Source organism: Suncus etruscus, chromosome 12 (assembly GCF_024139225.1).
Source record: "Suncus etruscus isolate mSunEtr1 chromosome 12, mSunEtr1.pri.cur, whole genome shotgun sequence".
Classification (NCBI taxonomy): Eukaryota; Metazoa; Chordata; class Mammalia; order Eulipotyphla; family Soricidae; genus Suncus; species Suncus etruscus.
The window spans coordinates 61,538,543-61,591,635 of NC_064859.1; the positions used below are offsets into that span (position 1 = coordinate 61,538,543).

Here is a 53,093-nt window from a genome sequence, read left to right on the forward strand (position 1 = left end):
GGGGCAGGAGCAATAGTACAGTGGACAGGTCACTTGCCTTGCATGAAATCAACCCATGTCTGATCCCCAACATCCCATACAATACTCTAAGTTCCAATAGGAGTTACCTCTGGGTGCAGAGCTAAGAGTAAGCTCTTAGCACTGTCAGAGATGGTCCAAAAACAAATAAATCATTTCACTTCCATTTTAGTCAATGCAGTCAAAATCAAGTCTTCAGACCAGCCCATGATATGAAGCTTCACACTAAGAGCAGTGAGTGCAGTTAGAGAAATAATTGCACCAACTACCATGACAATGAGAGAGAGAGAGAAAAAGAGAGAGAGAGAGAGAGAGAGAGAGAGAGAGAGAGAGAGAGAGAGAGAGAGAGAGAGAGAAATGGGATGCAGTCCCTAAGACAGGCAGGGGGTGGGAAAGGAGAGAAATGGGGACATTGGTGGCGGGAAAGTTATGCTGGTGAAGGGTGGTATACATTCAATGACTAAAACCCAACCACAAAAATTTTTTGTAATGTCAGCTCTTATATAAATAGATTTTAAAAATAAAATAAAAAAATAAAATTTTAGTCCTCCAAAAGCCATTGCATCAAATGCTTATACTGAAAAGCATCCAGTCAAAGGAAAAGATGAAAACATTAGCTTGCTCCTGAGAATGTGCACATCTGTGTATATGTGTCCCTGAAACAACTGTGATAAAACATAGAGGACTGTAACTTGGGAGAGATACAGATGCTGATGGGCATTGATCTATCCTTTAAACTTGTCTGGAATTTTCATAAGAATTAGAGAGGAAGAAAGAAGAAAACCAAGGCCACCTCTGATTTATTACCTTTTCTTGCTTAACCTAATCCTGCTTGTGGTACAGGACCATATCTTTCCCCTCACTAGTCTCTCCCTTCTCCTTTTCTGCCCTTTCCCTTGCCTTGAGAAAAATCGTAGTAATTTTTTTAATTCCTGTATAACATGTACTTGCCAATGAAACCAAACCTTTCCTATGGGGAGGGAGCCCAACTGAGATCTAAGTGGCACCCACATTTTGGACACAACATGCCCAAACAGGTCAGATGAGTAGGTGACGTAAGCAAGCAGCAAGAAGCTAGTCATTGGCATGAGCTGGTCTTTTTGCAGAGTCAGAACCTACCTTTGATGGTGATGAAACAGGAAGGTATAGGAAATGTGAGCAAAAACAGACATAAAGGTGTTACTTCACCAGACGCTGTAAGATAGGAGTGTACAAGGGCCAGGGACAAGGGCAGGGACCTGCTATTCTTCTGATGTGTTAGAGCCTTCCACAGAGATTTGCTACAGTCAAGACAGGCTGTGGCAGGGTTAGCCACCTTCACAATGGGCCCCAGAGACCCACTTTACTGTGTATCCCCAGTTGCTGGGTCAAGGCTTGGTGATCAGCACCCTAACAAAGACTCACTTGTTGATCTCAGCAACAATCAAATGGGGGGGGCAGGGAGGGACCACTTAAAGACAAAGATGATGGGGCCAGAACAATAGCACAGTGGCAGAGCATTCACCTTGCACATAGCCAATCTAGGATGGACCTTGGTTCAATCCCCCTGCGTCTCGTATGGTCCCTCAAGCCAGGAGCAATTTCTGAGCACATAGCCAGGAGTAACCCCTGAGTATCACAGGATGTGACCCAAAAAAGCACAAAAAAAAAAAAAAAAGACAAAGATGAAGACTAATTTACATGTGAGAGAGCCTTGGAAAACTGGAACAAGCCTGATAACTCTTCAGAGCGAGAGGGGCTTAAAAGCTGGGAAAAAAATGAAAGTAGGGCACTATGATTCCATTATGCCAATGAAGCTGTGAGTCTCAGGGAGTTTTGTTTTGTTTTGTCTGTTTTCTTGTAAAGTCTTTTAGTAGTTGCAATAGGGTTTAACTACACTAACAACTAACATGACAATGTTACTGAGTGAGAGAAGTAGAATGCCTGTCTCAAATATAGGGAGGGGTTTAGGGAGCATGAATGGTGAGAACGTTGCATTGGTGAAGGAGGGGTGTTCTGTTATGACTGAAACCCAACTACAATCATGCTTGTAATCATGGTGCTTAAATAAAGATTTTATAGAATCAAAAAAAATAAAAAAAAACAAAAAAATTCGAAGTATATGATTTGATGGATTTTGTTTTACTTGTATTTTTCAGTATGGAATTTTTACCTTTTACCGTTGAGCTGTTTACTGACCTGGATTGAAGCTATTTACAGTTTATCAATCCGACTTTACTGATTATGGCAGGGGTGGTGAACACGCGGCTCTCGAGCCGCATGCGGCTCCTGTCCAAAATGAATGCGGCTCTTTGCCTCTTATCAGTATTTTGTATACTGTGGCTCTTTGCCAAGTTTGGATTTTGTTCTGCTGCTTCTGAGGAGTGGCCTCTGAGGAGAGATCTCCGAGCGCTGAGTCCCGCCCCCAGGCTGTGTCATCCCGTCTCCCATCTCTCGGAAACAACTGCACTGGGCGAGCAAGGAGTGGGGGGGAGGACGGACCCCATGTGGCACATGTTGGGTCCCATCTTGCCATTAGTCCATTAGTTCTTAGTGTGGAGGACGCAGCACACCCTCACCATCACTGCAGGATTTTTACCCTCACTCAAAATGGCAAAATGCAATATGTGTTTAATATATTATTGTTAAAATTATATGCTTTTGTGTGAGTGTTTGTCTGTTTTGGCAGGTCACTGCGTGCTGTGGCTCTCTGACTCTCACAGTTTAAATTTTGGCTCTTTGTGTCGAACTTGTTCGCCACCCCTGGGTTAGGGCTTACTATTGAACCACATTCCCAGATCCCAATTTGATCATTTTGGCATAGTATACACCTGTGGAATTATCACCACTATCAAAGTAGTGAACTATCTATCATTCCATAGAGTCACTTCATGACATTTTGTAACCTTCCCTCTAGCACCCACCTCAGACAGCTACAATCACTTGATGACCACCTTACTACCTCACTTAATGACATATCAGCAATGACAGATCACATATTCAGGGTGGTCCCAATAGTCTATAAACGTATTACCAAAGTGTGTAATACAAGGCTATACATGGAAGTTTGTATAATTACAAAATCTGACAATTGTATGATGACATTACCTCACCATTCATTTCTCAGACCACACATCCCCATCATTAACTGTCATATGAATACACACAAATGCTTCCTGTCTCCAAAGCTTTGTTTGCATCTTGCAGAATTTTATGTAAATGAAATTATACAATGTATGTCTAACTTCTCTTGATATAATTATTGGAAATTTATTCATAATATATCATCACTAATGTGTTCTATTTTTATTGTGAGTTGTATTCCAAAGCAAAGATATACCACAGTTTGTCAATTCTTTTGTTAATGGACATTGAGTTGTATTCATTTTTTGGCAATGACAAGTAAACTTTCTAGAATATATATTTGTATAAACATATATTTTTTCTAATAAGATCTTTATTTAAGCGCCATGCTACAAGCATGTTTGTAGTTGAATTTCAGTCATAAAAATGACACTCCTCGGGGCCGGGCGGTGGCGCTGGAGGTAAGGTGCCTGCCTTACCTGCGCTAGCCTAGGAGACGGACCGCGGTTCGATCCCCCGGCATCCCATATGGTCCCCCAAGCCAGGAGCGACTTCTGAGCGCATAGCCAGGAGTAACCCCTGAGCGTCACCGGGTGTGGCCCAAAAACCAAAAAAAAAAAAAAAAAAAAAAATGACACTCCTCTTCACCAGTGCAACCTTCCTACCACCAATGTCCCCATCTCCCCACCTCCCACACCCCCACCTGTCTTCAAGACAGGCATTCTATTTCTTTCATTTACTATCATTGTTATAATAGCTGTTAGTGTAGTTATTTCTCTAACTGCTCTCACCACTCTTTGTGGTAAGCTTCATATCATGAGCTGGTTTTTCTGGCCCTTATCTTTTTTGTCTCTGTGTATTATTACCATACTGTCTTTTATTTTTCTTAAATCCCACAGATGAGTGAGACTATTCTGTTTCTATTTCTCTACCTCTGACTTATTTTACTCAGTATAATAGTTTCCATGTACATCCATGTATAGGAAAGTTTTATAACTTTATTGTTCCTATTAGCTGCTGTTTCTTTAGCAATTCATCTGTTGTCAAGCCTCTAGATTGTTTCCAGATTTTGGCTATTGTAAATAGAGCTTCAATGAATACAGGTGTGCAGAAGACATTTTTGTATTGTGCTTTTATGTTCCTAAGGTATATCCCTAGGAGTGGTATAGCTGGATCATATGGGAGCTCAATTTCCAGTTTTTTTATGATGAATATCCATATAGTTTTCCAGAAAGTCTGGACTAAACAGCATTCCCACCAGCAGTGAATGAGAGTTCTTTCTCCCCACATCTCTGCCAGCACTGATTGTTCTTGTTCTTTGTGATGTGTACCATCTATGGTGTGAGATGGTACCTCATTATTGTTTTGATTTGCATCTACCTGATTATTAGTGGTGTGGAGTGTTTTTCCATGTGCCCTTTGGCCATTTGTATTTCTTCTTTGAGGAAATGTCTATTCATTCCTTTTCCCCATTTTTGATGGGGTTAGATGATTTTTTCTTTTTAAGTTCTGTCTTGTATATCTTAGATATTAGCCCCTTATCTGATGGGTATTGGGTTAATAGTTTCTTCCATTCTGATTCATATAACAAAGTGGCAGGCTACAAAACTAACATGCAAAAATCAATGGCCTTTTTATACACAAATAATGATAGCGAGGAAATGAACATTACAAAAACAATCCCATTCACAATAGTGCCACAGAAACTCAAATATATTGGAGTGAACTTAACTAAATAAGTGAAGGACCTATACAAAGAAAACTACAAAAACACTGCTTCAAGAAATTAAAGAGGACACAAAGAACTGGAGACATATGTCCTGTTTATGGATTGGGAGAATTAACTTCATTAAAATGTCAATACTCCTCAAAGTTTTACACAGATTTAATAAAACCATGGGTTTTAATAAAACCCATGACATTCTTCAAAGAAGTGAATCAAACGCTTCGAAATTCATTTGGAACAATAAACACCCACAAATAACTAAAGCAACCCTTAGGAAAAAGAAGATGGGAGGTGCCACAGCCCATGGCCTACAGGCATGATGGTTGAAAAAGGGGGTGCAGTCCTGGCAGACACTGCAGAGGAAAGACCAATTGTGCCCTAGATGAGTGATTGGCAGGATAGCAACAATAAGCCTACTAAAAATAAAATTAATGTCTAAGGGCCGGAGAGATAGCATGGAGATAGTGTGTTTGCCTTACACGCAGAAGGACAGTGGTTCGAATTCCAGCATCCCATATGGTCTCCCAAGCCTGCCAGGAGCGATTTCTGAGCGTTGAGCCAGAGTGACCCCTGAGCCCTGCTGGGTGTGACCCAAAAACAAAACAAAACAAAAAGTTAATGTCTAGTGAGATTTAACAATGCCAAGTAGTATAGATGAAAAACTTTGTGCCTATGCCCCTTCCTGTTAGAATTACTGGAACACACTTTTAATACCCTAAGCTGCCTCTCCCAAGATTGGAAGATTTACAATGATATTATTTGGCCAGTCACATAGTAAAATGTGCTGTACAAAAAACACCTGGACACCTGGTTCTCAAGATGCTTTCCACGAAAAATTTTCTGTCGTTGCCTCCTATAGTTAAAAACACTGAATCACATCCTGCCTGTCCCATGCTGAAAGTATTTTCATAATAATCAGCAACTAAAAAAATAATAAAATAAAAAATAGTCAGCAACTAATCAATGGATTTAATACCACAAGAATGTTTTGATCTTTTAGGTCCCTTTGTAGCAAGCTTAGTTGCATTTCAATAGATGATTCTGTTGATTAATAGTAAATCTTACTGAGGGGGGCTGGAGAGATAGCATGGGGGTAAGGCATTTGCCTTTCATGAAGAAGAACGGTGGTTCGAATCCAGGCATCCCATATGGTCCCCTATGCCTGCCAGGGGAGATTTCTGAGCATAGAGCCAGGAGTAACCCCTGAGAGCTACAGGGTGTGACCCAAAAACCAAAAACCAAAAACAAAAACAAAAAAATCTTACTGAGGTACTAGTGAAGATATGATTAATGGGAAAAAAAGTGATTTCTATGGTTTCTATTTAGGGTAATGAAACTCATGACTATAGAACAAAAATTTATGGAAAATATTGAAATGTTCAGATATGTTCAGAATGTACAGGTGGTGGTTTTGAACTAGTGTTGATTCACAATGTTTAACCCTTCAGCTATAATCTATGTAATGCTTAACATATCATATGTACCTTCTATTGATAAATTTCTGCTTAAGTATGGATAAAAATCTTGAATAGATAGACTCAATTCTAGCCACCCTTGAGTGTCTGGTTTTTGAGTACCCACCTTTTGCCGATTCCTAAGCTCCCATCCTCCTTCCGAGTAACCCCAAAGCCTCTCTTGGTGCCGTATGACTTGGCTGGCTCACATCTGAGAGGCATCACTTACCCCAATTTTAACTTGTATTACAAAGCAATAGTCATTAAAACAGCCTGGTATTAGAATAAAGACAGACCCTCAGATTAATGGAATGAAGTATTCAGAGAATGCTCCCCAGATATGCAATCAATTAATCTTTGACAAAGGGGCAAGAAATACAAAATGGAGCAGGGAAAGCGTCTTCAACAAGTGGTGTTGGGGCAGGCGAGGTGGCGCTAGAGATAAGGTGTCTGCCTTGCAAGCTCTAGCCAAGGAAGGACCGAGGTTCAATCCCCCGGCGTCCCATAAGGTCCCCCCAAGCCAGGGGCAACTTCTGAGCGCTTAGCCAGGAGTAACCCCTGAGCATCAAATGGGTGTGGCCCAAAAAAAACAAACAAACAAAAACAAAACAAAACAAAACAAAAAGTGGTGTTGGGATAACTGGTCACATGAAAAAAGTGAATTCAGTCCTCTCTTTAACACTATGCACAAAGGTCAAATCCAAATGGATTAAGACCTTGATATCAGACCCCAAAGTCATAATATATATAGAAGAAAATGTAGGTTAAAACACTCCATGACATTGAGCCTAAAGACATCTTCAAGTAGGAAACACCACTACCCAAACAAGTAGAAGCAGTGATAAATTAATGGGACTACATTAAGCTGAGAAGCTTCTGCACCTCAAAGAAAATAGTGTATATACAATGGAATATTATGCAGCTGTCAGGAGAGATGAAGTCATGAAATTTTCCTATACATGGATGTACACGGAATCTATTATGCTGAGTGAAATAAGTCAGAGAGAGAGAGAAAAACGCAGAATGGTCTCACACATTTATGGGTTTTAAGAAAAATGAAAGACATTCTTGCAATAATAACTTTCAGACACAAAAGAGAAAAGAGCTGGAAGTTCCAGCTCACCTCAGAAAGCTCATCACAAAGAGTGATGAGTTTAGTTGGATAAATAACTACATTTTGAACTGTCCTAATAATGAGAATGTATGAGGGAAATTGAGAACCTGTTTAGAGTACAGGCGGGGGTCGGGTGGGGAGGAGGGAGACTTGGGACATTGGTGATGGGAATATTGCACTGGTGATGGGTGGTGTTAAAAAAAAAAAAGAAAAAGTATAAAAGATGCACTACAATTTAGGATTAACTGGAAAAAAAAGAAATTGTCATAAAAAAAAAAACTAAAAAAAAAAAGAAAATAGTGTATATAAACATATGTTTTCATTTTCTCTAGGCTCAATAAAACTCTCAGAGTCTTGGAAGCTGGGGTCAGAGCTGGTGATATTCACAGAGCTAACCCTGGTTCTGGGCCCAAGGTCACTCCCAGAAGTGCTCAGGGGACCATGTGGTGCCAGGAATCAAGTTCAGGGATCCTACATACAAATCACATGTTAATGTTCTTTGAGTCATCTCCCAAGTTACTATGTTTAAGTTTCTAAGAAATTAGGGGCTAGAGGGACAGAGTGATAACACAACAGTAGGGTGTTTGCCTTGCATGCAGCTAACCCTGGACAGACTCACAGACCTGGATTCAATCCCCGACATCCCATACGGTCCCCTGAGCCTACCAGGAGTGATTTCTGAGCTCAGAAGTAACCCCTTGAGTGCTGCGGACCCAAAATCCAAAAATAATAGCAACAACAACAACAACAACAACAACAACAACAACATCAACAATAATAATAATAATAATTGAGGTTGGAGAGAAATTTATATGGAAGCTAATGTGCTTGCCTTGCATGTGTCCAATCCCAATCTGATCCCTTAACACCAAATATGGACTCTTCAGCACCACCAGGCATGATACCTGAGCACAGAACCAGGAGTAAGCCCTGAACACTGTCAGGTATGGCCCATAAACACAAAAACAAAAGAAATACACTTAAAAAATAAAAAGAAGAAGCACAAAATAATTTTTTTCTTTGGATTTGTTACTGTTGTTGCTGTTGTTGTTTTCATTTTATTGTGCTTTGTTTTGTCTTTATTTTAGGACAGTGGTTATTGTATAGTGGTTGCCTTTATTGCTGTAGTGCTTTTTGGATTTTATGTTCGATCATTCTTTTTGTATTGTTGTTGTATTTTTCTTCCTTTTTCCCTTTCTTCTCCCAAATTAAAATTTATAGCTTATAGAAGGACTCTGCCCAGTTTTTGCTTGTTTGATTTTTTTACCCCAATTTATTTTTTTTTCTTTTCTTCAAACAGAACCACATAACTTGAACCATCTTGTTCCGCCTCTCAAATCGAGGGGGAAATAATGAAGGGTACCAAGACCACACAGTTGTATAATCACTACTCAGTAATATAAATGATTGGACTTAACCATCTAACCCAAAAACAACGACAACAGAATTGATACCCAATCTACAAGCTAGACACAGAGGGGACCACTTATACTAGCAGCCCAGGAGGTAAGGGAGGGGAATATGGGATGCATATTGGAATGGGGGTGGTGGGAGGACAACTTTGGTGGTGGGAATTCCCCTGATTCAATATCAATGTACCTAAAATATTACAGTGAAAGACATGTAATCTACTTTGGTCAAAATAAAAATTATTATAAATTTAAATAAAGGCTTCTAAGACACTGTCAATTTTTTCCCAAACTGGTTAACCCATTTTTTAGTGTATGAATTCATTGTATTTCTTTTTTTATTATTTCAATGTTCTTACAGAGCTTGGAGTTGTATATTTTCTTTGGTATCTGGAATATTGATAAGGCATAGAGGGAATACTTGATTGTGGAGATGAAATGTTTGTTTTGTTTTCATCTTCACCTCAACTTTAGTTTAATTTTTTTTCATCCTACAAAGCATCCAGTGATTTGATCTGTCATTGTTAAGAAAGTCCATCTCTGATATCCATAGAGTCAGGGTGACAGAACAAATGCTGTACCCAAGCAATATTGAACAATGAAGTCTTGCAAAGATGATCACTGCTGTGAAAAGAGGAAATAATAGTTGTTTGGATGATGCATCTTTTACACTAAATGGAATTAGTAATAAACTGATAGTTTCATGATTAAATGATGCATATCTGAAGAGCAGAACCACCAACAAGGGCATTGAGCAATAGAAGACAGGGCAGGGTTGGTAAAGAGGAGACTTGGACTCAAGTTCTGGCTGTCTCCTAATAAGTTCAGTAGCTAAAACAACCCACTTAATTTCTCATGGACTCAATTTCTTGTATGTAAAATAAGAACTTTGACCTAACTTTTTTATTCATATTAAAATTGCATAGTTCTGTGAAAACGTTAAAATTGCATCAATTTATGACATATCACCAATGTGAGAATGACCAATATCATAAAAGCCAAAGCAAGCACTGGAGAGGACATAGAAAAAAAGAAACCCTTCATTCATTACTAATTAGTGATACTGTCCATTGGTTGAGTCCCTATGGAAAACAACATGGTGATTTCTTTTGTTGTTGTTGTTGTTGTTTGTTGTTTTATTTGGGGGCCACACTCAGAGGTGCTTTTTTTCTCTAAGTTCAGGGGTCATTCCTGGTGATGCTCAGGGGACCATATGGGATGCCAGACATCAAACTGGAGTCAAATGCCCTACTCATTGTGCTATTGTTCAGGCCCCAATATGGTGGTTTCTTAAATTATCAAGAACAGATGATATCAGGTATCATATGATTCAACAATTTAGCTAGTAGTTGTCTCCAAAAAGAGACAAAAAATACTAATGAGAAAGGTACATTCATACATATGCTTACTGCGGGGCCTCTTTACAATAGTCAAGATAGGGAAACAACCCAAGTGTCCAAGAACAGAAAAATGGAGAAAGAAGTGGGGAGGGGGGTTTGCACATGACAGAATATTATTCAACTCTACGGAAAGATGATATCTTGCCTGTTGCTGCAGCTTAGTTGGAACTGGAGGTGGAGAGCAGTCATACTAAGGGAAATAATTTAGAAGGAGAAACAGTTACCATATGATCTCATCCATGTGTGATATATAGAAAAGTAAAATAGACAGATGAAACAAGCACCTCTGGTCACAGAATTAAGAAACAAAAGGGGACTGCATTCTCGCTCTCCCCTGTAAAGAAGAGAAAAAAAAAAAAGAAACAAAAGGGGTGTGATCTAGAAGGACCCAATGAACTATTGTGGAAGTATAATAGCACTTTGGAGGTTGGCATAGTGTGGAAACAACATAAAAAATCTATCAAAAACATTAAGAAAACAAATTTTTGTTTGTTTGTTTGTTTTGGGTCACACCCAGTGGTGCTCAGGGGTTACTCCTGGCTTTGAGCTCAGAAATTGCTTCTGGCAGTCTGGGGGACCATAAGGGATGCCAGGATTCGATCCACTGTCTGTTCGAATCAACTACGTTCAAGGCAAACTCCTTACTGCTCTGCTATCTCTCCGGGCCCCCCCCCAAAAAACAAATTTTAATATGACTGCATATTAAAAATTTTAAAAAAAGAAATGAGATTAGAAATGCTTGACTTTAACCACATGAACTAGAGGAGAAATATCGTTTAACTGGACTGTTAAAATATGTTCTGAGCTTTATTTAAACTTTCTTTTGATACTTAGTCTAGATTAGACCATAAATTCAAATTGTTTGATGTGTTTTTACTGGAAAAGCTGGTAAGTATTATCAGGGATTATTTAACCTGATATTTAAACCAGAATTTAAATGAGAAAAAATAAATAAATTTTAGGGCCAGAGCTATAGATAACACAGCTGTAGAGCATTTGCTTTATAAGCAGCCAACCCATGATGGATCCCGTTTGATTCCCATAATCCCATATGGTCTCCTGAGCCTGCCAGGAACAAATTCTGAAAACAAAGCCAAGAGTAATCCCTGAGCACCACTGGGTATGGCCCGAAAACCCAAATAAACAAACAAGTACATTTTAACTGTCATCACCATAGGAACACACTAATTTAGATACCAATATGTGACTCTAAAGCCACCTAAATGTCCAGAACTAACATAACAGAAAGATCATCTAGCAACAAGAGCTTAGTAAACCTGACAATGACTAATGACCTCACTTCAAGATAAAATAAAGCTCTCAAACTTTCTTGTTTCTGTACTCTTTTCTCCTTTCTTCTTTTCTTCTTTCTTTTCTTTTTTAATAATTTTGCTCTCACTTACCTAGAAACAAATGTATTATGGTTAACTATGTCAACTAAGTAATACATGGTCTTTAAAGGAAGTAATTTATATTAAAAACAAATGGACTTTAGAATTTAAAATAAATATAGGCCAAATTGAAAAAAAGAGGCATTTATTAGTGTTAGTGAGTTTATATTACTATTTTATGAAAAGCTTTTACAAGCTAACAATTAAAAAATGAACATATTCAATAAAAAGAGATTAAATGTATTAATAAGAAATTAAAATATTTTGGGGATATTTTGTGGTGGGTTTTTTGTTTTGTTTTGGGTTCATACCCGGCGGTACTCAGGGGTTACTCCCAGCTCGGCATGCAGAAGTTGCTCCTGGCAGGCTCAGGGGACCATATGGTATGTCAGGCATTGAAACCTAAAATTTTATTGTGAATAATTTGTAATCCACTTTGTTCAAAATAAAAATTATTTAAAAATATCTTGTGTGTGTTTGCTTAGTGGTGGTGGTGGTGGTGGTGGTGGTGGTGGTGGTGGTGGTGGTGGTGGTGGTGGTGGTGGTGGTGGTGATTTTAGAATCACACCTGATGTTGCTCAGGGTGTCATACTATACCAGGAATCAAACCCTGGTCTCCTTCATGCAAAATATGTACAATAGATCACTATGTTCTTTCTATCTTTCTCCATACCCCTGAAAAGTCCTTTGAACATTGAATTATGCTTCTAAAAAATCTTCCTAATGAAACACATCCCAACCTTCTTAAAAGGAAGGAAAAGGAAAGAGAAAAAGAAAACAAATCCCAGGTATCACACCCCTGGATTCTATAAATATTTTCCCTCATTAATTTTATGGTTTTATTTCTTTTATGGGTTAATCTTTAATCTATTAGGAAATTCATTTGGTATGAAGAAGAGCTGTACAGTTTTGCTTTCTTAATTCTTTAAACGCCTAATTCGTTCCCAAACTCCAGGATTCCCTCCACCTGGTTTCTAATACTGGAAATTTAGATTTGAAATGCAGTTCAAAGCCTTTCGGCCTACATTTAAAGCAATCTTAGACAGAAGGCTAGAATGATCCACCTTCTGATCTTGAACCTATGTAACCGTGAATATGTTACTTTCTCTCTTTGTTGTTATGAACTCCTGTTTTTTTAAATTTTTATTTAAAAACCATGGCTGTTCCTATGAACTCTTTCTTTCCAGACTCAGCAAGGTCAGAAGTTCAGCTTCAGAATTCCTCAGACAGTGCAGATAAAGCAGAAGTGATATGGGGAAATCTGTGAAGCACGTATCTATTCAACTAAGCTTAACCTACTTGTTACCCAACTTGTCTAGAGCCAAAAATCACCGTTTTCTCCCCAGACATTTCTGACTCCAGACTTCTCTATTTCTAATATCCAAACTTAAGATTATGATGTCATACTAGCATCCTGATTCTACTTTCTCACAAACCCAGGCCACATCAATCAATTGTAACTTCCCTGCTCCGCCATCTTAAGAGCATGATTTCTGGCTGGTTCTGGCAATATTTCCCATACCCAGGGTTTTCTCATCTCCCACCTACAGGGGCAGAATGATTGCTCTGCTTCTCTCACTTCCTGTGCTAACTGGGTGAGTTATCACTGTCAGAATGTTCCATATTACATCACTGCTCTCCTCAACACATTCTTATGGTTTCCTCATTGCTCATAAATGAAAATCCAACTTTTGAGGGGTAATTTTCTCTCTTTGAGTTTTTTTTTTCTGGGTACTAAAAGTACTTGGGTCATCTGGGTGCAAAGCAAAAGTACCCAGTGTACTTAAGCCCTTAATTTTCTTTCCTTAAAACATACTCAACTGCACAGGAAATCATCAACAGTCCTGTAAACTACACTGCCTACATCAATTTAAAAATACATTTTATAAAATGTATTTCTCTTCCCTTCCCTTTTGTTATTTTTGCTATTGTTGCAATGAACAGAAGTTATTTCTACTTGGTCGTGGTGTTCCTACACTTGGTTCTGATGCCAACAAGGGGGTCACACACTTGATTGTAGTGTTCGAACACTTTACCCAGGGGCTGCATACATAGTGGTTGCAGTGTACCAGAGATCATATTTTATTGAGGTGCTGGTGATCCCAGCTTGTGCCACCGCTTGGCCCTAATTTTTCTAACCTTAAAATTAGGGGCTGGCCAGGATACAAGAACCACCCACTGAGTGGGAGAAACTATTCACCCAATACCCAGCAGATAAGGGGCTACGCTCCAAAATATACAAGGCACTGACAGAACTTTACAAGAAAAAAAACATCTAATCCCATCAAAAAATGGGGAGAAGAAATGAACAGACACTTTGACAAAGAAGAAATACGAATGGCCAAAAGACACATGAAAAAATGCTCCACATCACTAATCATCAGGGAGATGCAAATCAAAACAACGATGAGATACCACCTCACACCACAGAGAATGGCACACATCACAAAGAATGAGAATAAACAGTGTTGGCGGGGATGAGGAGAGAAAGGAACTCTTATCTTCTGCTGGTGGGAATGCTGTCTAGTTCAACCTTTATGGAAAGCGATATGGAGATTCCTCCAAAAACTGGAAATCGAGCTCCCATACGATCCAGCTATACCACTCCTAGGAATATACCCTAGGAACACAAAAATACAATACAAAAACCCCTTCCTTACACCTATATTCATTGCAGCACTATTTACCATAGCAAGACTCTGGAAACAACCCAGATGCCCTTCAACAGATGAATGGCTAAAGAAACGGTGGTACATATACACAATGGAATATTATGCAGCTGTCAGGAGAGACGAAGTCATGAAATTTTCCTATACATGGATGTACACGGAATCTATTATGCTGAGTGAAATAAGTCAGAGAGAGAGAGAAAAATGCAGAATGGTCTCACTCTTCTATGGGTTTTAAGAAAAATGAAAGACATTCTTGCAATAATAATTTTCAGACACAAAAGAGAAAAGAGCTGGAAGTTACAGCTCATCTCAAGAAGCTCACCACAAAGAGTGATGAGTTTAGTTAGAGAAATAACTACATTTTGAACTGTCCTAATAATGAGAATGTATGAGGGAAATGGAAAGCCTGTTTAGAGTACAGGCGGGGGTTGGGTGGGGAGGAGGGATATTTGGGACATTGGTGATGGGAATGCTGCACTGGTGATGGGTGGTGTTCTTTACATGACTGAAACCCAAACACAATCATGTATGTAATCAAGCTGTTTAAATAAAAAAAAATTAGGGGCTGGCATCAGGAAAGATGAAGTCATGAAATTTTCCTATACATGAATGTACATGGAATCTATCATGCTGAGTGAAATAAGTCAGAGGGAGAGGGATAGACACAGAATAGTCTCACTCATATATGGGTTTTAAGAAAAATAAAAGACATTTTGCACAATCCTCAAAGACAAACAGAGGAGGGCTGGAAGTTCCAGCTTACTTCATTAAGCTCACCACAAAGAGTGATGAGTGCTGTTAGAGAAATAACTACACTGAGAACTATCCTAACAATGTGAATGAATGATGGAAGTGGAAAGCCTGTCTAGAGTACAGGTGGGGGTGGAGTGGGGTGGAGGGAGACGTGGGACATTGGTGGTGGGAATGTTGCACTGGTGAAGAGGGGTGTTCTTTACATGACTGAAACCTAACCACAATCATGTTTGTAATAAAGGTGTTTAAATAAAGATACTATTAAAAAAATTTTGGGCTCGGGGTGCAGCTCAATGGTAGAGCACATGCTTCTTATATATAAAGCCCTGGGTTCTAGCCTCCACACTGAAAAATATTTCAAATTACTTTGCACCCTCATGTCCATGTGTTCATTTGTTTTAATCTTCAGCACTAAAGCAAATTTCACAGAACCAAGGTAAGGCTTTGCTTTCTCAAAGCTCTTCTTTGAAAAGACCTAAATGTCTACAAATTGCAGCATGTTCACTTAGTTTTGAAAATTTTGCATCAAAGATTTTATCAGACCTCTTTCCTTGGAGCTAAGAAAAAGCTGAGGACAGAGTAGACCAGAGTAGAAGGTCTAAAACCAGGTTCCCAGCAATAACATGGACAAGGCCTGAGGAGAGGCAGGGATGATTCTGGCTGCCCTGAGAGTTGTGCAGCCACCACCCACCTCCACGAGGACTCTGCAGTTCCGGGATTCCCAGAACACTACATGCCTTGTTTCCTCACCATCCCTGACTGTTTCTCAATTTCCCTATCCTATATCTTCCTAAGTAAACACCCCCTGACCAGAGCTGAGCTTCTAGCCCATGTCCTCTTCTAGCCAACTCCCCATGCCCCAATGTCCATTGCTAAGAATTCCACTTGTATACCCCTAACTTTTAGGGTCTTCTAAGATCTCCCTTTGGCATGCCACTCCCAGGAGGTTCAGATCTGCCCCATGGGCTCTTCATACCACTCTGCCTCATTTTCTCCATTTCAAGTGGACTGACTTTCCTCTCAGAATAAATATAATGCTTTCATATTCATCAATTTTCCTTCCAGAGCTTGTATAACTGAAATCCACCTTCGAAGTGAATATTTTTGAGTTACTTTTCTCGCTCATACCCTATTTCTAACTAATTACCCTGTTGTGTTAAGTTAACCTTCTGGGAACTCAAGTACATCCCCTTATCTGCATCTCCACTGTCACTGCCATCCTTAACTCCCTCTTGAGTGATCCATTATAGACTACACTCCTCATTTCCTCTCTCTACTTGAAAAGGCACATGTTGGGGCTGGAGTGGTAGCACAGCAGTAGGGCATTTGCCTTGAATGCGACTGACCCAGATAGACCCAGGTTCAAGTCCCAGCATCTCATATGGTCCCGAGCGATTTCTGAGTGCAGAGCCAAGAGTAACCTCTGAGCGCTGCTGGATGTGGACCAAAAACCAAAAGAAAAGGCACATAAAAGGCATAGAAGCACCATTAGCCTCCTGTTATTGAGCACCACATTGAGCCCTGGTATCCCTTCCAAAAAATAACATTAAAACATAAATATGGGACCAGAGAGATATCATGAAGGTAGGGCATTTGCCTTGCATGCAGAAGGATGGTGGTTCAGATCCCAGCATCTCATGTGGTTCCCTGAGCCTGCCAGGAGAGATGTCTGAGCATAGAGCCAGGAGGAACCCCTGAGCGCTGCCGACTGTGACCCAAAAACAAACAAACAAAGAAAAACAAATATGAGTTTTATAATAATCCTATCTTTAACAGTTTGACTGTTTTTAGTTTAGAATATATCAAATATTTAATAATGCTAATGTCTATGTCTCTTTTTTTTTCTTGGTTTTTTGGGGAGTCATACCTGGCAGCATTCAGGGGTTACTCCTGGCTCTACACTCAGAAACCACTCCTGGAAGGCTCGGGGGACCACATGGGATGCCAGGATTTGAACCACTGTCCTTTTGCATGCAAGGCAAATGCCCTAACTCCATGCTATTTCTCTGGCCCCAACTTCCTAGACTTTCTGCACCCTTCTACTCTGCCATATCCTTCTATATTTATGGCTGAAGCATGTGCTATTTTCCTAGACTGGACATGAATTTCTTTCCATTTACCTACTAGCACCATCATCTAGTTGACCATCCTATTCATTATATGACTTTCCCAAAGAGATTTTCTGTGACCTTTCAGATTCAATTATTTTCTCCCCACACACATCTATCTATCTATCACTAGATAGATAGATAGATAGATAGATAGATAGATAGATAGATAGATAGATAGATAGATGATAGATGGATGGATGGATAGACAGACAGCAGATAAACATATTGCATCCTATTTAACTCCTTTATTAATGACCACCACAGTTGCAATTAGACATACAAAATATGTCTATCTGCTTGCAGATATACTCCATGCAGTTCAGAACCATAATCACCACTTAGTTCTTGTCTCCAAGCAGGTTCCTGTATCAAAAATCTCATATTCTGTGAATGAATGGATGAATAAATTGAAGAATGAATTAATAATGCATAATAATTACTCTAGATATTATACCCACCCAATAAAAGCATGCATTCTATTTTCCTCAGACTACCAACTAGTTCTAATGTGTCTGGCCACATTAAACATTATCTGAAGCCTATCTATTTCATTCTCTAAAGAAAAGACTGAACTAAATGCCATGGATCAAAGAAAGTGAATAAATTCCAAAGAAGGATTATCCTGATGCAAGGTAAAGCAACAGGAAAATGTTAGGCACTGGTGAGAAAGGAATGGAAGTTAGCACAACGAAACATGCTTCAAACACTCATTTAACTCTTCTGAAGCCCTACAAAAAAACTACTAAATCAGTTTCATAGATGAAGTAACTAAAGCTCTTAAAGTTAGGCAACTTGCCCAAGGTCTCATAGGAAATACAGACGTGAATTGTTACCCCATAATATCTACTTCCTCAGTCTGGAATGTCCATTTTCCTATGTCCAAATATACCTCTTTCACATGGAGCTCAAGTATAGCCTCCATGAAGGCGTTCCGCATTCCCTGCCAATTTTCACCACTCCCTTCCCATCTGTTTTTGCCTTTATTGCAGCACTTCTTAACCCTGTGTGCATTTTAGTCATCTGAGCTCCCAAAAAACATGCGAAAGTCACAGATTTTCCCTATGAATTACAAATTTACTAAGGGTAAGTTTTCTTTGTAACTTCTCTATCTAGTGATTTCTACTTGTTAGAACTGGAATGCAGTTTGCCAAGCTAACTTGTAGAACTGTACTCTGCAGAGTTTCAGGGTACCTTCTGCTCCTGACCTAGACTCTCTATTCTCTTCACCAAGGACCCACTGTGTTTTTAAGCAACCCAACACTGAAGTTTACAGTCTACTAAAAAGAAAGCATTGAGATTTTCTGAAAAAAAAAAAAATAACACCCAAAAAAGGAGCAAGTTATAATCATAATTTTCCTTTGGATTTTTTTTTCCCCTTGGTTCTTTTTCTTTAATCAAAGTTTTCCAAAATTGTCCAGTCTTTTTGACACATAAAGAAACCTAATATACATTTTCTTGAAACTAACCAAGATTGTCCTTTCTGTATATCAAGTTTTCTAGACAACAGCGTGAGTCATCATTATTATCATCTAACAGATAAGATCAAATCACTATTTTCTTCTATTTGCAATTTACATATTTCTGTTCTGGAAAGAATTGCATTTCTGCATATATTAAGTGACCAGACTGGCAATTGGAGTAAAGTAGTACATATATTATGACTTAGCAGTATTTAGCCTAGAGATTCTACAAAATGATGGTAAAAATAAATTTAAGATAGACTCTATGAATATATCAGATCATGTCATTCAAGGCATAGAAGTCATAAAGCAGAGCTTGGTCACACTCTGAATAGTCATAAAATATGACATTCTGGGCTGGAAGAATCTGGGAATCATCCAGTCCCAGTATATCAGTCTTTTAGAGCTAGGGAAAGTCCTGGAATGTAAAGCATTGCTTAGGTCATGCAGCTACTTAGAACTGGATCTTGGCCTCTTGACCTTCCAACGCACCACTGCAACTCCATTTCCTACTCCATTTTCCACCTTGTGCCACTACCACTTTAATCAAGGGCTCATCCATATCTGCAGGTAATTCATAATGGGCGTTGGGGGGAAGGAAGGACACAATTGCACCAGAACCTAAGACCTTTACTGACATAAAACAGTCAACCTTACATCATATTTGATTATATTTGTTTGTTTTATGTTACATTAGAATAATAATAATATATATTACGTTTTGTTATGATTTGAATGAGAATATTAAGGCAGCCAGTATCAACTTTAGTACTGACCCTTTAATTTTCATAGCTTATCTATGTATAAAGTATATAGAATTAAAATTTGAGGTTGAGGGTAAAAACAGTGGAGCCAAAAATGGAAGAGTCTTTGTTTGTCTTTGTAAATAAAAATTATATACCAGAAGATGGATTATGTGAGAAATGCTAATAAATACAATCCTGTTCAGGAATAAATTATTATGCAAAGTAGAATATTTTTCAAAGGAAGGAAGGAAGGTGAGTTATATTATCATATTGGCAATAGAATAAATTAGGTTAAATCACAGTAACAAATAAACTCTGAATTCTCACTAACTTAACACAATTAGAGATTTGGGGTGAGGATGGGAGGGAGACCCAGGGATTGTTATACTGTGTTAATTTATAGGGTCCATTCTAGAAATCCTTGGATGTTACCAGGGCCGCATTTTGTGGGGCTTATATGGTGCTTTGAATAAAATCCACCTGCTACTGCATGAGCTATTTCCCTGATGCAAAAATATGTTTCTTACTCATGCATGTCTACCACAGGTTACTCTAGACTTGTTTATACAGCCACACCTCGTCCACTGTAGCCACACCATCTGTGGCACGTGATTCCCAAAGTTGCTATCTAAGGACTAATTGGAGATGACAAAGGCACATACTAGCCCTTGAATGCAATAGTTGAGACAGGTGACATATACTATCTTACTTCTGGGTCATAGTACATTGGCTAGAAATGACCATATATGCCTGCAAAAATTGAAAACACATCAGTAAGTCACACAGATGAGCATTTGGATATTTGGTTAGCATTTCTATCACTTATGATTCACTAGATTTATCACTAGAGTATCACTAGATTTCAAGAAAACAAGCATAAAATATTTATTAATTTTATGCATATATATGCCTTGAAAACAGGATGACTGATTTAACTCCTGTTCGAAAAGAGAGCATTTCTGTTGAAATATCTTGTAAGTTGGAATGACATAAAGCAAAGGGGCAACTACCATAGATTTATATATGGTGAAAATTTATATATTCCCAAACCCCCAAAATAACATATCAAATCATACCAATTACCGTAACATATAAAACCTAAAATAGCATCAATATCTAATAAATACTGTAATAAGCACACAGCTTATATAAAGACTTTTCTGGTAAAGGAACACAGAGTAGAAATTATTCTGGAAGCTCATATTGTTTTTAATTTTATTTTCACTATTTTTTTATTTCATAAAATATACTTTTATATTTTTCTTTCATTTTTTTACCCAAAAGTGGCATTGCCTGGTATAAATTTTCAAAATGCCGGGAATACTTATATATCAAAATAAGGATAAATATTACCCCTGCTTATCTAATTATCTATGAAATGCTTCTTCATATTTCTATAATTCCTTAGCAATATTTAACAGTCCAGTCACTTAGAACTAAAATATATAAACTTTTGTGGGTTTTTTTTTTTTAACGAAGAAACGAGTTCAGGCAAGAGATAGCTATGACTTCAATGAGGAAAGTGACTCAAAATGAAAGGGAATTTCTTAAGAATGTGCTTCTGGGGCCAGAGAGATAGCATGGAGGTAAGGCGTTTGCCTTTCATGTAGAAGGTCATTGGTTCGAATCACAGCATCCCATATGGTCCCCCTAGTCTGCCAGGAGCAATTTCTGAGCCTAGAGCCAGAAGTAACCCCTGTGCGTTGCCAGGTGTGACCCAAAAATAACAAACAAACAAACAAACAAAAATGTGCTTCTGATTAAACTATCACAATTAGACAGTAAGAAGAAAAGTAAGAGACAGGCACAGACATTGCTGTTGGCCAGCCAGCAAGTACTCAGATGAAAGCTCTGATTTTTAAAAAGCTCTCTGATTTCTAGAGCCAGGATCAGGGAGATAATTCCAAGGACTGGAGTACATATAGGAGACCTACCGTAGATTCGATTTTCACCACCACCTGATGCCCAGGCACTACTGGAGCATAATCTAATTACCAAGCACAGTCAGGAGTAGCCATTGAGCACCATTGGGTGTGGCCCCCACAAAAAAACAAAAACATCATCAAGTGTAGCTCTGACTGATGGGGGGAAAGGCATGAAGCCAAAAGGCAAAAAGGGAGTACAGCCCTATTAATCACCCTCTTAACAAAAAAGAGAAAGGGATTTAGAAGAGAAAAAATGGAAGGTTCAGAGCAATAATAATACAGCAGGCTGACCCAATCCGATCTCTAGCACCCCATATGGTCTCCCAAGCACTAGCAGGAATGATTCTAAACCCAGAGTCAAGTGGAAGCCCCAAGCACCAGCAAGTATGAAAAAAAAAAAAAAAGATACAGTAGTTCTCCCTCAGTTTTCCAAATTCCCAGAGCATTTTTCCAAACTGTAAATGGAAAGATAATCAGTGGGGTCTGCCTCTGTCACACTTGCCTCCTTCTTATCCTCATCTCACCATCCCTTACTCCCTACCCTCTGTCTCCCACCTCAATGCTCTCTTTCCCTCATTTGCCCACACCACTGTCCAGCAAGTCTGTGATTTTTCCCTCTTCTCTCCCCAGTCTTAGTCTAATATTATCTCAGTCGTTAGATGCACTTAACTCTGCTTGTACTCATACAGGAGATTTTTAAATAAATGGTTTTACTGTCAACTTCCAGAAGATAAGGAATCAAGGCAAGTTTTGCTTCCTAGGTGGGGTTTCAACCTTTTTTGTTTTGTGTTGTGTTGTGTTGTGCTATTTCAGGGCTACATTAATCAATGCTCAGGATTTACTCCAGCTATTTGCTCAGGGATCACTTCTGACCAGGCTCAGGGGATCACAAGTGATGCCAGGGATCAAGCTGGAGTTGGCCACATGCAAGACTTATCTGTTGTATTGTCTCTTCATGTTTTTTTCTTTCTACTTTTAATTTATGAGTGAGTAGCATGGGAGAAATTACTTCTTACTTTATCTTCGGTTAATAGAGAGCCAATGATTCACTGAGTATTAGGATATTATGAACCAGAAATCAAGGAAGTTTCCATTTTTGTTCTCTCTCTTTATGTACCATTAGGACCACAGTTCCTTTTATTTTTTTAAAGTCTTTTTTTTTCTTTCCTAGTAAGAGTTTAATAGACAGTCAGAAGTGCCTTCTGCGGGTCAGGAGAGATAGCATGGAGGTAGGGTGTTTGCCTTTCATGCAGAAGGACGGTGATTCGAATCCCGGCATCCCATAGGGTCCCCTGAGCCTGCCAGGAGCAATTTCTGAGCACAGAGCCAGGAGCAACCCCTGAGTGCCACCGTGTATGACTCAAAAACAAACAAGCAAACAAAAAAGTGCCTTCTATACCATATTATTACAAATTCTTTAGTAGACTGACAAAGGAAAAAATAGAAATGAAAAGGAAGATCTACACAGAAAAAGAGGTGGGGAAAGGGAGAGAAAGAAGCTCAGGATTTTTGACATCGCAATTCCATTTTGGCAACTTGGTAAGCAGCTATGCAACCTTAGACTAAATGTTTAATCTCCTGGGACCTTGACTTCCTCTTCAGTAAAACATGATGTGAATACTCACCCAACAGGCTTGATGAGAGGATTAAATGACATAATGTAATATGGCAAATTGTTACAGATCCTTTCCTCCTTCCCACTAACTGTTATAGGATTTAAACACTGATTATAACTAAATAGGACATGAGTTAAAACAAAAGTTTCTTTTGTCTCAGCAAATGATGCCTTTATTCATACTTTATTTCTCTAAAGAGGTTTTCTATTTCCTGAAAAGAAATAATTGCCTCACCTAACAATTCACCAGGAAGAGTTGTTTATATTGTCATTCAAGTCATCCTGTCAAACCCAACTATATATAACAATTTTCATGAAAGTTGGTTCCTAAGATATCTACCAATGATTCCTTTACTGTGATATAATAGAAAGTGCATGACTAACATTCACCTCCAAATTTGAACATTTAGCTATACTGGTGACCTTTATCCTTTTCCTGCTGTTCACAAAATAAAAGGAAATTTTATTGAAGAGGGAAAGGAGAATAGGAGGAAAAGAGGTATTTCCAACCTTTCCTTATTGAAAGTCTTCTTTTGAAACAAATTCTAGAATCATAGAATTGCAGGGAATTTATGGTGGAAAAGCCATTAAGGGTGAGCGTGGTGTGTGAGCATGGTGTGGTGCATGTGGTACATGTGGTGCGTGTGGTGATGGAACCAGAAAGTGAAGATAAGACTTGGGACTAGACATTTCTAGGCATAGCTTCTCTGCCTATTTTGTTGCAAAGGTGTATCTTAATTCCTTTATGTTGAGTAAAGAATCAGCGACAGCTTTGAGAACTATAGAGCAGATTTCTATTTTTTATAATATCTTTATTTAAACACCGTGATTACAAACATGATTATAATTGGGTTTCAATCATAAAAAGAACACCCCCCTTCACCAGTGCAACATTCCCACCACAAATGTCCCCCATCTCCCTCCTCCCCCATCCCCTGCCTGTATTTGAGACAGGCATTTTACTTCTCTCACTCATTAACATTGTCATAGTTGTTAGTGTAGTTATTTCTCTAACTGCACTCACCATTCTTTGTGGTGAGCTTCATATCATGAGCCCATCCTTTCAGCCCTCATCTCTGGGCATTATTACAATAATGTCTTTTATTTTTTTAAAACCCATAGATAAGTGAGACTATTCTGTGTCTCTCTATAGAGCAGATTTCAAATGCAAAAACTATCACAATTCTTTACATCCACAATCTCTGAGTTTATAATCCATATTCATTTACCTACCAAAATGTATTATCTCTTACATATCTAATTTTGTGAATCATGAAAAAAAGTATTGTCATCTGGCAAAAAAAAAACTGGCAGATTATAAATGCGCAATAAATTCTTTTCTAAATTTTTTCGGTGAAAATAACAAAAGAAGGGTTTTGGAAGGTAAATTGGGGTGTGGGGTGGGTAATTGAGCTACACCTGGCAGTGCTCAAGGGTTACTCCTGGCCCTTCAAGAAGGAATTACTCCTGGCTATGTTCAAAGGACCATATGGGATGCCTGGATCAAATCCAGATCCATAGCATGCAAGGAAAACACTTAACCCACTGTACTATATGGCACTGGCCCAGAAGAAGGGTTTTTGAGGGCTCCTCAGAATCAAGGAATTAGTGAATGGAGCCATTCAAGCTCTTCTTAGGCCACCACCCAGGAAAAAAAATCTTCAGAGGATCTGAAAATGCATATCCCCCTCTTTTTTTCTAGAAAGAGGGGCCATTTATAAGGATTTCAGAATTGATATATTTATTTGCATATTATTTACTTTGTTCAGAACCACTCACAAAATGTAGGCATCTTTAAAACAAAACAAAATATGTTGTTCCCAAAAATTTCCCAGAGGTATTATTAAGGAAAAAGTTCATCAAAATACAATCTGAGTTGACTATATAGAAAAAATTCAAACTCTCCTCAATAATTCAACAAATACACTTGGGAAATTTTTGACTAGAGATGAGTGACATTGGCAGGATGGGTGTTACCGCTTGATGATAGAACTTCATAGATTACCACAGTAGCTAATAGCTCTGCCAGAAATTATCTTTAAGGGTTTCACAGGATGCCTTCCTTCACCTGAAATTGTCTAGTTGTTGAGGCTTTCAAACCAATGTTTTTCTAGGAACTGTATTTTCTTTAATGAACTAAAGTGGTAATGGTGATTAAACAGGTTCCCAAGTGACAAAACCTAGTCATTAGTCTGTTATTATTTTTGTTTAACTCCATTGCCATAGCAGCCCAAGTTCATAATGTGTTTTACTAATTGTTTCTTACTAACAATCCTCACAAGATCTCCAGGAGACAGAATGGATGACAAGGGTTAGCATTTCTGTTTTTGCCTTAGGGACAACCATAGAGAATCGACTATCTTCACAGTTATTGCAGGTGATAGCCTGAGATTCCTTCACTATCTGGTCCTACCTGCACAGTGCCTTATCCAAGAGATTCTTTTCTGTGACTCTGACTTATAACTATTTGAACACAAAATATGATCAGAAGAAACTGAACAGCAGCATCAGAGGAGAATTTGTACTCAGGATAGACTAAAATGATCGTTCATTTTCAGTAAACTAGAACCAGAGAGAAAACATTTTACCCAACTTACACAAGTTGCTCATCTAAGCGTAATTGCTTTTTTAAGAACAAACTATAGAAAGATAGGTACCTTTCTCTCTTTGCCTTATTCTCCCTTTTCTTCCCACTTCTTTGTCCCATGTCCTTTATTTTGTTTTTAAAGAAACCATCTTTATTCTTGCTTAGTTTTCTAGATGTTTGGTGTGAAAACAAGGTGAGGAACAGTTTAACCAAAATGCTAATCTGTTTTTGGAGCAAGTGTTGGCACCCTCCCCAGTATCTTCCTTCTTCTAGGAAAGTCTGGCTGTTGTAACCAAGCCCACAAATGGAGCCCTAATCATCAAACCTGGCTTTCTTCCAGGAGGCCCAGCAGCTGAGTATATGCCCTTAAAATTTGTAGTATCAGAGCTTTGAACTTCTAGACAACTTAATTTGTTTGATGCTTTTTCATGTCCTTTATTTTAAAATATACATGATAAACTCCAGCCAGAAAACCTGAAATATTTATCTAAGAGGTTGCTGCTCTATTTCCTGAACTTTCAAGTCTACAGAAACCTGGAGAGTCTTCGATAAGCATTCAAATTTCCACTCTTCGGTCTGATACCTGGTTTGTTTTTTTTGTTTGTTTGTTTGCTTGCTTGCTTGCTTGCTTTTTGGACCACACCTAGTGACGCTCAAGGGCTACCCCTGGCTATGCGCTCAGAAATCGCTCCTGGCTCGGGGGACCATATGGGAAGCAGGAGGAATTAAACCTCAGTCCGATCTGTCCTAGGTTAGCACATGCAAGGCAAATGCCCTACTGCTTGAGCCACGGCTCCAGTCCCTGATACCTGGTTTCTTTCTCACACCTCCTTGAATCTGGGCTATCCTCACATATTTGAGGTTTTAAGAAGATGAGAACTTGTTAGAATCTGAGAGAATCACTCAGACCAGGACAAAGAACTCTCTCTCCTACTACTCTGCTGTAGTAAATAAATAAATAAATAAATAAATAAATAAATAAATAAATAAATAAATAAATAAATAGAGATCGAAGTCTTCAGGGAAGTGGGGACTTGAAGTCTTTCAGGGCAATTGCTTTTCTCTCATCTACCTGCCCTGCTCAGAAGGTTATCACTCCATGGGACCTGGAGTGATAGCACAGAGGTAGGGTGTTTGCCTTGCACGCAGACTACCCTGTACAAACCGGGTTTCAACCCCCAGCATCTCATATGGTCCCCGGTGCCTGCCAGGAGCGATTTCTGAGTGCAGATCCCCCCCAAAAAAAATAAACAAAAAAAAATAAGAAGGTTATCACTCCACAGAGAAATTTATGCCGATTTGAGTCAACCTTCCCTAGAAAAAGATTCATCACTCCTGAGCTGCCAAGGGGCTGCCAAGTATTTCAACATTTCTTACTCTGCCCTAGAGTGCACTAAGTAAATGAAGTCATCAAAAACCAAACTTCAGCTGCTAAACTCCCCCTCCGACTCAAACCCATCAATATTTCTGATTTTTGGAGTTTCCCCCCTTCCTTCTCCACTCTGTATTTTTAGAAAGCAGTTCAAACTGCTGCCCTTCTTCCCTTTTCCAAAACCCTGGGTTTTAGCGTTGCTTCGAACCAAAGCAGAATTTTCTAGAATGTCTGTGAATAATGTTATCAGGTGTTACTTGGGTAGAAGATTGAATGCACTTAAGACAGACAACCGGGGACTCTTCCCTGTAAATTCCCATGACGAAATCGTGGCCCCGCCCATTCCGCAGAAGAAGACAAAAGGCCAAGCCTGCTGCAGGGAGTCATTTCATTGGCGTTTGAGTCCACCGAAGGTACCTCTGGCTTAGCACCTTGCTGCTGGCTTTTCAAATTGCCTTTGGCTTCTCTCCTGGCGGGTATCTCAGACTGCCTCCAGCGTCTTCCACCTCCTCTGCTCCTTCCTCCCTGGCCCGCCGTGTGAGTTAGAATCACACTCGGCGGAGGGGATCAAAAGAAGAGGCTTTTCTTTCCTCCTGATAGGGAAGGACGCCTTAGAGGAGTAGGAGTGGGTGTGGGAGGATCAGTCAAGGTCCCTTAGAAAGACATTTCCACTGCCAAAATCCACTCGGGGAAAACTGGAAGCGCCTTTCACCTGCACTTGTAGAAACAAGCCGGCTTGTTTCTGTAACTTCTCCAAACTTATTGAAGTTTGGGGATGGGAGCCTAAGGGAGACACCTGGAGAGGGAGATTCTTTCCAAAGCGGAGGGGTGGAGGGGAGCCTGACAGCTCCTTGGAGGGAGTGGAGGAAGAATGGGGAAGATGCTGAGTGCGGGCTAAGTTAGTTGGTACGTTTCTCGGGGTGTAAAACAAAGGTGCTTCCCCAACAGGCATTTGGCGAACCAGTCTGAGAGCAACTACGAAGGAAAGCGACATGGCCCAAGTCCCTGATCTGTTTGAGGACCTGAAGAGCTGTTACAGGTAGGAAAGAGAGATTCTGTGAATCTTAATGATTTGATGCGAGGATCAGAGCTCGTTCGAGGGCAACCACATCAAAGCTGGGCTTTCCAGTAACCAACTGGCCGCCAGGCTCAGAGGCATTGATAGGAATGTTTCCCGGCTTGTCTGAATCCGTGGAGGCAGGTTCAGTGAGGTCCCAGCCATCTGAGCAGACACATGTTGAATTAAGGTGATATTAACGGGGATATTGACAGCTGATATCGACTGTCATTTCAGACAGGCTTTTTTTGTGTTGCTTTGTTTTGTTGTTTTGGGGCCACACCCAAAGGTGCTCAGGAATTACTGCTGGCTCTGCACTCGGATCACTGGTAGTGCTCAAGGGACCACATGGGATGCAGGATCAAACCCAAGTTGGTGGCTCCGCTACTTGCACCCAAGGCAAGCATCCTAACCCCTGGGCTGTATCTGTCTCTGTGATCCAGAAAAGCTTTTATTATTATTATTATTATTATTATTATTATTATTATTATTATTATGGTTTGGGGGCCACATCCAGCTGTGCCCAGGGGTTACTTCTGGCTATGCGCTCAGAAATCGCTCCTTGCAGGCTCGGGGGACCTTATGGGATGCAGGGAATCCAACCCAGGATCGTCCCGGGACGGCTGCATGCAAGGCAAACAAACGCCTACCTCTGTGCTATTTCTCTGACCCCAGAAAAGCTATTTTTGGGGGGTTCACACCGGGCTGCGCTCAGTGGTAACTCCTGGCTCTGTGCTCAGAAATCACCCCTGGCAGGCTCGGGGGACCATATAGGATGCCGGGATTTAAAACCACGGTCAGTCCTGTGTTGGTTGCCTGCAAGGCAAACGCCTTATCACTGTGCTATTGCTCTGGCCAGAAAAGCTATTTGTAAAGTGTGCTGAGTCCTAGTACATTTTCACATGGATAGGTTCACATGCTTGAAATGGGTTTAATGGACTCTTGGAGAGAATAGTTTCTATGCTCATGAGGAGTTTGACTAGAACACAGCTCCTCAAGGATTGAAGTATGTGAATGCACACATACAGCCAAGCTCCCTTTGGTCATGGGGAAACAGGTGAATGAATAAAAACAGGCACTTTAAATAAATATTACCTAATAATAAGCAACATAAACTGAGCTATTGGAATTTTCCCTGGATAGTCGGTCAACTAAATTATAAATCTGATAATAAGCAATAAGTATGGCACATTTAAAGTATTTCTTTTTCCTTGAGGAGCTTAGCACTTTTCTCTGAAATTTGCTTACAATTCTTGAATTGGGGGATCAGTTCCAAGGTCTTTCCTGCTGATTATTCTTTTCAAATTTGTGAAGTACAAATTACCGCACAAAGTTTCAAAAATGATAATGACTGTGTGTTTTAACTAAAATGAATATAGTCATTAAAATAAGTTACCCAGCAACTTGTGATATAATAAACAGAATTACATTGTCTATCTTTGTTTTGACAGTGAAAATGAAGAATATAGCTCAGAAATGGAACATCACTCTCTGACTCAGGTAAGCAAAATGATTGTCATTGATATGGATTTCTACTTTTATACAGAAAAGAGCAAAAAATGACATCAGTTCCAGATGCTTTTGTTTGCCTTCACTAGAAGTCCAGAGACATATTTCTTTATTATGAAAGACTACCTTCCTCTCCCAACTACTAATTGATTGATGTCCATGCCCACTGGTTTTCCCCAGAATGCAATAGACCTTCCTAAAACTCCAAGAACTGTAGTCTCCTGGGGCAGACTTTCTTCTAAATGTTAACTATGCCATCCTGGAACAGTCCCTTTGGGTCACTTTTATGAGAGTTCTCCTGAGGTGATAGGTCACAGGAGTCAGTATTCCTGACTTCAGCACCAGGTGTCCAAAAGTCAAGGGTGTGGCTCAGCAGTAGAGTACATACCTTGCATGTCCTGAGTTCGATCCTCTGCACCACAAAAAAATAATAGCCCATGAGGAGGAGGAAATAAGCCAAATGAAGTGAGAAATCTACAGCTCTCACCAAACTCTAGGAGCCCACAAACAGGCAAATATGAGTTCTCCCTTATATGTATCTGGTATGGCTTTAAAAGCTCTTCCCAGAGAATTATTCCTAAATTATTTAAAAACTGACAAGTAGATGTTTCACCTCCTGGGGAGAACTAGTTGAAATATTCATTTGTAAACCTGTTTCAGTGCATCTCCTTTTGGAGTCTATAAGAAAATGCCAATTACTTCTCAAGAGATCACAGCCTTGGGGCCAGAGAGATAGTATAAGGAAGGGACTTGCCTTGCACATTTCCATCCAGGTTCAATCCTCAAATTTCTATATGTCCTTACCAGGAGTGATCCTGAGCACAGAGCCAGGATTAAGCCCTCTGAACAACACATTGTTGAATGAGAGCGAGAGAGAGAGAGACAGAGAGACAGAGAGACAGAGAGACAGAGAGAGACAGAGAGAGACAGAGACAGAGACAGACAGAGACAGAGAGACAGAGATACAGAGAGAGGAGCCCAGGCTTTCTAGGAAACTCTGAAGAGTATGGAAAAAGGGAAAAGAGAGTGGGGTGAGGGAGGGAGGGATACAGAAAACAGGAAAGAATGGAGTGAGTATATAGAGGGAGGAAGGCAGGCAAATAGTGACAGAATGGATAAGAGAGGTGGCAGACTGCTAAAGTTTGAGTTGCCCATGACAGAGGGGAGATCCACCTCACTAGGTCTGCAGCATAAAATTCTCAATAAAGGGTCTTCCTTCTATGGCCAACCTCAGTTCCAATTTTTCCTTCTCACAGAAATCCTTCTATGACACAAACTATGGGCCACTTCATGAGAGCCACATGAATAAATGTGTGTCTTTGAGTACCTCCAATACCTTGAAGACATCTACAATTACCTTCAAGAATAGTATGGTGGTGATGGACACCCATGGGGATGTTCTGAAAAAGAGAACGCTGAGTTTGAATGAGGTCCTCACTGATGCAGACTTGGAAGTCATTGCCAATACCAGCACAATAACAGAAGAAGGTAGAGTCAACCATAATAGCATCCTTGTTGTTGTTGTTGTTGTTGTTTTCATGTTAATTTAAGAAGGCCAACAGAAAATAGGGGGCATCAGAACCTAAACTCAGAATAACAAAAGAGCAACCAGTCAGAAGCTTCAGGCTTCAGTAGACAGCTAATTTTTAGCGTCAGACCTTAGTACACAACTAATTTTTGGAAAGCTTTATCACTCGACGTAAAGCTAGACATTAAAACAAAAAAATAAAGAAAAAAAAAAGAGCAACCAGTCATTCATCTAGTAACTATAAAAGAGAAAAGCTAATTTTAGTTTTTCTCCAGTAAAGATAAAGCAGCAGTGATCTGAGTCTAAGAAACTGGTTTATTTTCTGACCATACTGTACAGGTTTTTCTGCAAGAGTAGTTATGTGGTCTTAGTGGAATGCCACTCATGGACAACTTGTGCATCAAGTTGTTTAACATTTGTGTGTTGGAAAATGAAATCATGTGATATCTTGTTTGTTGTGATGATTAGGTAGATCATATTTGCAAATATCTGGCTTGAAAAACACACATAGTAAGCAAAGGTTAGTTATTGTTGCTGCTGCTCTTTTTGGTTTTGCTTTATTTTTGCTTTGGGTCATATTCAGTTGTGCCAGGGCTCCTCTGGCTTAGTGCCTAGGGTTAGTCCTGGCCTTGCTCAGGAGACTATACAATAATGGGGATGAATTGGGACCTCATGCAGAAAAAACAAGCCATGAGCTCTCTCTCTATCTCTTTCTCTCTCTTGGTCTTTTTCCTTGTCTGTCTCTGCCTCTGTCTGTCTGTCTGTCTGTCTCTCTCTCTCTCTCTCTCTTTTTCTCTCTCTTCCTCCCCTCCCCACCCCATCCCTACTACTCCACATTCAGAAATTACTTCTTGCTGGCTTGGAATCATATGTTATGCTGAGCATCAAATCCAGGTTAGCCACATGCAAGGCAAATATTCTAAATGCTGCTCTATTGCTATCTTTTTAATACTGCTAACTACTATTACCACTAACTTATTAAAGGCTAAATTTTTTTCAACTGTGACCCCAAAAAAAGCTACATCCTTATTAAGTTGAGGAAATTAAACTCAACTCTATTATAGAACCACATTATTAGGCATTCCCATTGTTTTTAGATATCAAAGTGGTGTTTTTACTGAAGATTTTATTCCATATCCACCATAGAGTGTGAGTATCCCTCCACCATTAGGGATCCTTTCTCCTTCCTGTTTTCTGATCAGTTAGTAAACTTGGCTCTGTTAGCATGATCTCGGGAATTTTTTTCATTGGCCATTTTTATTTCTTTGCTTTGTTTCTTTATATTCTACATATGAATATGACCATCTAGTATTGGTCCTCTCCTGATTTGCTTAACAGGACATTCTCCAGTTTCATTAAAGTAATAAGGAAATGCAAAATTTTATTTTTTCTCATAGCTGAATAGTATTCCATTGCACATATAGACAATAGCAACTTTTTTTTTTTTTGGTTTTTGGGTCACACTTGGTGGTACTCAGGGGTTACTCCTGGTTCTGTGCTCAGAAAATCACTCCTGGCAGGCTCGAGGTATCATTTGGGATGCCAGAAATCAAATCTGGGTTTGTCCTGGGGTTAGCTGCATGCAAGGCAAACACCCTATGTCTGTGCTATCACTCTGGGCCATACAACAACATTTTTATCCACTTCTCTGTTGTCAGGCACTTGTAAACCAAACATAGGATAATGGCTCAATATTAGTTCACCTAGAAAATTGGAAAATACAACAAAATACATGAAAAAAAAGACAAAAAAAATTTTTGTGGTTTTTGGGTCACATCTGGCAGTGCTCAGGGGTTATTCCTGACTTCACCCTCAGAAATTGCTCCTGGCAGGCATGGGGGACCATATGGGATGCCAGGATTCGAACCGATGACCTCCTGCATGAAAGGCAAACGCCTTACCTCCATGCTATCTCTCCAGCCCCAACAAAAATTTCTTTACCACCAGCACCACTATTGTACCTTCCCTAAAATTTTTCCACATGCATCAACATACATAAACTAGCATAATTAACATATTAAAATCACACTATATAAAAAGGTTATATAGCTTTTCTCCCATGGAAACATATCAAGGACATTTTAGAGTGTCAATTTTTCTCCCTTCAATGTAATGCAAAAATAAATATCCATTTCTATCACCAAGTATTTCCTTAGAACAGAGTCCTAGCTGAATTACTAAGAGTCATGCAGATTTCTAAAGCTATTGATACAATGCATACACCACTGTTAAAAAAATCTAGTAGAACTTGTACAAACAACCTCAGTAACATAATTTTGTTTGTAGTTTTTGGTAGTTTGTTTTTGTAGTTTTTGGGTTTTTTTTCCTTTTTTCCTTTTTTTTGTATCACACCCAACTTTTCTTAATACTGGTTTCAAGCTCAGGAATCACTCTTGGCAGTGCTCTGGGAGTGGTACTAAAGACCATATGTGGTACTGGGGATCAAACCTGGGTCAACTGCATTCCAATCAAGCACCTTAAGCACAGTATTATCTTTTGGAACCCTTATATAATTTTTAATTTTATTCTTTATTTTCCTCAGAACACATTCACTTAAAATCTAGATGAGGAGGATCGCTTCTCGGCCTTTTGGCTAAGATCAAGTGTAGTATCTGTTCTTATCAGTTTAATATCTGATACGTCCTCTATCCGAGGACAATATATTAAATGGATTTTTGGAGCTGGGAGTCGGAAGAGGAGCTTGCTCCGTCCGCTCCGCGCATCGACCCGGTATTGCAGTACTTCCGGGAACGGTGCACCCCCTCCTCGGGGAAGTTAACTTGTTTAAGAAAAGATTTAGGGGCCGGGCGGTGGCGCTAAAGGTAAGGTGCCTGCCTTGCCTGCGCTAGCCTCGGACGGACCGCGGTTCGATCCCCCGGCGTCCCATATATGGTCCCCCAAGCCAGGAGCGACTTCTGAGCGCATAGCCAGGAGTAACCCCTGAGCGTTACCGGGTGTGGCCCAAAAACCAAAAAAAAAAAAAAAAAAAATCTAGATGAGGAATATTATGTCTCTTTTGAGTGACTCACAACCTCTGAACAATCAAAAATGAGAAATTTAAAAGATACTGCCTAGCTAAGGGACATTTAAAATTAAGTAAAAGTAAATAAGTAACCCTAGGAATAATCCTAAAATCAATTTTACTACTGTCCGGATCATTTCTCTTCTCTGTCAATTTCCTCACTAGACTGGAATATTCCAGTGTTCCATTATTCCTACTTCCTGTGCTTAAGGGTTAGAGCAGAGTGATCACCTATCTTTGTACATAACCACTAATCTGAACTTGTGATAATGTTTTTAGAAATCAAGCCCAGGTCCATATCTTACAATTTCCAGAGCAATTTGAAATACAGACGTGTAGGAAACAATGGCCAATTCATGCTGCAGGATGGACTCAATCAAAATATCACTCAACAAGATAACCACCTCCGTGCTACTGCATCACAGAGAGAAAAAGGTATATGACAAACTCTATCACTTTTCTCCTTTTATATCTTTATTCCTTCCAAGATTTCTGTTTCCAGTGAATAAACTTCTCTAGGCTCCTAGATTTATGCAGATTTTCTAGAATAAGCTGAAGCACATGACCACAGCAAATAGCAAAGTCAGGAGCTTCATCAAATTTGACAGTTCCATAAGAAAAAAAAAAAAACCTATCTTTGAGAACATATAAGTAAAGTATAAAATTTTCTGACTCAGTTTTCTTTGGATCTCGAGATGGCCTTAATCCTCAGTTTTAAAAATTGAGCTAAAAAGTATTAAATGTCTTACCCAAATTAATCAAGAAGACAATTAGAAAGTCAGTTGACTAGTTTCACTCGGACCATGGAGAATGAATCGGATTGGACAGACTGGTATGCATGGAGCCCAGAGTCGGTCTTATGCCAATAAACTTCGGGGGTGAGTCCTTCTTGTAATCAAGCCAAGGATTTTTTTTTTCAGTTTTCCCCATATTTTTCTGGGCCTATGCAAACAACGGCAACTGCCACTGTCACACCTTTATTATATATTTTTTAACCCTTATCCTTTAAGGAAAAAAAAAAAAACAATTTACTGAACTTAAAAACAGATAACTGTAATAGAATGCCTGTCTCGAATACAGGCAGGGGATGGGAAGGGGGGAGGGGACCTTGGGAGGGGGAAATGTTATACTGGTGAAGGGGGTGTTCTGTTTGTGACTGTAACCCAACTATAATCATATTACTTAAATAAAAATATATTAAAATAGGGGCCGGAGAGATAGCATGGAGGTAAGGCATTTGCCTTTCATGCAGGAGGTCATCGGTTCGAATCCCGGCGTCCCATATGGTTCCCCCGTGCCTGCCAGGAACAATTTCTGAGCCTGGAGCCAGGAATAATCCCTGAGCACTGCCGGGTGTGACCCAAAAACCACAAAAAAAAAATATATATATATATATATTAAAATAATAGCATTTATTTATTTTATAGCTGTGAGGCAAAACAGCTGTTTACTGTGTTAATACTTTGGTTATAATTATATTTGTTTTTCTGATGGGAACATATCCTACAAATGGAACTTCTGGGTTCCTAGCCATAATTTCATTGTCTTGTTAAACATTATTCTCAATGAAAAAAGCTACGTTTCACCAATACATGAGCATATCATCTTTCCCAAATTTCACCACTATTGCTTATTATGAATTAATGACCTCAAAAATGCTATTATAAGAGATTCCACAAATACTCACCACTCCCTAACCATTCATTTACTATATAAAATTCTAAAAGTATTACCCTACCTAGTAATGTGGCTGACATTGTAGAGATATCAAGATGCATAAAATTTATTTCTGGTACTTTACCATAGTTGAAGATTTAAACACACACACACAGACTCATGCACGCACGCACTCTTAGGTTTTACAAATATAACAAACTTACTTTTGTTTTGTTTTTTTCTTTTTACCAGTGATATTTGACATGGATTTTTATCTATCAGAAGAAGATGATTCTAAAGCACCTGTGACACTAAGAATCTCAGAAACTCAACTTTTTGTGAGTGCCCAAAATGAAGGGGAACCTGTATTACTAAAGGTCAGTTGTCTTCAATCTTTTATTTCTCATCATTTACTCTATACATTTGTAATAGGTAGCACTGAACTTTTCTCTTCCTACAGTACCAGTTAGTCCTATTGTCCTTTTGTCTAATTATAATAGCAAATGGAGGCAGCATCTGTGAAAGTGTAGAGGAGATGGGGAAAGTGGGTAAGAGAGAAATTGCCTTCTTCCTTTTTTTCCTTTCTCTGTCTGATTCTATTCCCTTCCCAATTTATGGTATTCATTTATCCTATCATTCTTTGATCATTACTGATATCTATGCTCTATTTGAAAGTAATACAATAGAATTTTCATCTATGAAACTCAAATTATCTAAGTAAGAGCAGAGAAAATCAATGGCTTGCCAATGGGCACAACACAAAACTAAAAGCGAAAGCTTTTAGAAGGCCACTCCTGGCCTTCTGATTCAAACGCACCTCTCACCAACATGTTCCTTAATCTCAGTTCCATGTCCACTACCACTGTACCCCTCAGAGAACCAGACACATAGACATGCCCACTAGAGCTCACCTCTGCTAAAATGACTCCTTCAGAAAATAGGTGTGATTGAATATTCTAATGCCATTACAATGTATGTACGCACACACAATTTATATAATTGATGTTACATTTATTTTAAAAACATACAATATATTTTTTCATAAATGTCAATTCTAAGTATTATAGTTATAAAGACTAAAAAATTTTAAGAATATTGTCTTTTATTAGTACCCACTTTATTTTTGGATTTTTTTCTTTTTTGTGAGGGCCACACCCGGTGACTCTCAGGTGTTACTCCTGGCCATGTGCTCAGAAATTTTTCCTGACTTGGGGACCATATGGAACATGGGAGATCGAACCAAGGTCCATCCTGGGTCAGTCACAAGCAAGGCAAACATCCTACCACTGTGCTATTGCTCCAGCCCCAGTACACACTTCATTTTTTTAATAAAATATTTAAGACCATGATTACAAACATGATTGTAGTTGGGTTTCAGTCATAAACAGAGCACCCCCTTTACCAGTGCAACATTCCCACCATCAATGCCTCCCCTCCCTCTTTCCCAACCCCTACCTGTATTCAAGACAGGCATTCTACTTCTCTCACTCATTAAGATTGTCATGATAGTTGTTAGTGTAGTCATTTCCCTAACTACACTCACCACTCTTCGTGATGAGCTTCATATTGTGAGCCAGTCCTTCTGAACCTCATCTCTACTATCTCTGGGCATTATTATAATGTCCTTAATTTTTCTTAAAACCCATAAAAATGAATGAGACTATTCTGTGTCTATCTCTCTTCTTCTGACTTATTTCATTCAGCATAATAGATTCCATGTACATCCATGTATAGGAAAATTTTATGACTTCATCTCTTCTGACGGCTGCATAATATTCTATTTTGTAATTGTACCATAGTTTCTTTAGCCATTCATCTGTTAAAGGGCATCTTGGTTGTTTCCAGAGTCTGGCTATTGTAAATAGTACTACAATGAATATAGGTGTGAGAAAGAAATTTTTGAATTGTATTTTTGTGTTCCTAGGGTATATCCCTAGGAGTGGTAAAGTTGGATCATATGGGAGCTCAAATACCAGTTTTTTGAGGAATCTCCATATTGTTTTTTATAAAGGCTGGACTAGATGGCATTCCCACCAGCAGTGAATAAGAGTTCCTTTCTCTCCACATCCCCTCCAGCACTGATTGTTCTTGTTCTGTGTGCTGTATTCCAGTCTCTGTGGAGTGAGATACCTCATCATTGTTTTGATTTGCATCTCCCTGATGATTGGTAATGTGGAGTATTTTTTCATGTGTCTTTTGGCCAAGAAGTGTTTGTTCATTTCTTCTCCCTATTTTTTGATGGTGTCATACTTTTTCCTGTTAAGTTCTGTCAGTACCTTGTATATCTTAAATATTCACCCATTACCTGATGGGTTTTGGATGAATAGTTTCTCCCATTCTGTGGGTGGCTTTTGTATCCTAGCACTATTTCCTTTGAGGTGCAGAAGCTTCTCCGCTTAATATATTCTCCTCTGTTTATCTCTGCTTCCACTTATTTGGCGATTGCTGTTTCCTCCTTGAAGATAACTTTAGTCTCAATGTCATGAAGTGTTTTACCTACATGTTTCAGGCCTGATATCAAAGTCTTTAATCCATTTGGATTTTACCTTTGTGCATGGTGTTACATTGGGGCCCACTTCATTTTTAAACCTATGGTTTGTTTCTAGAAAGAAACAATGATGTAACTCATTTATATAAGCAAGTTTTTTTTTATTAACCCTCCACTCCTTAAAATTCTATCTATTGAGAACATTCTAAGTCAGAACCCAATCAATCAATAGAAATGTAATGAGATTGACAGCCCATAGGACCTGGCCTAGATGCTAAGGCTAATTGTTAAAGTGTGGAAATAGTTAAAATGACTAGAAGTGATCTAATAGGAGAAAATTTTTCCATGATTTTTAATGCCATGGGTACTTTATTAGATACAATTTAATGTATATTTTCTTCTAAAATAAAAAAGGATGCTTTCACCCACCCCCAACTAGGATTAATGTGGGCACAAGTGTTAGTCTCTCTGAATCAAGTGAGCTAAAAGTGATGCCCATGGAGCAGACAATACCTTCATTAATTAATTCATTTTTCAAGCGTTATTTATTGAGCACCTTCTAGTTTTAAGCACAGTGCTAACACTATGCAGACAGTGCTGAGCAAAAATACTGTGAGTTTATAGAACTTAGTCTTTTGATGAATAGACAAACCAAACATAAGTAAGGAAGAAGAGGCAGAGAAGCTATAAAGAAATGAGCAGGATGGAGAGAGAGAGAGAGAGAGAGAGAGAGAGAGAGAGAGAGAGAGAGAGAGAGATTGGAAAGTACTAGACAGAGTGCCTAGAGCAGAGTTCCTTGTAAGCTGAGAGCTGCTAGTAGCAAGGAGCATCTCATGAAAGAGAATAGGATGACCATTCATTCCTACACAGCAAGCTCTAAGTACACCCAGAAAACTGATTCAAAGATCAGTTTCAAAGATCAAAAGGAATACCCCAGGAGTTGGAACACTATGGGGAAGAATGATAAGTGGAGGTTAGTGTCTGCTTAGCCTTATGTTTGGATTTTATTTGAGATCATGAAGTCATTACCTTTTCACTTGAAAAGCATCAAAGCATTTCAAATAGTAATTGTCTTCAATTACTTTTCTAAATTAGAGACTAGATCTGGAGAAAAGCAATAAAGAATGGAGTAAACGGTTATAACAATAGTCAGGGGTAAGGAGTAGTGAGAAGCAAATAGAATCTGTTCTGTATTGGAGAATAAACTCCTGGGGAACCTGGCACCATGACTAGATAATAGAGCATATACTTTGCATGTATAAGGACCTAGGTTTCTTCCCTGGTACCACACATGCTCACACACACACACACACACACACACACACACACACACACACACACACACAGAAGGAAGACAAAAAATTCCATTTAGGGAGATGAAAAAATAGGAGAGAAATGGATTTGAGAACTAAAATCTCTGAAGAAGTATTTAGTTATTTTTTATTTTAAAAAATAGGCATTTTTTGTTATAAGTAGAATTTTTTTTTTTTTTTTTTTTGGTTTTTGGGCCACACCCGGCGGTGCTCAGGAGTTACTCCTGGCTATCTGCTCAGAAATAGCTCCTGGCAGGCACGGGGGACCATATGGGACACCAGGATTCGAACCAACCACCTTTGGTCCTGGATCGGCTGCTTGCAAGGGAAACACCGCTGTGCTATCTCTCCGGGCCCCGGAATTTTATTTTTTTCCTATGGAGATTCTGTTTTTGTTTTTGTTTTGTTTTTGTTTTTGTTTTTGTTTTTTGTTTTGTTTTTGGGCCACACCCGGTGACGCTCAGGGGTTACTCCTGGCTATGCGCTCAGAAGTCGCTCCTGGCTTGGGGGACCATATGGGATGCTGGGGGATAGAACCGCGGTCCTTCCAAGGCTAGCGCAGGTAAGGCAGGCACCTTACCTCCAGCGCCACCGCCCAGCCCCAGATTCTGTTTTTATTTCCTAAAAAGAGTACCATCTAAAGGGATGGCAATGCCTAACCTATATTAAAATGCCTAAACCTATATTAAAACCTATATTATCAGTTGCTTAAACAATTGGAAAATTGTTTACATATTCTTATTTTGCTTTGATTTTTAATTGCTTCTTAAATATGGAGACAAACTTTTTGTTTTTGATTTGGGTACACACAGCTGTGCTCAGGGTCTGCTCCTGGCTCCAGACTCAGGGGTTACAACTGGCTCTGACCTCAGGGTTTCCTCCTGTCCTTGCTCAAGAGACTGGTGCTGAGGATGAAACCCAGATCAGTCCTGTGCAAAGCCAAGCACCTTACCTGTTATACTGCCTCTCCAGTCTGATGAAAACAAACAATTTAAATATCAAATGACCATTTTCTTGTTCAAATAAGATTGAGAGTTAGAAGATTCATATATGGAGTAACATGCTGAAGGGAGAACAAGACAATTCTGTACTTGAAGAAAGATACTAGTATCATTGGCAATCTACATAACTAATTTGAATTTTTCTCCAAATAACTAAGGAAATCAACTTACTCAGAATGAGTCTTAGTTACTTACTTAGGATGAGTCCTACATCTAACAGACATGTAATAAATGCTTATTGAATGAACAAGTAATAAGTGCTTACTGTCTAAACAAATGAATAAAGAACTTGTATCGGGGCCAGAGAGATAGCATGGAGGTAAGGCGTTTGCCTTTCATGCAGAAGGTCGGTGGTTCAAATCCCAGCATCCCATATGGTCCCCTGTGCCTGGAAGGGGCGATTTCTGAGCATAGAGCCAGGAATAAGCCCTGAACACTGCTGGATGTGACCCAAAAACCAAAAAGAAAAAAAAAGAACTTGTATCAACATATTACAAAGCCATATTCCTAATGTGCTGTCTTCATGAGGACATGAAAATAAATTGTTCTGGGGCCGGAGAGATGGCATGGAGGTAGGGCTTTTGCCTTGCATGCAGAAGGATGGTGGTTCGAATCCCGGCATCCCATATGGTCCCCTGAGCCTGCTAGTAGCTATTTCTGAGCGTAGAGCCAGGAGTAACCCTAATGCTGCCGGGTGTGATGTAAAAACAAAACCAAACAAACAAACAAACAAAAAACTGTTCTTTTCTTAGCATCTTATAGCTAACAGATCTCTGTTCTTATTTTCAGGCTTTTGAGACACCCGAAATAATTGAAGATGAGACCAATATCCTCTTCATGATGGAACCTATTGGCAGTATGAATTACTTCCAATCAGTTGCCTATCCAGATTTGTATCTTGCCACAAAGGAAGAAAACTTTGTGTACATGGCAAAAAGATCGCCTCATTCAATCACTGACTTTCGTCTATTGGAAAGCAGATCTTGACTCTGAAGTCTACTTACATGTGAAGTGTTCACATTATGTATGTACCATGTACATGATGCAGTCAAATTCTTTACTCTTGGTCATTTGCTGAGCCTTAATAATTTTAAATGAATGTTTACTCTTTGTAAAAAGAGAGTGAGTAAGGTATAGCACAACCAAAGCTTGTTATTTAAAGAGTATCCTATACTTTGCAAAGTATAAATTAGTATCTCTCATTAATAATATTAAGAGAGGGGCCAGTGAGGTGGCGCTAGAGGCTAGGTGTCTGCCTTGCAAGCACTAGCCAAGGAAGGACCAAGGTTCCATCCCCCGGCGTCCCATATGATCCCCCCAAGCCAGGGGCAACTTCTGAGCGCTTAGCCAGGAATAACCCCTGAGCATCAAACGGGTGTGGCCAAAAAACCAAAAAAAAAAAAAAAATAATAATAATAATAATATTGAGAGAAACAAGATTAATGAGTATGACTACCAAAAAGACACTATCAATATTAAAGATGAATTTACTATGACATCAGAAAACAAAGAAATTCCACAATGGCAATTAGAATGAAAAGCCATAAGCCCAAGATTTCATTACAATTTCTTATGTTCTACTTTTAAGACGCTGATGCACCCTTATTCAAGTGCTATGGGTTTCTGGGACCTCTATCCTTTTGTCTTAAATGGAGAGAAAATGATACCTAAATCCTTTCTCATTCAATAATATTTTATTTCAATTAATTAAATCATTTCAGTAGGATGCTTCTTGAAGTTGAGCCTCCAGAAGCAAAGATTGAAATTCTGTTCTAATTTATTATTTATGTATTTATAAATATTTTAAAGATAATTATATTTATGGTACTTTCTATTGCTGAGTGCCTGTCAGTCCTGTAAATTTGTTAATAAATATATAGAGATAAATCATTGTGTTTGAATTAATAATTGGTTATTCTTTCACTCCTCTGCCTTTAAATTTTCTTTGGCATTCTTGGGTCATTCAGTGTCACCTGCTATCAGCTCTTACTAGCTAACAGAGGATAAACTTAACTTTGGCAAACATTAAAACAACTGTAATCTAAATTTTCTTCCTGGGGTTGGAACAATAGTACAGTGGTAGAGCTCTTGCCTTGGATGCAGCTGACTCATGTTCGATCTTTGGCATCCCATGTGGTTCCCCATTCCTCACTAGGAATGATCCCTGAACACAGAACCCATAGTAAACCTTGAGCACAGACAATTGTAGCTAAAATAAATAAATAAATAAATAAATAACAAATAAATTTTCTGAAATGTAAATTATATTCCTTCCAGTTTCAAAAACAAAAGAATAATAAAACCATAGTGCTACATTATTATTTGGGAAGAAAAGAAAGTTTGGGTCACACCAGCAATGTTCAGGGCTTACTCATTGCTCTGTGCTCAGGGATCACTCCTGGCAGCATTCAGGGGACCATATGTGATGCTGGGATCAAACCCAGGTTGGTCATATGCAAGGAAAGTGCCATACTTTCTGTACCATCATTCCAGCCCCCATAGTGCTATATTATTGTTAACAATATGAGCTGTTATATTATCAATCAAACTAGTTATCTATGAAATAAGAAGGTAATTCAGACATAATTGTTGACAATCAGATTTAATTGCATAATAAAAGATAAATGGCAAAAGTTCACATGAATAACTAGATATAATGTTTCTATGGAACCAAAAATTGTTGTTTCTACACACCCATGTCAAAATCCTTAACAATGAGGCCGGAGAGATAGCACAGTGGTAGGGCATTTGCCTTGCATGTGGCCGACCCAGGAGGGACTTGGTTCGATTCCTGTCATCCCATATCCTCTCCCAGCCTGTCAGGGGCAATCTCTGAGTGCAGAGCTAGGAGTAACCCTTGAGCACCACTGGGTGTGGCCCAACAACCAATCAAACATTAAATAGAGTTTAAAAAAATCCTTAACAAAATCTTAACTAACTGAATCCAACAACATATCAAAAAAATTACACTGTAGTAGGAGACTTTTTTTAAGTAAATCATATCTTTATTTAAACACCGTGATTATAAGCATGATTGTAGTTGGGTTTCAGCCATAAAAAGAATACCCCCTCCCATTCACCAGTGCAACATTCCCATCACCGATGCCCCCATCTCCCTCCTCCCCTCCCACCTGTATTCCAGCCCTTATGGAAAACAAAGATTCCTCAAAAAAACTAGAAATTGAGCTCCCTATATGATACCACTCCTAAGAATGTACCTAGGAACACAAAAGCACAATACAAAAATGCCTTCCTCACACCTATATTCATTGCAGCGCCATACACAATCGCCAGACTCTAGTCCAACCAAGATGCTCTTCAACAAATGAATGGCTAAAGAAACTGTGGTAAATATACACAATGGAATATTATGCAGCATTCAGGAAAGATAAAGTCATGGGGCCGGGCGGTGGCGCTAGAGGTAAGGTGCCTGCCTTGCCTGCGCTAGTCTTGGATGGACAGTGGTTCGATCCCCCGGTTTCCCATATGGTCCCCCAAGCCAGGAGTGACTTCTGAGCGCATAGCCAGGAGTAACCCCTGAGCGTCACCGGGTGTGGCCCAAAAACCAAAAAAAAAAAAAAAAAAAAGATAAAGTCATAAAATTTTCCTATACATGGATGTACATGGAGTCTATTATGCTGAGTAAAATAAGTCAGAGGGAGAGAAAGAGACACAGAATAATCTCACTCATTTATGGGTTTCAAAAAAAAGAAAAGACATTATTGAAATAATTCCCAGAGATGAGGTCCAGAAGGACTGGCTCATAATATGAAGTTCTTCACACAAAGTGGTGAGTGCAGTTAGAGAAATAACTACACTGAGCACTACTTTTTTGTGTCAGGACTAAGTGAGGACTTAGTACTGTGACTGCAGCTAGAGGGAAGAGAAAGAGCAACCTTCTTTCCCTCGACATAAGGCCCCGACAGGTGCCTGTGTCCAGAAAGATTCGTTCCAGACCAAGTTCTCCACAGAGCTGAAGAACTGAGGTTTGAAAATAGTCTCCAAATATATTCAAGAGCAAATTGAGAAGATAGATGCTTCCCAAGGTCTCCTGCTAAAATATTCCATTGAGCAAGGAATTGGAGTTTTAGATTGAAGTGACTACTTATGAAGATCAATGGAAGATAAACCATAAACTAAAGATGCCACCTCCAGCTGGATCCATCTATCCATTCTGGCTGATGACTGAGTGTTCCCTACATCATCTCCAGTGCATCATTCCTTTACATCTGTTGCCAAAGCCAAGGTGCTATTTACTCCATGGACTAACTTTCTAAAATTTCACACCTGGAAATTTTAGTCACTCAGCATCCACTCTGTCTCCAAATTGTATAAAACTGTGATCTTTTCATTCGTTTCTGAGAAAATACAATAAGGCATTTTATTTTTTTTAATTCAAAATCATTGAAGTTTGGTCAACACAACACTAAATTTATTTTATATCTGCCACCAGTAACAATGGTAGTTCATTCCGTGGTCTAGCTTGCCAAGTGACTCTAAACTTCAAATCATATCTTTTTTGTATTTTGGGGGGTGTTTTTTGGGCCACACCAGTTTGATGCTCAGGGGTTACTCCTGGCTAAGCACTCAGAAATTGCCCCTGGCTTGGGGGGACCATATGGGACACCGGGGGATCGAACCTCCGTCCTTCCTTGGCTAGCGCTTGTAAGGCAGACACCTTACCTCTAGCGCCACCTCTCTGGCCCCCAAATCATATCTTAACCAGTGTTTAGTTCTAGTGTCTGAACCTTTCTTAGATACTTATCTCCAGAATTTTTTGATGCATATGCTATGTCTGTGCTAATTCCAGATTCCAAAGAATTACCAGTTTTGCCTACTAGTTAATTTTAACTATTAAATATCAATTTTTCTGTTCAGTTTCTCCAAGTGAGTTCATTGGGAAAATAATGTAAATGTAATCTGTTTCATTATAACAGTTACTCCTAATTAATACAATTTCACTCGTTTGGGTTTTTGTTTTGTTTTGTTTTTGTTTGTTTTTTGCTGATGAGTGGTGATTAGAGAGCGTTGGGTTGGAAGTGTTGAGTAGGTTTGGGGGTTTGGTTTTGTTTTCTGGAAGATTTGGTTTTGCTGGGTTTTGTTTTTTAACAGATTTGTTATTGCACTATCTTGAATATTGGGGGACATGTGCTATGTGCTCCAGGGTTTGCAACAGTAGGACTGGAATATGAAGGCATTATGCGAAGTAAAACAAATCAGATAGATGCTGCCTGGTACCACTGATATATGAACGATAAAGAAAAAATATCAAATAGAACTACTTGATAGAGTGGAAAGACCCAGAGAACGTGGGAGCCAGGTGATTAAGAGGTGAGGAAAAGAGTGAGTAAGAAATGGCTAGCTGTGGGGGTTGCCAGGCAGAGTGCTGATTGCTCTACCTGCAGAGTCTCCGCCCTGCTGTGCTTCTTCTGAGGAAACTAAGGACCTGAAGAGAGCCCTGTCCTGTGCTTCTCTGTCTTTCCTGAATTCTGGAAGCTCTCCTCAGAGTCCTGGGAAGCAAACCCCAAAAATACTGCATTCTGAAGCTGCCCAGCGAGCGAGTGAAAACTACGCCTGCCCAGTGGGGCCCGACTGTGAAAAACTGTGAATGCTGCCTGTGTGTATCTGTCTATTTTCCTGTTGCGTGAGCCTCTTGGGAGTGGGCCGAAAAGAGGCTCCAGCAGAGCACTTTGGCTCCACTTCGCTATGCGGTCGTGCACTCTTTCTAAGAAAAGAACACCATCACAAGAAGAAAAAATCACACTAAGAACTGTGCTGGGTCACAGAAGCAAGCATTTCTCCCCGGACTGTCTTCTCTGCTGCGTGCTTGGGCCTAAGATTTGATCCTGTGTGAGGCTTCATCCATGGAGGACTCTCCTCCCTTAGAGGCAAGTCAGCCCATCCAGAAAGGGCAGAGCCAAAGGAGTGTGCTGCCTGCATCATATAGCCAATGAAAACAACCACAACACGTAGAAAAACCCACAATACAAGTGTGACAATGGGGAAACAACGCAGGCCAGCATCAGACATAGAGAATGAAGATGACATTTCTGATGACCAGATAACAACCAACCAACTAATCAACCTCTCAGATAAGGACTGTAGAATAGCAATATGGAAGATCCTCAACGAACTCAAAGAAACCATGGATCGAGTTGAACAGAACACTAATAAGAACCAAGAAAATATGAAGACAGAAATCACAAAACTCCAAACTGAAATAACATGTCAACTAACAGGCCTGAAAAAGTCAGTAAACAAAGTGAATGACAAAATGGATAACCTCTGGGACAGGGTATCAGAAGCTGAGAATAGACTTGGTGCTGTGGAAGATGAGATACATAACAATTCCATACAGCAGGAGAGATTGGGAAAAAAAACTTAAAGCAAATGAACAGACAATGGAAAAATTAGTCAAAGAATGGGAACAGACGAAAATAGAAGTCTATGATAAGATCAACAGAAACAACTTAAGAATCATTGGAGTCCCAGAGACCCAGGAAGAAAACTTCCAGGAAGAATCAACGGTCAAGAACATCATTAAAGAAAAACTTCCAGAGCTAAAGAATATGTGATCAAATCCTGCATGCTCGAAGAGTAGCAACCAAAAGAGACCCCAGAAAAACCACCCCAAGACACATCCTAGTCACAATGACAAATCCCACAGATAGAGACAGAATTCTGAAAACAGCAAGATCAAAAGGGGAAATTACATTCAAGCAAGCATCCTTGAGATTTACAGCAGACCTGTCACCAGAAACACTCAATGCCAGAAAGCAGTGGTGGGATATTGTGACAAGTCTGAATGAAATGAATGCTTCACCCAGAATACTATACCCAGCAAAACTCACTTTCCGGTTTGACGGAAGAATACATGGTTTCACAGAAAAAAAACAGCTCAGAAATTTTACAGACTCAAAACCAGTCTTAAGAGAAAAACTGAAAGACCTAATTTAAGACAAGACTAACCAAAAGACACACCAAATTTTGATATAAAGATGGCATTAAATCCCAGGACAAGTCTTTCTCTCAACGTCAATGGACTAAATGCACCAGTTAAGAGACACAGAGTGGCTAAATGGATCAAAAAACTCAATCCAACCTTCTGCTGCCTATAAGAAACGCACCTGAATAGTCAGAACAAAGATAGACTCAAAATAAAAGACTGGAGAAAAATTATCCAAGCAAACAACACCCATAAAAAAAGCTGGAGTGGCCATACTAATATCAGATAATGCAAACTTTATACTCAGGAAGGTTGTAAGGGACAAAGATGGACATTTTATATTAATCAAGGGATATGTAGAGCAGGAAGAAATAACTCTCCTAAACATATATGCACCGAATGAGGGGCCAGCAAAATATTTAATACAACTGTTGACAAATCTGAAAAATAATATCAATAACAACACAATAATTGTGGTGGACCTCAACACGGCTTTGTCAACACTGGATAGGTCAACCAGATTGAAACCCAACAATATACTAGACCTGAGGAGAGAAATGGAAGAAAGAGGCCTAGTGGATATATATAGGACACTCCATCCCCAGAAACCTGGATACACATTCTTCTCCAATGTACATGGGACATTCTCCAGGATAGACTACATGCTGGCACATAAAACATACCTCCATAATATCAAGAGGATAGAAATTTTGCAGACTACCTTCGCTGACCACAAGGCTCTGAAATTATTTGTGAATTCCAAAGGGACTCAGAAGAAACACTTTAACACCTGGAAGTTAAACAGCCTCATACTGAATAACCTGTGGGTCCGAGATGAAATCAAGGAGGAAATCAAAAGGTTCCTGAAAACAAATAACAATAAAGACACAAACTATCAGAACTTATGGGACACAGCAAAAGCAGTACTGAGAGGAAAATTTATAGCTTTACAAGCACACATCAGGAAGGAAGAAGGAGCTTACTTGAGTAGCTTAATGACACAGCTAATAGAATTAGAAAGTGCTCAACAAAAGGACCAAAAAATAGGGAGACAGAAGGAAATAACAAAGCTGAGAGCAGAAATCAATGAAGTGGAAACCCAAAAAACAATCCGAAAGATCAACGAAAGCAGAAGTTGGTTCTTTGAAAAAAATAAACAAGATTGATAGACCACTAGCAAACCGAACAAAGAAAGAGAAAGAGAGAGAAACTTGATAACTCGTATTAGGAATGAAAAAGGAGAGATCACTACTGATATGACAGAGATTCAAAGGGTAATCAGAAACTAATTTGAGAAACTCTATGCTACTAAAAATGAGAACCTGGAAGAAATGGATAAATTCTTGGACTCATATAATCTTCCACGGTTGAAGGAAGAAACACCCCCATCACCATTGATGAAATTAAAATGGTAATCAAATGTCTGCCCAAAAACAAAAGCCCAGGCCCAGATGGATTCACTAATGAATTCTTTCAAACTTTCCAAGAGGAACTACTACCAATCCTGGCAAGACTCTTTCATGAAATTGAACAAACGGAAACACTTCCAAATAGCTTTTATGAAGCCAACATCACCCAGATACCTAAACCAGACAGAGATGCTATGAAAAAAGAAAATTACAGACCAATATCGCTGATGAATGCAGATGCAAAGATCCTCAACAAAATTCTGGCAAATAGGATTCAATGCCTCATTAAGAAGATCATTCACTATGATCAAGTAGGTTTCATCCCAGGAATGCAAGGATGGTTTAACATCCGTAAATCTATCAACATAATACACAACATCAACAACAAGAAAAATAAAAACGACATGATCATATCAATAGATGCAGAGAAAGCATTTGATAAGGTCCAACACCCATTCTTGATCAAAACTCTCAGCAAGATGGGAATGGAAGGAACCTTTCTCAATGTAGTTAAGGCCATCTACCACAAGCCAGTGGCAAATATTATCCTCAATGGAGAAAAACTAAAAGCCTTCCCTCTAAATTCTGGCACAAGACAAGGCTGTCCTCTCTCACCACTCCTATTCAACATAGCACTGGAAGTACTTACTATAGCGATTAGGCAAGAAAAAGATATCAAGGGAATCCAGACAGGAAAGGAAGAAGTCAAGCTCTCACTGTTTGCAGATGACATGATACTCTACTTAGAAAACCCTAAAGACTCTACCAAAAAGCTTCTAGAAACAATAGACTCATATAGCAAGGTGGCAGGCTACAAAATTAACACACAAAAATCAATGGCCTTTCTATACACCAATAGTACTAAGGAAGAAATGGACATTAAGAAAACAGCCCCATTCACTATAGTGCCACACAAACTCAAATATCTTGGAATCAACTTGACTAAAAATGTGAAGGACCTATACAAAGAAAACTATAAAAACTATAAAACAGCATGGTATTGGAATAAAGACAGGCCCTCAGATCAGTGGAATAAGCTTGAATACTCAGAGAATGTTCCCCAGACATACAATCATCTAATTTTTGATAAAGGAGCAAAAAATTCTAAATGGAACAAAGAAAGCCTCTTCAACAAGTGGTGTTGGCAAAACTGGGTAGCCACTTGCAAAAAATTGAACTTAGACCCCCAGCTAACATCATGTACGAAGGTAAAATCCAAATGGATTAAAGACCTCGATATCAGCCCCAAAACCATAAGATATATAGAACAATACTTAGGTAAAACACTCCAGGACATTGAGGCTAAAGGCATCTTCAAGGAAGAAACTGCACTCTCCAAGCAAGTGAAAGCAGAAATTAACAGATGGGAATATATTAAGCTGAGAAGCTTCTGCACCTCAAAGGAAATAGTGCCCAAGATACAAGAGCCACCCACTGAGTGGGAGAAACTATTCACCCAATATCCATCAGATAAGGGGCTAATCTCCAAAATATACAAGGCACTGACAGAAATTTACAAGAAAAAAACATCTAATCCCATCAAAAAATGGGGAGAAGAAATGAACAGACACTTTGACAAAGAAGAAATACAGATGGCCAAAAGACACATGAAAAAGTGCTCCACATCACTAATCATCAGGGAGATGCAAATCAAAACAACGATGAGATACCACCTCACACCACAGAGAATGGCACACATCACAAAGAATGAGAATAAACAGTGTTGGCGGGGATGTGGAGAGAAAGGAACTCTTATCCACTGCTGGTGGGAATGCCGTCTAGTTCAACCTTTATGGAAAGCGATATGGAGATTTCTCCAAAAACTGGAAATCGAGCTCCCATACGATCCAGCTATACCACTCCTAGGAATATACCCTAGGAACACAAAAATACAATACAAAAACCCCTTCCTTACACCTATATTCATTGCAGCACTATTTACCATAGCAAGACTCTGGAAACAACCAAGATGCCCTTCAACAGACGAATGGCTAAAGAAACTGTGGTACATATACACAATGGAATATTATGCAGCTGTCAGGAGAGATGAAGTCATGAAATTTTCCTATACATGGATGTACACGGAATCTATTATGCTGAGTGAAATAAGTCAGAGAGAGAGAGAAAAACGCAGAATGGTCTCACACATTTATGGGTTTTAAGAAAAATGAAAGACATTCTTGCAATAATAACTTTCAGACACAAAAGAGAAAAGAGCTGGAAGTTCCAGCTCACCTCAGGAAGCTCATCACAAAGAGTGATGAGTTTAGTTGGATAAATAACTACATTTTGAACTGTCCTAATAATGAGAATGTATGAGGGAAATTGAGAACCTGTTTAGAGTACAGGCGGGGGTCGGGTGGGGAGGAGGGAGACTTGGGACATTGGTGATGGGAATGTTGCACTGGTGATGGGTGGTGTTAAAAAAAATAAATTATAAAAGGTAATATTAAAAAATTGTTTTGAATCTAATTACTTTTTATAATTATGTAAGGAAAAAAAAACTATAAAACTCTGCTCCAAGAAATAAGAGAGGACACGCGGAAATGGAAACACATACCCTGCTCATTGATTGGCAGGATTAACATCATCAAAATGGCAATACTCCCCAAGGCATTATACAGATTTAATGCCATCCCTCTAAAGATACCCATGACATTCTTCAAAGAAGTGGATCAGGCACTTTTGAAATTCGTTTGGAACAATAAACACCCTCGAATAGTTAAAGCAATCATTGGGAAAAAGAATATGGGAGGAATTACTTTCCCCAACTTTAAACTGTACTACAAAGCAATAGTTATCAAAACAGCATGGTATTGGAATAAGGACAGGCCCTCAGATCAGTGGAATAGGCTTGAATACTCAGAAAATGTTCCCCAGACATACAATCACCTAATTTTTTATAAAGGAGCAAGAAATCCTAAATGGAGCAGGGAAAGCCTCTTCAACAAATGGTGTTGGCACAACTGGATAGCCACTTGCAAAAAATTGAACTTAGACCCCCAGCTAACATCATGTACGAAGGTAAAATCCAAATGGATTAAAGACCTCGATATCAGACCCAAAACCATAAGATATATAGAACAACACATAGGCAAAACACTCCAGGACATTGAAACTACAGGCATCTTCAAGGAGGAAACTGCACTCTCCAAGCAAGTGAAAGCAGAGATTAAAAGATGGGAATATATTAAGCTGAGAAGCTTCTGCACCTCAAAGGAAATACTGCCCAGGATACAAGAGCCACCCACTGAGTGGGAGAAACTATTCACCCAATACCCATCAGATAAGGGGCTAATCTCCAAAATATACAAGACACTGACAGAATTTTACAAGAAAAAAACATCTAATCCCATCATAAAATGGGGAGAAGAAATGAACAGACAGGGCCGGAGAGATAGCATGGAGGTAAGGCGTTTGCCTCTCATGCAAAAGGTCATCGGTTCGAATCCCGGCGTCCCATATGGTCCCCCGTGCTCGCCAGGAGCGACTTCTGAGCATGGAGCCAGGAGTAACTCCTGAGCACTGCCGGGTGAGACCCAAAAACCAAAAAAAAAAAAAAAAAAAAGAAATGAACAGACACTTTGACAAAGAAGAAATACAAATGCCAAAAGACACATGAAAAAATGCTCCACATCACTAATCATCAGGGAGATGCAAATCAAAACAATGATGAGATACCACCTCACATCCCAGAGAATGGCACACATCACAAAGAATGAGAATAAACAGTGTTGGCGGGGATGTGGAGAGAAAGGAACTCTTATCCACTGCTGTTGGGAATGCCATCTAGTTCAACCTTTATGGAAAGCAATATAGAGATTCCTCCAAAAACTGGAAATCGAGCTCCCATACGATCCAGCTATACCACTCCTAGGAATATACCGTAGGAACACAAAAATACAATACTAAAACCCCTTCCTTACACCTATATTCATTGCAGCACTATTTACCATAGCAAGAGTCTGGAAACAACCCAGATGCCCTTCAATAGACGAATGGCTAAAGAAACTGTGGTACATATACACAATGGAATATTATGCAGCTGTCAGGAGAGATGAAGTCATGAAATTTTCCTATACATGGATGTACACGGAATCTATTATGCTGAGTGAAATAAGTCAGAGAGAGAGAGAGAGAGAAACGCAGAATGGTCTCACTCATCTATAGGTTTTAAGAAAAACGAAAGTCATTCTTGCAATAATAATTGTCAGACACAAAAGAGAAAAGAGCTGGAAGTTCCAGCTCACTTCAGGAAGTTCACCACAAAGAGTGATGAGTTTAGTTAGAGAAATAACTACATTTTGAACTGTCCTAATATTGAGAATGTATGAGGGAAATGGAGAAA

General features: G+C 39.2%; 1 protein-coding gene and 1 non-coding gene across 2 annotated transcripts; both read left to right on the forward strand.

Annotated features, from left to right (window-relative positions):
* The first annotated feature begins 27,808 nt into the window (after positions 1 to 27,808).
* Positions 27,809 to 41,377, forward strand: IL1A (interleukin 1 alpha). The gene is made up of 7 exons (XM_049784438.1): positions 27,809 to 27,855; positions 29,325 to 29,373; positions 30,639 to 30,870; positions 34,212 to 34,367; positions 35,841 to 35,965; positions 36,121 to 36,132; positions 41,189 to 41,377. The coding sequence occupies exons 1-7, from the start codon at positions 27,809 to 27,811 to the stop codon at positions 41,375 to 41,377; spliced, it is 810 nt and encodes a 269-aa protein (XP_049640395.1).
* LOC126024959 (U2 spliceosomal RNA) lies at positions 33,484 to 33,674 on the forward strand. The gene has a single exon (XR_007501024.1). It is a non-coding gene; the product is annotated as a U2 spliceosomal RNA (small nuclear RNA).
* Positions 41,378 to 53,093: the final 11,716 nt, after the last annotated feature.

Coding starts and splice junctions, on each gene's coding strand:
- IL1A (XM_049784438.1), top strand. CDS start 27,809: ATGGCCCAAGTCCCTGATCTGTTTGAGGACCTGAAGAGCTGTTACAG. Junction 27,856..29,324: donor GACCTGAAGAGCTGTTACAG/GTAGGAAAGAGA, acceptor TTGTTTTGACAG/TGAAAATGAAGAATATAGCT. Junction 30,871..34,211: donor CAGCACAATAACAGAAGAAG/GTAGAGTCAACC, acceptor TAATGTTTTTAG/AAATCAAGCCCAGGTCCATA.